The 72,089-nt window shown below is 37.4% G+C and overlaps 1 protein-coding gene across 1 annotated transcript; it reads left to right on the top strand.

Moving 5' to 3' along the window:
* Window positions 1-11,775: 11,775 nt before the first annotated feature.
* Window positions 11,776-71,472, top strand: MCHR2 (melanin concentrating hormone receptor 2). Its single transcript, XM_063665699.1, has 6 exons — window positions 11,776-11,844; window positions 42,518-42,725; window positions 50,738-50,947; window positions 55,182-55,376; window positions 63,795-63,914; window positions 71,007-71,472. The coding sequence occupies exons 2-6, from the start codon at window positions 42,544-42,546 to the stop codon at window positions 71,320-71,322; spliced, it is 1,023 nt and encodes a 340-aa protein (XP_063521769.1). The 5' UTR covers window positions 11,776-11,844; window positions 42,518-42,543; the 3' UTR covers window positions 71,323-71,472.
* Window positions 71,473-72,089: the final 617 nt, after the last annotated feature.

The raw sequence follows: 72,089 nt of genomic DNA, 5'->3' as shown, positions 1-72,089 counted from the left end.
TGTGCACCACCACGCCTGGGTAACTTTTAAAATTTTTTTGTAGAGATGGCATCTCCCTATGTTGCTCAGGCTGGTCTCCAACTCCTGGGCTCAAGTGATCCTTCCACCTTGGCCTCCCAAAATTCTGGATTAATGCATTTAACATTTTCCATATTATAAGCTTTCTTTTTTAAATCAACTTTTTCTTTTAGAATAATTTTAGGGTTACATAAAAACTGTAAAAGTAGTACAGAGGATTCCTGTATATCCTTCACCCCATTTCTCCTTTTGTTAACATCATGCTTTATCCATGGTACACTTGTCACAACTAAGAAATCGACACTGGTACATTGCTATTAACTAAATTCCACCCTTTATTCTGATTTCATTAGTTTTTTCCTAATGTCCTTTTTCTGTTCCAGGATCTCATCCAGGATACCTCATTACATTTAGTCATCATATCTCCTTAGTCTCATCTTAGTCTGTCTTTATTTTTGATGACCTTGATAGTTTTGAAGAGTACTGGTCAGATATGTTATAAAATGTTCTTCAATTTTTGTTTGATGTTTTTCTTATGGTGCACTGGAGTTATGGGATTGGGAGAATACCACAAAGGTGAAATGCCTTTCTCATCACCTGGTGTCAACATATCATAGCACTAGTGATGTTAACCATGATCACTTGCTTAAGGTAGTGTTTGCCAGGTTTCTCTACAATAAAGTTATTATTTTTCTTCCTTTTCATGCTCTATTTTTGGAAGAAAATCATGAAGTCCAGCCCATACTCAAGGAGGAGGGAATTATACTTCCATTCCAGGGGAATTGTATACATGTATTCAGTGCAGATTCATGTATAATCATACTATGCTTTCAGTAATAATCCAACATTATTATTATTTTGTTTTTCAAATTATTCCAATGTGGCCACTGGGAGCTCTTTCAGTTGGCTCTTTTGTCCCTTCGGCATGCCTTTATCCTTTGTTTTAGGGGCTCTTCCTTGCTTCCTGGGGCTACAAATGCTTCAAGCTCACCTTATATTTTCCCTGTTCCAATCCTAGCCGAAACTGAGAGTTGCTGACATCAACCATTTCTCTAAGGACCTCTGGTTGCTTTTATTGGAGAATGATATTTAGAAAGCAACATCTGGGATTCGGGTGCAGGCTTTCTTTTTAATAATTTCAACTCAGTAAATGCTGCCAAAGCTGACTTTTTGGCATTACATTCACAAAACAGTTTAAGGATTGATAGATTTACAGTTGACTTTTTAATATACTAAAAGGTTAAAAAGCTCATTTACAAAAAGTTGAACGCTGTTGTAGAACATTAACATCGATATGCAAAGTAGTTCTTCAAAGGCCAAAACACTTGTAAATTCCATTGATGATGGGAAGAAAAGAGATAAAGTGCAATTTGCCACGTCAAAGCTTGTTTTATTATTCAACATCAACGTCATTGCAAATATTTTATGACATTAACCATGTAAGATATGTTAAACTCTTTAAACTGCGACAACTACAGACTCTATTTTAACAGATATGATATAGTTTGTTTGAATACAATTATGGTTTATCTGTATGCGACAAACAGCTTCAAATGTATTTCTTCTCCACAGATTTTTATATTAATACAAATGTTATATTTACCACAAAGCCTTGCTCCACCAAAATTTAAATTCATATCATTACCACAAAACAAATAGTTTCTCTGTAATGTTAAACATTTTATCTAAGTTTCCAATAGCTTCAGAAAGTTGTCATTTGTTTCACTTTTTCAGAATGCATTTCCAAAACTTTATGCTTAGGAGTTTATGCTGAATAATATGAAAAACCGAAAATGAATTTAAGCAAATCAGATCTTCGTGTTTGAAATTCCCTCTTGCAGGAGTTTGGAGAATTGGTTTGTTGGGAGAAGGAATGAGCAACTTATTCAGTAATTTATAGGGGAAAATGAAGACAGCCTGAGGTAAGACAGTGGCTATGGAGATGAAGAAGTGAACTATCTCAGTAGATGTAAAGGTACTACGTTTAACTGAATTTGGTGCCTACATAGATGTGTGAAGTGAGAGAGAGGAAGGAGTAAAGCATGACTTCTAGGTTACCAATTTGATAACTAGGTGGTTAACAGAACCATTAATGAGATGAAGAATAAAGGATGAGAAGACTTGGTAAAAGACTGTAATCTCAGCACTTTGGGAGGCCGAGGTGGGCGGATCAGTTGAGGCCAGGAGTTCGAGACCAGCCTGGCCAACATGACAAAACCCCATCTCTACAAAAAAATACAAAAGTTAGCAGGGTTTGGTGGTGCACTCCTGTAATCCCAGCTACTCAGGAGGCTGAGGCACGAGGCTCACTTGAACCCAGGAGGCAGAGGTTGCAGTGAGCTGAGATCATGCCACTGCACTCCAGCCTGGGCAACAGAGCAAGACTTCATCTAAAAAATTAAAATAAAATAAAAGACTTGGTAGAAGACATGAAGGAATGAGGAGTTCAGGTTTAGACAAGCTGCCTAGAGACAAGCTGCCTGGGAAAGAATGAGCCAACACACAGAGAGGAAACATCTCTGAATGAGTAAAAAAAAAAAAAAAAAAAAAAAAAAAAAGAAGGTATTTGTGTCCCATCTGAATGCCTGCCAAAGGGTAACCTCTGCAAAGGAGAATTTTAATAATCAAGTAGATAGAATGACCTGTCCTGTGGATACCAGTCAGTCTCTTTCTTTCCTGCCACTTCTGTCATTGGCCAATGGGCTCATTAACAAAGTGGCCATGATGGCAGAGATGGTGGTTATGCATGAGCTCGGCAACATGGACTTCTACTCACCAAAGTCAACTTGGATATGGCCACAGTTGAGTGCCCAATCTTCCAGCAGCAGAAACCAACACTGAACGCTAATATGACACCATTCCCCATGGTTATCATCCAGCTACCTGGTGGCAAGTTGATTATACTGAACCAGTTCCATCATGGAAGGGGCAGTGTTTTGTCCATACTAAAATAGAAACTTACTTAGGATACAAACTTGCTTTTCTCGCATGCAATGCTTCTCTGCCAAAACTGTCATCTGTGGATTTACAGAATGCCTTATCCACCATCATGGCTACCGACACAGCATTGTTTCTGATCAAGAAACTCACTTCACAGCAAAAGAGGTGCAGCAATGAGCCCATGCCCTCACCAATGCAGGTGGACATTATCCCATTCATTGAGGGCTTGCACAGAACAAATAGGTGGGCTAATGGTGAATTCACTCTCCCTGTTTGAGCTGGGGCATCTGTCTTCTCCTGCCCCTGGACATTGGAGCTCCTGGTTCTCTGGCCTTAGGAATTAGACCAGGAGTTACACCACCAGTTCTCCTGGTTCCCAGCTTGCAGATGCCAGACTGTGGGGCTTTTCAGTCTCCACAATCATTATATGAGCCAATTTCTATGATAAGTCTTTATCTATCTCTATATCCATCTATCTCTAATCTATCTAATCTACATATCTACCATCTACATTCTATTCATTCTGTTTCTCAGGAGAACCCTAACACAGAAGAGTTGCAGGATGGACTATGGAACCTGGAAAACAGGAAAAAAGAGAAGGGCTCAAGAGACTGTGATCTCTGAGAAAGCACACTTGTGCTGTAACAGCAAAGAGGGAGCGATAGATGTTTGTGGTCAGAGAACAGAGTTTAAGATTTATGAGGTGGAGAAGTTCAGGGTAATAACCAGTTCTGGGATAGGACCTGGATTATGTTTGACCTATGTATAATGTCAAGATAGAGATTATTAAAAGACACTGAGGAAATTGCCATTATTCACCTTTTCAGGTGCATCCTAACTGGGGGCCTAACCTAATGTCATAAATTAGGGTAAGAAATGTATTTTAAAGTTGTTATATAGCCTCTTTGTCAGCAAGCAAAGTTTGCCTTAGCCCATGTGATTGACCAAAAACCTCTTGTAGGTCCTAAAATTTGAATGAATAAATAGAAGTTAGGAATCACATGCTTGTGTGCAATCTAATGGCTTGAGCTGGCACTTAGTTGGCACTGCCACCAAGTGGCCAGTCGGGAGAACTGCATTTGGTGTTAGAGCTAGTTCTCAATGAGGTATTTGCCATTCTGAGATCCAACTCTCACACTCTGGAGCTACAAACTCTCCAGGGAAATATTTGTGTGACAGCTTTCCAGTGAAATGTTCAATGTGTCAATCCTTTAGATAAGAAAGTACTTAAAGGATGTAGCTTGATGGATGAACTACTCTAGCATAGTCACAATTTTTTCTTTGACAATTTGGGAAAAAGTTGTTTTCAGAATAACTGTACACTTATAAAAACAGAGACTCCAAACATTGAGAAACAGAAAAAGTATGCATATTTGATGATACTCTTTCTATATACAGACTTGAGTCTTCAGATCCTTGCTTTCTCAACGGGGAAGGACATTGCAGCATGGCAGACCACATGGATATACACGGGGAAGCATCATGAGCATGGTCTGTCCATTGCCTTTTGCCTGTGTCTTGTGTGATGGAGCCATTTTTACTAAATACACGAGGACACTGTGTACCTTTGAAATACATACTTGAAAGACAAAAAGGTGAAATTGGTCAGGATTGAGAAGCAAACGGTAAACCAGTGGACCCGGTCCAATATCTCCTTGACTCTACTGTGGATCTTCATTAAAATTAAGAAAAAAAAAATGGTGATTGGGAGATGAGTAGCTACCTTCATTTACTAAACAAATTCCACAACTATTAATATTTATTGAGTACTTATCATGGGCCAGGTAAGTGCTTCCTATATAAGGTAACATCCATAGTGCTTACCATGTTCTAAATGATGGAGACACAGTAATAAACAAAAGAGGCCAAAGTCCCTGTCCTTGTAGAGCTGACATTCTGGTAGACTGAGATAGATATGATTACCCCTGCACCACAGATAAAGAAGCTGAAGCTCAGAAATGTAGCAAGTAATTGACCAAATGAGGTAGTAGGCACTGGTCTGTTCTACAACAAAATCTGTTGTTGTTATTTTTATACTAGGAGCAAGGAGGCGTAATCTCTGACCCTTTGTTACACCTGAGAACTGTGCCATAATGATCATTACAGAAGGCTTTCAGACATACACAATATCGTTGGCACCTGAAATCTTTCTTTAAACTTACCTTATGAGAGTCAGGTTTGCTAAGTGTCTCCACATTCTTCTGTGACTTTTTTTAAAATTATACTGTTTATTACATTATATTGAAATTAACTTGTGTATGTCTGTCTCCCTCATTGGATTGTGGGCTCCCTAAAGCAGAACCATGTCTTATTTATCTTTATAACCAAATCAAGTTCAGGCACTGGCAAGAGTAAGAACCAGTGGTACAGAATTTGCAAACACTAGCATCTTTGAAATGCCCCATTGACTAGCAGTTTCTGCCCATCTCAAACCCATTGCTGTATCCTGATCAGTTCCTGACAAATTCTTGTTGGCTTGAACTTGTTTGAGCTTTAGTCTGTATAGGGGGAATGGAATTGCCAATGGAAAGAAAGATAGACTAAGAAATCTCACCTTTCAAGTGGATATCTTTTCTTCTGTGAGTATAATACCTCTAAATAGCCTGAAGGACAGAGCTCTCTGCTACCACTTATGATCACATAGTGCTTTGCATTTGATAAATTATTTTTACATTAATCACATTTGTTGCCTTATGAAGTGGGTAGGGCAAGTTTTACTTTCCTCATTTTATCCATAATGAAGTTGAGGCTCAAAAACATTAAATGACTTCCCTCAAAGCACACAACTTACACAAGGGGCCTTTAGACTTGATTCCAATCCATACCTAGACCCATTACATAGATCTGTCTTCCCTACTGTACTGCTACTATGAATTTTATCAATTCCACTATAAACATGTTTTATAATCTGGAATTTGTCAGATACAGTATGCCTTTGTTATTAGATAGTGGAGCTATTTTTACTCAATACACAAGGACACAATGTATCTTTGAAATAAAGAGATGAAATTCACCAGAATTGAGAAACAGTAAACCAGTGAGTTCTCTTCAATTTCCCTTTGGATTTATGGTGGTGCTACACTAAAACTGAGTAAATTAAATCATTCTCTGAATATCTATTCCAGTAAAATGAAGGTCATTTATAAATTATTTATAAATCATTATAATTCAAAAAACAAATGTAAATATTAAATGCAGGCATTTAAACATTTCACTCTCAAAGAATGAATGCATGGGAGGTAAAGGATATGAGGCTAATTTGATGGGGACATGAAATGGTAAAACCTTAGAATTCTGAGCTACTGCCCCCCAAGAAAGATATTAATGTGCACACAGGAAGTTTCATGGCACCCACATTTCTGCTCTGTTTTCAGCTGTTATCTCAAAGACAAAGGGAGCAGACTATAACATTCCCATCCCTTTCCCACAGGGTGAGCAGGACTAATAGGTGGCTGCCCCGTTAATCCATTACACTGGCATAAGATACAACTAATAGTCCCACCAGAACAGCAGGCATTAATTGGGATTGTCCCAGATAAACTGAGATATATGGAAACCCTTGTAATAAGAGCATGCATTTCCCAGAGCATTTGGGGAGGCAATTATCCCTATAAACTCTGAAGCCAAAGCGAAACTTGTGCAAAGTAATTGAGACTGAAAACCAGCCCTGGCATTTCTACCTTAGCCCAAGAAGCACTGGAGACATAGCAGAGGGTTATGGAACCTGATGCAGCAGGAGAAATACAGAGTGGATTAAGCCAAAGACAGTTCATTTAAATTTGTTTCCTCAAAGTTTCTCATAATTCCTAAGGATGGAGTTGGATATTAACATCCACTTTCTCTTTTTATATTATATACAGTTTATTATCTATAACTAGGCTTAGGAAAACTGTTTAGTAGAGTATGTAGTTCTCATTCCAAATATTAAAGGCAGTAGTTCACAGTGAATCTTGGTGATTGTCTCTCTTAGAACCCAAGGTAAAGCACCCTTCATGTTTTTTCAAAGAATAAAAACTAGGCTGTATACCTCAACTCACTAACCCATCACAATTCTGCTACCCAACATGAGCAAACTCATAAAAATGACTTACTTTAAGAATACTCAATTAACATGTCTTACTTCTATCTTAAGAATGCATATCATACTTCCATTTCATTTGCACTGTAACTATTCATGTGTTTATTTTCACCACAAGATTTGAAGGTCCTTATTGGCAGGGATGATATCTTGTTCATCTTTGTACCCCTAGTATCTGGAATAATTCTCCAAGCATTTTATTATTGGAAGTAAATGTCTTTTAAAAGTACCACTTATAAAATGAAAGATTTTTAAAATGAAGGAATTTTACGAACACTTTAGTTAATAGATAGCACCTTACCATAGACCAGCCAGCCAGGGACAAATACAGTGAGAAGAAAGAAGTCCACTTAGAAGAAGGAAAAAGTATAAAAGTTCAACTGATTTTTCACTTTGTTTTAAGACATTCCAGGTGATAATGTTTTATGCTTACTGAGACAGCTTATATGATAAGCTATGACCATTCTTCAAGAAGTTGGAAAGAAATAAATTCTTGTACAAACATCACTCCCAATGGTGTTGAACATGAGCACCTGTGTTTGAAATGAACAGGCCAAGGCCCCTTAGGGAATATAAACAGATATCAACAATGAATCATAGTTACCAAATTAAATGAAAAAGGAGGTGTTTTCTATATGTTTCCTGAAACCTGTGTGTTTTCTTTTGTGCTTGAAAGCAGTCCCAAGCCTTGGCATTGTGACTAAGCTTGAAAAAGAATTCTCCTGAAAGTGCTCCCCATTTCTCAAAAATTAAGAGAAAAAGAGATCAGCCAGTATTTTAGGTTATTCGTTCTCATTTTTAACACCAACATAGCTGCTAAGTAACTTTAATAGCAAATATTAGATATGTTATTTGAAAAAAATGAATTTAATTAAAATTGATCAATATAATTCATTGGTCATTTACTTAAAAAATGAATGTTCTTTACACTGATTATAAAATCATTCTGAAATTTGGCTAGCACTAGAAGTGGAAAATAATTCTTACTCATTTAGAAATTTAGAGCCATACCAGACAAGTCACTGATGTGAAATTCAGCAGCCATGAGAAGGTAAATGGGGATTTACTAATAAGTAAACTTTATGAATCTGATTGATTGGTAAGGCTTAAAAATCATTGTCAGTTGTTCTAAGAGTTCATCCACGTTTCTTAATAGCAAGTTTAGGACTTAGGCAAACTGCTCTTCTTTGTTTTGTTTTTTTTAATCTAAAGTGTATATTTTAATCTAAAGTGTATATTTTATATGATATTATTATAATATAAAGGTAAAAAATGAAATGAGTTTGTGAAGTAATGAATTAATGCAGTCCTTCTCAGAGCCTTTAATATATTAATGTGGGTTATGACTCTGAGAAGAAGGAGTTATATGTGTCCCAAACTCTTTTGACTATTATATTAGTTATCTACTGCCACAATAATTCCAGATGGCAAACCACACCAAAACTCAGTGTCTCAGAACAATCTTCATTTATTCTCACAGAGCTGAAGTTTGACTGGAACACTTCTGCTTCAAGCAGCAGGCCTGGGAATTTGTGTTTTCTATGCTTCTCTCATCCTCCTTGGCCTAGCAGGCTAGCCAGGACATGTTCTTCTTGGACAATGCCAGAGGTACAAAAGAGGCAGTAAAAATGCACTAAGTTTCTTAAGTCCTACTCCTAAAATTGTCATACTGTGTCTGTAATCCATATTCAACTGGACAAAGCAAGTCACATAGCCAAGCCCAAAGTCAGGGAGTAATGAAATATGCTCCATCCATGATGAGGCCATTGCAAGGAGTGGATCCAAGGAGGGGTTAAAGAGCTAGGACCAACAATTCTCTCACAACAAACTTTTTGTTTATGGATCATCTCATGGAACTAGTGCTCCACAGAACATGCTTTTGGAAACACTGCAATATCTCACTGCTTTTTATGCAATGCTTATGTTAGTGGGCACAAAATGACATGTGATTAACTTTCTGAGAATTTCCTAATTCAGGCTAATTTCCTGAGATGCTGCAGCCTGAGAGACATTTTAAAATATTATAATCTAAATGGAACCCACTACTAGATTCCTAGCAGAAATTCGTCTTGTTAATAGGTCTTTAAAATCCCTTCTGTTGTGAAAACTCAATGAAAATTCAGCTTATAGAGTCAATAGGGACACAGCGGGTTCAATTTAGAGAGAGATCATTTTCCTAGAGAGCCTCAGTCAGGATTCTGCAAAGGATTTTGGAGGGAATCAGATGCTTTGATAGGAGTGGATGATTAAGACTAAGTTCTCAGAGACTGTGCTTCGAGCAAGTGCAGAGCCAAAGACCAAGCTGGGTAGCAGATGATTGCAGAGACAAGTAACATCCCAGCCCAGGCCAGTGAGGAGCTCAAGAACAGCCTGGGTCCTCAGAAGAAAGCCAGGCCAAATCAGCACAGAGATGTTCCTGAACAATCCCTTAATGAGAAGGAATAGAGATCAGGACCCATTGCGGACACTCTGCAGTCCACGGTATATACAGGTGTGGAACACAATAAGCCTCATTCTCATCAGCATGAGGGGTCAGTCATTGCACCAATCTCTTTTATTTTTATAAAACCAGAATTAATGAGACTCACCAAAAATCCTTGAACCAAATGAAAGTTTTTCTGATAAGCATAGTCAGAAGTCTGTAGCCATAGTAGGACAACACCAGGTCAGCAGGAGCTCCGCCCACAAATCCACCTCCCAGCACATAAATTGCCAGTAACCTGAAGAGCTTTGTCTGACAAACTTCCCAGTTTCCAGCTGAGAAAAAAAGGCCAGGACTTTACAGGGGTGGGGTTTTAACTGGGCATTCTGGCTCTCCTACTGCTATCTAAAGAACATGACCTCATCAAAAAGCTCAAGGTCCAGGGTGAGAATTAGGTGGGATTCTATTTCTGGTTCAGCCTCTGTTTCACTGTCTATGGTTTACTTTAACTTTTAACCTCAGTTTCTTTATTAGTAAAATGGGATAACACCCATCTTGTGTACCTTCCAATTATTATAAAAATAATGTAATGATACTTTTTAAAGTATGCATAAAAAGTGGCACCAGAATGTAAGGTGAGGCCACATATCCTCCATTGACATCAATAGAAATTGTCAAACATAAGCAAGGATGCAATTAAGCCTCATATGCTAATATTTCCCTAAATAGTGATCTCTAGCACAGGCTTTTTAGCCACCAATGCTCCATAAAACACAATACAATATATTGGGCTAGAAAAAAAAAGTATTCTTCACTTTTCAATTTAGCAACAACAACAAAATGAGATTTATTCATCCTTCATTTAGAGTACACAACTAGATAGAATTTGTCAACATCATCATCCTCATCATTATCAATTACTGGAACAAAGAATTGAAGTAGCAAAAATTGGCATTGCCAATATTTCTGTCTTTTTTTTAAATGGATTGCCTACAAATGAGAACTTCAAGACAAGCCACTCTGAGTTTTCTTTGAAACGACTTAACATTTGGTCAGGGATAGGAAAGTTGAACAGGAAAATATACTTAAGATTTTAACTTGGAAAAAAACATAAGGTGTATAAACTCATAGTGGACTGAATTTTTATATTATCAGAGAACTAGAAAAGGCTTTTCCACAAGGGTATTGTAGAGGAGGTTTAGATAATCAGCCTAATAAATGGGTCAAGTGTTTCTTCTTGTTTTTCTTTCCTAAGAGATGCTTTGAAATCTCCCACTTTGAAATCCAAATTCTCTTTAAATTTAATCTCCCATTCTCATATCTCCTTGATTTTTCTGAGAGATTTTAGAGATGATGTCTTTTTGCACAAACACTAACTCTAAGGCGACTTCCAGTTCTGAAATGTATAATCATTGACTCTACACTTGCTTTTAAAAATTCTGATCTGTTGAATTTTGAAATTTTAACCAATTTCACTAACCTTTCAAGTTTTTCTCATTTTCCTAAATTAATGTGAAATACAGGACATTTTGCCATGCCACTCTGACTACTCATATTATAGATGAAGGAAGGATTCTGAAAGGTGCTCTAATGACTATAATTATCATAGGGACCACATATTGAGCACTAACTACATGGCAGGCCTGATTTGAGGGCTTTCACATATGTCGAGCCAGTGAAGCCTCTTAGCATCCCTGGGAGGGAAGTTTTACAATTCTGGTAGTACCAAATGAGCAACTGAGGATTAGAAACATTAAAGAATCTGCCCGAGGTCATATGCCTAACAGTAAATGATAAAGCTGAGGTAGAATGCGGGGCGGGCTGCCTGTCTCCAAAATCATATGAGGCTCCCTTGGGTGGAAAGTGATCCAACTCCAGCTTCGTCCTTGTCACCTTATTTGCTAAGTAGCCACTAAGGCCAGCAGATTTGATCAGGGTGCAAGCATGAAGCTCAAGATCATTATAAAGCAGTTGTACTGGGTGGATTAAAAGTTCGTGAAAACAAAACAAGTTCCTTGGTGGTATTATAGGTTTCTTCTTTCCTCTCTCCTTTCCTCCTTCCCTTCCTTTAAACCTTTGGTACATCAATAAACATTTGTTCATATAAAATGAAGGTCGAGTTTCTATTACTGCTTAGCTGAAAACACCTACAAATGTTCACAGGAACTTTAGTGACTACCAGAGTCTAGATAAGCACTTGAAAATAAGAAAGAACAAGCTCCGCGAGAGCAGAGATGCCTTCAGATTTTATTCGCGAAGGCACCCCACGCTCTTAGAAAAGAGCACGATGCACCCGGTGCTCGGATTGGATGAAGTGGCAAAGGTAACCCCGCTGGTTCGGGCGTTTGGCTGTTCCTGTGCCTTGACCCCCGCTTTGGAAATGGAGGTAGGGCTGGCTCCCGACCTGTCTCAGAGACCCTCGCACTCCTCCCCCACCTTCCGTCAACTGGGACCCGCTGCGAGCCGTTTTTGGCCACGCGCGCTTATCGGATAGACCTGCAGTCCCGCAGAGAGGAAGGGCGCCCGGGCTGTCCGCCACGCGGGGAGGACGCGAGCACCCAGGTGACGTCCCGCGGGCCGCCGCGCGAGGGCCGGGCTCTGGCGTGGGCGCGCCCCAGGGCCCGTGGGCTGCGCGCCGGGAAAGGTCTGGCGCCTGCTCCACCAGTCGCCCTTCCCCGGGGCTGGCTCGCCTGTAGTGTCTGATTGTTGGGGGATCCCCCTCCATCCCCAGAAGGTACAAAGTTTGGCTCTGTGGAGGCACCTACGAGTCGGAGCTGGGCGGGTGGGTGGCCGGCTGGTTTCACACTCGGCAAAGAAAATGGAAACACAGGTGGGAAAAGAAAAAGGGAGTGGCTTTCCGGGAAGCAGCGGCCCCGACCGAGACCGCTGGAGCGCGCGGGGCTAGTTCATCCGGGCTCTCTATGGGGACTAAAGAGGCTGAACTGAAGTGGCGAAGGCGAGGAGGCGATCACTGGCTTGTTTGCTAAGAGTTCGGGAAGCCTTGTTTGAACTAGAAAAGACAAATTCAGTTCTTCCTCCAGGTAGATCCCCGTGTCCTCTGTACGCGCCTCCGGACGGCCTTCTGTGAAGCCCCCCTTCCCACTTAGTTAACTTAGTTAATATTATTCCTCTGTCACAGGACTCCTGCACGGTCAGGTCATCTGAACTCCTCAGTGGCCCTAGGGAAGTTAGCAGCTGTCAGAGAACTGGGGAGAGGAGGCAGGAGGTAGCCTAGGCCCTTTGCAGCTCAGCTGGGGCTTCTGACAAGCCTTTGAAAAATTCTTTCTAAAAATGTGTTTCTTGTATTTTTTAATAAGGCTTTGCCCCAAAGCCTAATATCTTTGTTTGAGGTGGAATCTTCTTATTAAAATGGCCCTCAAGCTACCACTAAAGAATCAGGCATGAACATAAAATCTTCTGGATTTGAGGAATGCACAGTTCTAATTTAATAGAACTTAGCTCAGCGCAAATGTGGAGGCAGTCTGTTTTCAATGAATGTTTTCTAACTTCTTAATAATGTATTTTTCTACTAAAATAATAACCTGTTTGTTAGTATAACTTAGTGGGTAGAGATGGGGGGGTGGGGATGCTGACTGGCTGGAAATGACCGGATTGGGTTGGTAACCCATCATTTGTGTTTCATTTGGATCACGGCATACGTTTAATGTTACAATTGAATTGGCCTTTTGCAGAGCAGACATGCCCTCACTTACTGTCTTATGGCTATGACAAGATAATTACAAGGGCAATGTTATTTGACTCTTAGCCTAACACAGACTATTAGACTGCACAAAGCATTCCAATTACAAGACAAAAGTTTTTCAAGCCTGGGGAATAAAGTACCACCAATGTACAGGCCACAGAAGGTTTCTGAAATATTAATGTAGATAGTTAAACGGAGATTGAATAGGGAAGGAAAAGCCACCAGTCACTGTAAAGAAGAGCCAGGAACAATCCTACGGGTCCAAGATGCTGTGAGAGAACCAATTTCATTTTTAGTGTCAGCCTGGCTGTCCTCAAAAACTAGAAATAGATTTTGAGGGAAGGTCTGTTGTGTATACTGCTAAGTCCAGTGTCTATTTTGAGAGGTGAGCCTGTAGATTTAACCCAAGTCGTGGGCTAAATGCATAAGAGGCAGCAATTATCCTACCAGACCCCAAACTCCCCAGCCTAGCACTTTAGTCCAGAGTCAGGTATGCGGGAGGGAGCCTCCCCCTTCACAGGACCTTTGGACGCCCATTAGAACTATGGCTCAGGACAGTGTCTAGTCAGAGGTCCTAGATGCCCTGCAAGGGACAGTCACAGCTCCCACTCTACAAGGGATGGAACATGTCCCTGTGCCCTGAAGATGCTGGGATGCCTCTGCCTTTCGCAGTGACACCCCCTCACCCAACATGTCTCCTCTTCCTTCAACCCAGTTGGAAGAAACCCAAGCTATCACTTATTCAGCCTGCAATTTACTCACCTCCAATCCCTTATGCATTTATTTTTAACATTCTGATTATCAGAAATGAAATGAAATATATACAGGTGGGGAAATTAGAGCAAAGCTGGAAATGAGAAGAACCTTCTTTATACCTCAGGGCTGAAGAAAAGAAAAACACTTTTGTCAAGAGCCTGCTCTGTTTTAGGCAATGTTCGCATGCCTCATTTCTTTTTTCTTTTCTTTTTTTTTTTTTGAGACGGAGTCTCGCTCTGTCACCCAGGTTGGAGTGCAGTGTCGTGCAGTCTCTGCTCACTGCAAGCTCTGCCTCCCGGGTTCACGCCATTCTCCTGCCTCAGCCTCCAGAGTAGCTGGGACTACAGGTGCCCACCACTACGCCCAGCTAATTTTTTGTATTTTTAGTAGAGACAGGGTTTCACCATGTTGGTCAGGATGGTCTCGATCTTCTGACCTCGTGATCCACCCGCCTCGGCCTCCCAAAGTGCTGGGATTAACAGGCGTGAACCACCACACCCCGGCCTCAGATGCTTCATTTCATTAAATCCTCATGATAACTATGTAGAGAGTATTATTCTCACCTCGCCTATGGGGAAACTGAGGCTCAGACAGGTTGGTGACTACCTAAAGTCACACTGCTAAAAATGACAGAGCCAAGATTAGGTCCAAATTTATCAAAGTCTTCTAGGAAGGCCAGTATGCTTTGCTGGTGAGGGCTGTCAGGAAAAGCCCAAGCAGCTCTGTCCTCCAGCTCCATCTGTCTCCCAGCTTCCCTGAGGAGGATGCACTGAGGCTAAATCTTTCAGAAGCTGTGCCTGGAGAGCATGTATTCACCGCTAGGGTCTTCTGTGGAGGTCCTGGGCCCCACAGGCTGCTCTGCTCCCCTCTTTTCTGCACTCTTTATCTCCATGCCCGCACCTTCTCACTCCTCTGACCCCAAACTGTTCGATGCTACAATTTCAGAACCATTGGCATATGCCCTTTTTCTCCCTGGGGTTACCACCCTTTCACCACATGCCTGGGTTTCTTCTTTCTGTCCCATTACAACATTATTGGGCATGTCATAAAGACCCCTCCAAATAAAGCAGGAGATGCCTATCTAAGGACATACTAGATGTGGCTCCCAGGTCTGAAGAACCGAGGGCCTGGAGCTTCCAAGCAGCTGATACCCTGATCAGGGTGGGAAGGAGGAGAGGTGGATACTGAGGACTTAGGCAGGGTCCAGGACTGGGGCTCCTCTGTCTTGGTGAAGGGCAGGAAGATAAGAAAAAAAATGTAGAGAGAGACAGAGAGGAGACAGAACTGTGTAAATGGCTTTTATCCAGGGAAAAGTTTATGATTATAGAAAAGTTTTTAAAAATTAGATTGATTGTGTAAAATTAATGCTGATGAAATGACAGTCTTTTGTAAATTTCTTATGACTTACAGCTAATTGCCATGCAGCTCAGTAACAATTGTGTATTTCATTAAATCCAGTTCCAAATAACTTTACTGTACATTTTACTTAATTAACATACATTTTTAAATCTTTCTATACTCTCAGGACTAATAAAGTTTCTCTTGAATACTAGCTTCTGGCATGATTATCAGATCATCATTGAAGTAAATGAATACACACACATACATACAGGGTAAATAGTGTATTTATCCTATGACTCTAACATTCAGAGAGACATAGATGGAAACCACGTTTTATGAGAACAAGTTTTATCTTTGGGATTTGTATTAAGCATGTAAAATATTGGAAAAGCTTTTGCTATGCTGAACTCAAGTCTGACACATTTAGTAGCTCATTACTCCAGTTTTAATGTAAGGTTGCAAAACACTGAAATCTCATCACCTGGGTCCCACCTTGTTCTAAATATACCTGACATCCCAAACCTTCTAAATCATTGAGCTAATTCGTTTACAATGCTCTGCTTACTTTCATTAAGATGGAATTTAGTTTTTGTTTTGTTTTTTAAAGCCAATGAACTTGCAAGTTTACTTGGTTGAAGATGCCTTTTAATCTTAGAAATGTAGAAAGATTATATATTGCTACTTTAAAAAATCTAGGTGAATTTTTTCTCCAACTAAAATTCTTCGGAAATTTAAAAGAAGCTGCTCTCTTTGAGGGAGATTATTTCATGGAGCACATATAAAAACATTTTTTCAAATAAAAATGTTATAAAATTGTGTACTATTAAGGCATTTCATTGCACAAATTCTGCTTAAAATATTTTATATTTTCAAAAAGTGGAAGGTGAGTACAGTTTGTTGTTTACAGAGAGCCTCTGTATCAGAGACTTATGTAATGTTCTCGAAATTTGTCTTGATTCTTTCAAGCAGCAGTGATGACTTATTAAACAAAGTCTATGTAGCTCTTCAGGAGCAGTTTGGGACCCTAAAGAGAGAGGAAACATTTCAGGGGGACCATTGTTCCCATCGTCTTCTCAGGGTAGAGGTCAAAGGTCAACACATAGTTTTAGAGCCTGACAAAACTGGGTTCAATTTTTGGCCCTACCACTCACTTACAGAGGAACCTGAGCAATATCCTTACCCTCTTAGCCTCAGTATTCTCTTTGGCAAAATGAAGATAATAGTAGTTTTGCCTTTGATCTGACTGTGAACTTTAAATGAGGTAATGTACATAAGGTACTTAATACAGTATCTGGCACATTACAAACATTCTATAAATCTTGCTTAAAATTGGTACTTTACCTCTTTATCTTGTTTTTCATGTCTTCCTTCATGAAAATCTAGGCAATAATTTTTTTTTAATTTGATACAGGGTCATGCTCTGTCGCCCAGGCTAGAGTGCACTTGCACAGTCTTAGCACATTGTAACCTCAAACTCCTGGGCTCAAGTGATCCTCCTGGTAGGTAGTAATTTTAAACCTGTGGTGTATTTCATATGATCTTAGACCCTCTTTCAGACATTGGAAGTGCTTGTTCTTAACCTGTGCTTAATATTTATTTTTCTCATAGGAGTCATAAGTGTTTTCATAAGTATGACTATGTACATGCATGTGGGTAAATATCCATTTAGCTCATGGAGACATTCAGGCTGGTCTCTTAATTGACTCATAACGGCCTTGAGAAGCTAACATTAGTCATAAATAAATACTACCTGATGGCCATTCTGGAAGAGAAACCCAGTGTGCCATTCATTATATGGAAAAAGTTATATGCCTGCTGGTAGCAACTTGTGCCCAATAACAATCAACTATTAGAAGATGCAGGTAAAAAAGATGGAGTGATGTGTCTTCTAATCCTCCACAGTATTTAAGAATGTTCAAAAGTGAGAGGTAGAGGGTAAAAGGAAGGTCTTTCTGTTCTATTTCTACCTATGAGAAATGTTGTTGATTGATTATCTCATTTTTCCTTGCCTTGAGTTTGGGTGGCTCTGAGTTTCAGGCAAGTGTGTGTCCATTTCTAGCCCTTTGGGTGGGGGGATGAATTGAGATTATTTTAGACCAATTACTGTAATTGCACTCCTCCTACCAATGCAATGATTGGTTTGGCAAAGAGCATGTGACACAATTCCAGCCATTGATACTTGTGGGCCAGTGTGCAAAAGAGGCTACTGGGAAAGGACTGCACTTTCTTTAAAATGTCCACAAAGAAGGGATGGTCCTTTCTGGCTTTTATTGTGCTTACATGAGGATGAGGACTAGCTGCTGTAATCATCTGGTATCCCTGTGGGGACCATCCTTGGAAAAGATTTGTATACTGAGGATAGCTGCAGTGGAAAAGAAGGAAAAGACCTGGACTCTGATGTCACCATTAGGCCACTGAAATAAGCAATCTTGAAAGTACCACCCTGTCTTCCCCTGTGAAAGTCTACCCTATGGACTTCACTGTTATGTTTAAGCTATTTAGGGCTGGGTCTTCTGAAACTGACAGTTGAAGACAACCCAAATGATTTACACACCAGCCATAGAGAACCAAATCAGAAAACTCTTGCAATGAATCCATCCCTTGGGACATCAAATGAGTTAAATATTCTGCTGAAGTCTATGGCTGCCTTAGTTCCAGAGATGCAAATAATCCCTAATGATTTTTAACTTATCCTCCTGTTTTAAAGACTTTTTGAAAAAATGATTAACCCTCTATAGACTTGTTGGTCTCTTGTTTCCTTTTTTTTTCTTTCAATATTGGCCTGCCAATCTTATCAATAAAAAAAAACCTTTTGTGCCCACATGAAAAATTTTAAAACAGTGTTTATTTTGGGGTGCTAATGAAGTGACTTCAGTCACTTTTATATGTTTATCCATTTATTTCAATTTTTATTGTTTTTTTAACTCTTAATTTCTTATATTTTGCTTACTTTTTCTGTGTACTGTTTTGATCTCTTTTGCTTTCAGTGTAGTTTAAGCATATATCTGTATGTGTGTGTATGTAGACTTTCAGAAGAAGCATAATGTAGTGGAAAAAGCATGGAATGTTGTGTCAAACTTTGGTTTAAATCCTGACTCTGTTATCTAATTTTTGTATAGTTTTTGACAAATTCCTTAACCCAAAGCAAAAAGAATAGCAGCGAGCATGGAATGTATTTAATTGTAGAACTAATCCTAAAGCAGGGGTGGGGATTTGGATGGCATACTATATGCTGTGAAAAATTTTAATTACATACCTATCCAAAACTGGAAGAGGAAGAGGGAAAGAAGGTGGAAGGTAGAGTAAATTCACTTATGGCCTCGTGTAATATATCTGAGTCAAAGGATATATTATTCAACCTGACAAAACAAGCATTTAAAGTATAAGGATTAGCCGGGTGCAGTGGCATGTGCCTGTAATCCCAGCTACTTGGGAGGTTGAGGCAGGAGAATCACTTGAACCCAGGAGGCAGAGGTTGCAGTGAGCTGAGATCACACCGCTGCACTCCAGCCTGGGCAGCAGAGCAAGACTCCGTCTCAAAAAATAAATAAATAAATAAATAAATAAATAAATACAACACAACACAACAAACACAATACAATAGAGTATAAGAACATTAAAATGTACAAAGCTAAAACTAAAAATATAATTTGTTGACCAAAATTGAGCAGTGGAGGGCCAGAAGAAAAAAGCAAGGAAGGGGAAATATGCCAATGTTATCATTTCCTTTTTTATATTTTTATATACTTAAGGGTCCATGTATATATATTATACTTATGTATATATATATACATGTATATTATACATGTATATATATTATACTTATGTATATATATATACATGTATAATATACATGTATATATATTATATACTTAAGGGTCCATGTATATACTTAAGGGTCCATGTATATAATATATCCATGTGTTACATGGATATATTTCATAGTGGTGAAGTCTGGGGCTATTAGTGTACCTATCACCCAAACAGGATATATTGTACCCAATAGGAATTATTTCATCCCTCACCCGCCTCCCACCTTCCTGCCTTTTGGAATCTCCGTGTCTATTATTCCTCTCTGTATGTCCACGTGTACCCATTGTTTAGCTCCCACTTATAAATGGGAATATGTGGTTTTTGACTTTCTGTTTCAAGTGATTTCAATTAGAATAATGGCCTCCAGTTCCATCTACGTTGCCATGAAAGACATTATTTCATTATTTTTTATGATTGAGTAGGATTCCGTAGTATACATATATACCACATTTTCTTTATCTGCCCATCAGCTGATGGACACTTAGGTTGACTGCATGACTTTGCTAATGTAAACAGCATTAGATAAACATACAAGTGTAGGAGTCTTTTTGATACATGATTTCTTTTTTGGGGGTAGATACCCAGTGATGGGATTACTATATCAAAGCATAGTTCTTTTTTTACTTCCTTGAGAAATCTTCATACTGTTTTCTGTAAAGTTGTACTAATTTACATTTCCACTAACAATGTATAAGTATTCCTTTTCTCTGCATCCTTCCCAATATCTGTTGATTTTTGACTTTTTAATAATATTCATTCTGGCTGGTATAAGTGGTATCTCATTATGGTTTTAATTTGCATTTCTCTGATGATTAGTGATATTGAGCATTTTTCATATTTTTTTGGCCATTTGTATGTCTTCTTTTGAAAAATGTCTGTTCATGTCCATTGCTTGCTTTTTAATAGGGTTATTCGGTTTTTTTTCCTGTTGATTTGTTTCAGTTCCTTGTAGATTCTGAATATTAGCCCTTTATCAGATGCAATGTTTGCAAATATCTTCTCCTATTCTGTAGGTTGTCTGTTTACTCTGTTGATTATTTCTTTTGATGTACAAAAGCTTTTTAGTTTGATTAAATCCCATTTGCCTATTGTTTTTGTTGCATTTCTTTTTGAGGACTTAGTCATAAATTCTTTGCCTAGGCCAATGTCCAGAATAGTTTTGCCTAGATTTTCTTCTAGGATTTTTGTAGTTTCAAGTCTTACACTTAAGTCTAATCAATTTTGCATTAACTTTTGTATATGCTGAGAGATGTGGGTCCAATTCCATTCTTCTGCATATGACTATTCAATTTTCCCAGTACCACTTATTTAATAGGGTGTACTTCCCCAGTGTATGTTTTTGTCAACTTTGTCAAAGATTATTGGTTGTAGAGGTATGTGGTTTTATTTCTGGGTTCTCTGTACTGTTCCATTGATCTGTGTGTCTGTTTTTATGCCAGCATCATGCTGTTTTGGTTACTATAGCCATAGTATAATTTGAAGTCAGGTAATGTGATACCTCTAGATTTATTCTCTTTTGTTTAGGACTGCTTTGGCTATTCGGACTCTTTTTTGGTTTCATATGAATGTTAGCATTGCTTTTTCTAATTCTGTGAAGAATTATACTGGTAATTTGATAGGAATTTCATTGAATCTGTAGATTGTTTTGAGCAGTATGGTCATTTTAATGATACTGGTTCTTCCAATTCATGAGCATAGGATGCTTTTCCATTTGTTTGTGTCATCTCTAATTTATTTCATCAGTGTTTTGCAGTTCTTTTTGTAGAGATCTTTTAACTCCTTGGTGAAATCTATTCCTAGGTATTTTATTTTATTTTGGTAGCTATTGTAAATGGGATTGAGTTCTTGATTTGGTTCCCAGCTTGATCATTATTTGTGTAGAAATGCTACTAATTTTTGTACATTGATTATGTATTCTGAAACTTTACTGAAGTCATTTATCAAATCTAGGAGTCTCTTCAAGGAGTCCTTAGGGTTTTCTAGGCATAAGATCATATCATCAACAAACAGAAATAATTCGACTTACTTTTTCTGATTGAATGACTTGTATTTCTTTCTCTTGCCTGCTTGCCCCAGCTAGGACTTTCAGTGCTATGTTTGAATAGTAGTGGTGAAAGTGGGCATCCTTGTATTGTCCCAGTTCTAAGGGGGAATGCTTTTAACTTTTCCACATTCACTGTGATGTTGGCTGTGGGTTTGCCATATGTAGTCTTTATTATTTTGAGATAAGTTCCTTCTAGGCCTAGTTTTTTGAGGGTTTTTATCATGAAGGGAGGCTAGATTTTATGGAACGCTTTTTCTGCATCTATTGATGTGACCACAGGGTTTTTTAAAATTCTGTGTATGTGGTGAGTCACATATGAAAGAACTAAAAAGATATTATCTAAAGAATTAAAGTCTAAAAGTAGCATGTAAAATTAAACTAATGTAACCTATAAAACAAAAATGTACAATTTCCTAAACATTGTTAAAAAACAAAAAGATACAGTGAAAAATGTAGAGAAATAAATGTTTCCCTTTCATGTATAAGTGTATATATATGTATGTATATATGTGTATGTGCATGTATGTGTGTATAACAGAAGACAAAATATGAAATACTTCTGGACTTCTTTATTATGCAAGATAATGAATACCCTTTATGTTTAAGCCATTTGTATAGAGTTTTTTGAAACTAGCAAAGACATCCCAAATGATTCACCTACCAGCTAAAGGATACCTAATCAGAAGCCCCTTGTAAAGAGTCCAATCCTTCCTTCCAGAGCTAAAAACAAACATATCTGTCATTACGATAGATGTAAAGGAGTTAAATCCTATCTCTATTATAGAAAAATAAATTCAAATTGGCTTATAATGGAATAGCCAACCCTATGCTGTAGATAAGAAACATCCCTTAAATAAAGCAGTTCAGAAAGGTTGAAAAATAAAAATATAGGCAAAGGTGTATCTGATAAATGCAAACATAGGCACACTTTTTTAATAACAGGTGAGCATCATGTCAAGGAAGTCAAGAGAAGAGAGTGTTTTGAGGAAGAAATTTGCAATAATGTTGGATGTTGTCAGGAAACCAACTAAAATAAGGACAAAGAAGAATTACTTGGATTTAGCCAACAATAAGATTAAGTAACCTTGAAAACAATGGTTTTATTAGAGTGGTGAGGCAAAAGCTTGAGTGTGACGATTTCAAATTCTTTTTTGGGGAACAACTGGGATCAGGCTTGCTTCAGAAAGTTCAGAGTAGTGGGCAGGTCCATTTAAAAAATAGTATGTATAGGGCCTAGTAAAAGGAAAGATGAGTGACATGCATATTCTGCTAGCTCAGATGGCTTTTTGAGACCTAATTCTACTTGTGACATCCTCTATAGACAAACATCTAAGTATGAGGACTCAGGAGTGAAAACAATTCTTTTCCAAGAGTTGTTACTAACCTCATGGCAGGGTCTGGGCATGGTGGCTCACACCTGTAATCCCAGCACTTTGGGAGGCCAAGGATGGAGGATCACCTGAGCCCAGGAGTTTGAGGCCAACCTGGACAACATGGCAAAACCCTGTCTCTACAAAAATACCAAAAAAAAAAAAAAAAATTAGCTGGGCGTGGTGGTGCCTTCCTGAAGTCCCAGCTACTCAGGAATCTGAGGTGAGAGGATTACTTGAGCCTGGGAAGTTGAGGCTGCAGTGAGCCATGATTGCACCACTGCACTCCAGCCAGGGCAGCAGAGCAAGACCCTGACTCTAATAATAATAAGACAAACAAAACAAAACAAAAAAACAAAAACATCATGGCTGGCACCAGCCACATATACCTTAAGAAAGACCACTCTCACCAAGACAGTGCTCTGTCTTGAGTCCAAAAGGGAGAAAGGGAGCATCTAGTGTCACTTTCCATTTGTCTCAGCATCTGAATACTAACTTCTTTCCCTAACATCTAATGTTTGAGTGCTCAATTTGATCAGCCTGCATCAGAGGTTTAGGGAGAAATGGAAAAAACCACTTCCCCATCAAGAGTTCATCCACCCAACTCATATGGCACCCATAATAGCACCCCAATTAAAATTAGGTATGGTTTTTTTTTTCTGGAGAGTAGGTCTCCCTCTGTTGCCCAAGCTAGAGTACAGTGGTGCAATCTCAGCTCACTGCAACCTCCACCTCCCAGGCTCAAGCGATCCTCCTGTCTCAGCCTCCTGAGTAGCTGAGACTACAGATGTGCACCACCACACCTGGCTAATTTTTTTTTTTTTTTTTTTTTTTTTTTTTGTACAGACAGGGTTTCTCCATATTGCCCAGGCTGGTCTTGAACTCCTGACCTCAAGTGATCTGCCCGCCTCAGCCTCCCAAATGGCTGGGATTACAGGCATGAGCCACCGTGCCCGGCCCCAATTAAAATTGTTTTATATATCAATGTTAGATTTCTGAACAGCCATCCTGAGTAGGGTTGGGGAAGGTGGGTTGATGTGAGTCGTTAACTGAGGCTTAATTTAGGAGGCAGATTTGAAATGGACCACAAAAGACTGAGAAGGAATTTTGTCGAAGTGGGAGACAAGGCCGCCATAACTGCAGTGAGAAGTAATGAAGGAAGCAATGAAGCTGTGAGGAGGAGAACCCGAAGTTCCATCTGAATAGAACAGAGACAGGTAGGGAGTGGGGGGTTTAGGGAGATGTGAAATCAGTATCTAGAATATGGAATTAGATGCAAGATATGTGGGAAGTTGTCGGGAGGGATAAAGGGTTGGAGAGAAAAACCATCACCTCAGTCGACAAGCATTGTGTTGAGCTTACACCATATGTTTACAGTCGCTAGCAGTTTTGGGGAAGTGCATGTAAACACACAACTAATAATTATGAGGTGTGTATAAAGCCTGAAAGTATACAGAAAGGGGAGACTCACAGAGCTGGAATTAATCACCGACTGTTTCTTAGAGGTGAGCCATTTCTGAAAAGAAGAGCTTTCCACATCAACAAGGAGGGAAAGAGACTTTCACGCAGAGAGAACATGAGAGAAAGCACAGATATGAAATTAATAGTAACAGCAATGGTAACCAACACTCATTTCCTAGTTGCCGTGTGCCAGGTGCCTTACATCTCAATTCCTCACAACAGCCTTATGCAATGGGTTATATTATTCCCATTAAACAAATAGGAAACTGAGGTTACAAAAGAGGTTAATGAATTTGACCCCGTTCTCAATCCCTGTAGGGTAGAACCTGGATTCAGACCCAACATCTCCATGTTTAACCACACATACCACTGGCCAGATCCCCACAGAGAAAGAGGATTTTCCCAGAGGCCGGACTCCAGTGACTGGAAAACAGCTCCAGTCACAAGCCACTGTCCAGTAGTGAAACATGTTTTTTCTTATGGCCACCCTCTTCTTTGTGCTTGAAACACTTACCCCACAGGGAAGTGTTTAGCAGAAAAGTACCAGTCAATTTTATCTCAACTCTAATAAGACATCTTTGTTTTTTGCCTTCAATCTAGAATGTTACATGATAGACATAGGATTGCTAAGTTAATGTTTGGACCACAGCATAGGACAATCTGTACTTTTAAAGTAAAAATAGTAACAACGATAATAACAATTAATAAATAAGCAAAAGGATTGACAGCTAGAAAAACCTCTAGATGCTTATTTTTACTGTAGTAGATTTCTGATTGTCAAAGTAAAATGTCTCTTATTTTATAAGCATTTGACCTATTTGAAAGACATGAAGATTATCTAAGGATTTTTCTTTTGTTAAATTTGCAACCCTGCTTTGACATCCACTCAAATATGTAATAACTTTTTATCATAAAACCTGCAGCAGAAATGAATGCTAATATTTTCATGCAATCCTTCTGGGATTGTGGTGTCTGAATAGATATATCTTTTCTTTGATGTTTTTGGAGCTAGTTTCATGTAATCAGTACCTGTCAGTGGAGCACTGAATATTGGCAGAATAAAAAATCATTCCACATTCTCATTGCTATTAAATACCTCGCTCACAGTTTTAAGTCATCCATGATTTGATTCAGAAGTGAAAATCCCAATATAGAGGGTATTTTTTTGCCAATGGTAGTATCTAGTCCTTGGAAAGGTTATATCTTGAAAATTTTTTTTCTCTCTCTCTCTCTGTCACTCTCCTCTCTTTCACTCTACGCACTTGCGCTCATGTGCGTGAGCACACACACACACACACACACACACACACATATGCTTTCACATGAAGTTTCTCAGGTCCATCCCATTGACTATTTGGACAGCTCTTCCCTGCCTCTCAGAAGGCCAATGGATGAACCATAGTTCTATAGAATTATCTTGACCTCCGATAGCTTCCCCCAGGCTCTCAGAATTGGATCCGACCAGGACATTAGCACAAACAACTTCCATCTCAGCCTACCTTGACCTGGCAACCAGATGGTCCCAAGTAAGATATTTTTCCTTAAAGTGAGCTTGGTCCAGATTCAGTGGAGCACATTGCCTTCTTTTAAAACATCTCACTCATCCCCATAGGTGAGACTGTGGTGCTGGGAAAATTTCTATGTGTACCTGAGAACTAGTGTTTAACAAGGGCCCATAGCAGGTGGAGTCAAGTGTGCTACTGTGCTTTTAGAATGCTTACTTTCTCATTAATTTACAGATAAACTATAAAACAGAATAATCATCATATAACTTGAAATGATCAAATTAAACAAAGATCTTTAACAAGCATGTGTCACCAAGTTCATATGAGAATACTTTAATGCTAGCAAATTTCAACAACAGACAACTCTCTTCACCAAATAAAATCTTGTAGATCAGTTGAGCAAAGTGCCCAAGCCATTTAAAAATTTTTTTCTCCTTAATTTAACTGTCTCTGCAAAGGAGCATACATTTTTCAGAAATTTTCTTCTTTAATCCTATTAAAGATCCCTCCTCGTGGAATTCTTAAAAGGGATATAAGGTAAATCGGAATTATATTAATTAAAGGATATTAAATTAGCAACAATGTAAATAATCACTGTATGAATTGCTGTCAAGAATATTGTCTATAGTCAGCTTTCCCAGGCAGCTTTGCCCAAGACAAATAGGAGGAACAAATACAAATCACATATATAATCTTAAATTTTTTAGTAGCCACATTAAAAAGTAAAAAGAAACAGGTGAAATTAATTTTAATAATAACATTTAATTTAACCTATTCTATTAAAAATTTTATTTCCATGTGTAATCAATATAAAGTAATTATTAAGGATTTATTTTACATTTTTTATACTTAGTCTTCAAAATCAGGTGCATATTTTACACTTACTGCACATCTCAATTCAGACAAGCCACATTGCAAGTGCTCAGTAGCCACATGTGGCTAGTGGCTACTGTGGTCGTAGGGAAGTTCAATGGAACATGCATACTGTGCTGCTTGTCTTAGGTGATAGGAAAAAATAAAAAAGATGAATAAAACATGACTCTTGCCCTCAGTGAGAGCAAAGTACAGGGATTCTTTCAGGCTGGGACAGATTCTTTCCTTGTGTGTACAGTGCTGCCTCTATGGACCTTTCTGCCAATTAGAGACTCTCTGTGTTCCCAAGTCACTGGACTTCCATATGTCAGAAAATGGGCATAATGTGCTGATTTTTTTTAAAACAAGACACTCTACCACTATCAACTGAAAAACTGTTTTAATAAATACACCAACCTATGACGTCTATGAAGTAAATGATATTCCCCATCCAACCCACCTCCCTCCGCCCCACCTCCTACCACTTGGATGTGGCATCTTTGAGCAGTGCACAACCTGCACAGCCATACCAGAAGACCTGCTAATTCCCTTTGTCTAGTACTGGCCATGGCACCTTTTCCTTTCCCCAGTTCTTTCCCTGCCTGTACTCCAACCAATGTCAGAACAGGACCGTCTAATTAAAAGCCCACTAACCATCTCACACTGACTGCAGCACAAACTGTGAAGCAGGGTACATTTTTTTGGTGTCCTAGCCTTTTTTAGCCACCCCCAACATGCTATCATCCTCTTTCAGGGAGGGCCAACAGATGAGCTTTTCTTCTAAAGAACTGTCTTGGGCCAGGCACGGTGGCTCACGCCTGTAATCCCAGCACTTTGGGAGGCCGAGGCGGGCAGATCACGAGATCAGGAAATCGAGATCATCCTGGCTAACACGGTGAAACCCCATCTCTACTAAAAATACAAAAAATTAGCCGGGCGTGGTGGCGGGCACCTGTAGTCCCAGCTACTCGGGAGGCTGAGGCAGGAGAATCACTTGAACCTGGGAGGCAGAGCGGGCAGTGAGCCGAGATTGCACCACTGCACTCTAGCCTGACAGAGCGAGACTCCGTCCCAAAAAAAAAACAAAAAAACGGTCTTGACCTCCCATAGCCTCTTCCAGACTCTGTAAGATGGGCAAGTGTAGGAAATGTCCTCTTAATACAACCTGCTTTCAGAGAAGAGTCAGATGGCAGTCCTTAATTCTGTGTCATGCATTGAATACAATACTTCATCTTAAGGGTTTTCACATTATAAGCACCATTTGTACTATGGAAATGAAAGTCTACATTCTCAGTTAAATTAAATGTCAGATAAGTAAGAGGTGGGGCATCTCCCTGGAGCTGCTGAAATGCTGCTAATCAAGTGGAAACCTACCTTGCCTCTGATTGTGGCCCTGCCAGAGAGGCCCATCGGCTGCACTTTCTTCCTTTGCATTCCTGTATACCTTTGCCACATCATGTCGGGATCCCTGTTTATATTGATTCTTAAAGTGTTGTTTCCCCGTGCATGCTCACTTCGTGGGTATAATTTTTGAGTTTACCTCATATTCAAAGTATTTACATTGTTTATACTAGTTTCCAGAAAAGCAGTGATATGGTCCAAGATTGAATATTAACATCATAAATTATACTTATCATCTAGCAAACTTTATTATGGTTGAATTAGCTAGCAGTAGCCTTGTTTTTAAGTAGATGAGTCTTCTTAATTCTGAAGCTGAGGCAATAGCATGACATTTCAAGTTTTTAATTTAAAACTTTGCTACCTTTTTTTAAAGGATAAGAATAAGTGGAACCGACTTATCCACTAGGCATAGTAGCCATTATGCCCAGGACCCACAGGACCTCTAGGGGCCAATGGAAATGTTTACATTTCTTTTAAATTCAGAAGGGAAAAAAATTAATGTACCCCAACCTGGAGTACATTTGCCTTTATACAAATGCAATGGTAAATACGACTTTTTTTTCTTTGCAGAGGAATGGGCTCACAAAGACAAAAGTGTCTAGAGCCCATGAAAGCAATGATGCAGCCCTACTCTGTATGGTATCACAACTCCTGTGAACAGTCTCAGGAGCAGGGTACATTTTCTCTGTTCTTCCTAAGCAGAGTAAATTTTCTTCAAAATTTCTCTCCAACTATGTGTGAAAACTTCCCTAGCGAAATGATGAGCTGGAGTTTTCCTAAGAATCTAATAGGTCTTAGAAGGCATAGAACTTGAGTCTGAGCTCCCTAACTTCTTTTCAAATCCTCAAAGAACATTCCCTTCCAGCTAATACAGTTCAAGGTCAAAGGAGATTTTGAACATGTTAATTAAAATGTTAGATATTGCTTGAACAGAAGAAAATTAACTTTTATGCACACATTTTGAGAGTGATTCATGAATGAGTAGGATAACATGTCAGACTGCATCTCAGACCCTAGTTGCTTATCAAAAGCTATTTACTTATACCAAACCAAATTCACTAAAATATAACTTTGTTATAAAAATGAAGTCAAAAGAAAATCAGCAGGTCAGGTAAATATTGGCATTCTGGCCTCCGTACGCCTAAGGTTGCTTTTGATGCTGTGGAATGTATGAGTTGCTGACAAAAATATCTGTGGCAAGGGGCCAGCAAGTGTGTGAGGCAAGAATGTCAGCAAAGGATGTCAATTTCTTAAAGGCAAAACTGGAATTTGAACAGTAGGCCCTGGTTCCTAGTCAGCAGGCCTTACCTTAGCAAGGCTTAGGCAGTCCCTATGCAGAGCTGGATGGGGACGGTGCAAAAGCAGGTGTCAGAAGGTGAACTGAAGTAGGAGACAGGGTTTTGAAGATGCCTAGAGGTCCAGGTGGGTGCATTGGCAAACATGAGGTAGCTGGGGAGCACTGTAAAAAAGTCACAGGTGGTGCTCCATGAAAGTAGACAGATGTGGCTAGCTGGCAGCAGCCACACCTGGAGTAGCTTGACCAAAAGGCATAGATAGATGGTGGTTTGAGAGATGAGCTGTGGCGCAACGATGGCTACACAACTAGGGCCTACAGCAGTCCTGCTCCTTCACACCATCAGTCACCATCCATGGCTTCATCTCCTAGGACACTAATGCCACCTGGAGATACCCCAAAGCTGCACGTAATTGGTGCCCACCAGATTATGGCTGGTTTTCATATAGGCTGAAAATGCTCAGACATAAAAAGGTTGAGACTTGTGCAAAAATCACATAGTTTCCTAAGGCTATAGATTCTGAACTGGATGTTCAGAAATGGATGTTATATCATCATTGTCATTTGAAGAGATAACTAAAGATTATGCAACCCAAACATGTTGAAGAAAGATATAGGTTTGTTAGGCAGTTAATCAAAATACTATATTATTTTCCTGGATTTTATCTTTGGGATATTTTTAACTTTTTAAAATTTGTAATGTGCTGTCATATCTTTTTTTCCCTTATATTTGTGTCTGTAAATTTGTGTTTTTCCTAAAGACCTTCCCCTAGTTGTATAAGCTGACAGATCTACAAATCCTGCACCTGCTCCTGACTGTCTGCATACCCACCCTCAAACTGTGAGATTCAATTCCTGCATCATTCCAGCGGACAGAAATTTCTCTCTGGTCACTTAGCAAAATAATTCAAAGAAGGATGCTACGAATGTTTGCGATTGAAAAGTGAAGTGCCTTTCTGTCAGTCAAGAATTATTATAAAGTTCAGTTGTTTAAGCTATATTGATTTAAGTTTTTAGCCACTACTTATCCTAAGGAGGTGGGTAAGAGGCAGAAACAAAGTAGTGAGTATGTTTAAAATACATTCTCAGCCAATATGACTGTAATTTTACATTATGATCACCAACTCATGGTGTATTCCTCGTTAGATAAACTCCATTAGTCTTTTCTGTCTAGCTTCTCCTTGTCACTTAGAGATATGTGGGCAACTGAGAAGTGAGAGGTAGAATGACCCCTAGCTTGCTTTCTAGCTATGAGAGGAGACCAAGCCTAATTTCCCCATATCTAAATCCAGTCATTCTAGCTGCTGTCTAAACAATATCAATATATGGAGATGGGATCATGGGAGTGATCCACTTTCCTTTGGTTCTCTTCACTGTCTGAAGTGTTTTGAACTAAAAGCTGGTGCTATGTTTCAAAACCCATTCCCTGTAGATTAAGGACTAAAAACTGAGAGCCTTAACCTCAGCTCTGTCTTGCTTCACAACTCATTCCTACAGTTCGTACCACCTCCTCTCCATCCCAGGGTTCCATACCCCCAGTAAACTAAATCTAGTGCATAATGATGATCATGATGATTATTGTAATAACTGACATTAATTGAATACTTACTAGAGTACATTATTCTCAATACTTTTTTGGATTATCACATTAATCATCACAACCTCAGTATGAGATAGGCACTATTATTATTACTGTTTTACCCATGGGGAACCGGAGACTGAGAGAGATTTCTAAGCCAAATTCTTTGCTATAGACACTATAATGTGTGTTAAGTGAGTGAATGACATAAGATAGAGCATGCCTGGAGATCACTGAAATAGAGATTTCACAAATAGAGGTTGAATAGAATGTAAGGAGATGGGTGGATCAGGTGAAAAATCAGATCCTCCAGTTAGTTGGGACATAACTTGGAGAGCAAATGTATAAAACTTGGATCCATAGGTGTGTATGGAGGGGAGATTGTTGACAGGTAAATGTAATTGTGCTATTTTGCACATTGTGGCTATTGAACTGTCTTCAGTGGTTTTCCATTAGCAGTAGGTTTTTTCCCCAGATGATTTTTTTTCCCTGATATTTAACTTGAAAATAGTAACAAAACAAGCAGGCAAAAGCTGGCTTACCAGTTCACTTAATCTCATCATCATGACTGTTTACTGAAATAAGTTGAAGATAATTATTTTAGGGTTTATGTTAAAAAATTATCAAAACTATGAAATTATCACTGCAATGTAAGTAAGCCCATCATCTGTTAGGTCTTTTGATTTAATCTCTGCATCATGTTCCTGTTTGTCATATATTTTTTATTATCACTTTTCAGACTTCTTAACACTCTTTTTGCTTTAAAAAGCCTAATGTTCTTTAAATGCATTTCTCCTTTTGCTTGTCCTAGTCATAATGAATAAATTGTGTATGTATGAAGATGTCAGTTTACATAGATGAACGATGTGAATCAGAATACATTAAACTGACACTGTCAGTCTTCTTTCAACACCAACCTCACAAGCATAAATTTCTCTGTTTTTTTTAAGAAAAACAATCTTGCTACCAAAAGACTCAACTGTTTAAGACCTGTTTTCTGGGGTCATATTTCTTTTTTTCTTATTATTATTATACTTTAAGTTTTAGTAACCTGCACTATACACAATGTGCAGGTTAGTAACATAAGTATACATGTGCTATGCTGGTGTGCTGCACCCATTAACTCATCATTTAGCATTAGGTATATCTCCTAATGCTATCCCTCCCCCTCCCCCCATGCCACAACAGTCCCCAGAGTGTGATGTTCCCCTTCCTGTGTCCATGTGTTCTCATTGTTCAATTCCCACCTATGAGTGAGAACATGCGGTGTTTGGTTTTTTGTCCTTGCGATAGTTTACTGAGAATGATGATTTCCAATTTCATCCATGTCCTTACAAAGGACATGAACTCATCATTTTTTATGGCTGCATAGTATTCCATCGTGTATATGTGCCACATTTTCTTAATCCAGTCTATCATTGTTGGACATTTGGGTTGGTTCCAAGTCTTTGCTATTGTGAATAGTGCCGCAATAAACATACATGTGCATGTGTCTTTATAGCAGTATGATTTATAGTCCTTTGGGTATATACCCAGTAATGGGATGGCTGGGTCAAATGCAATTTCTAGTTCTAGATCCCTGAGGAATCGCCACACTGACTTCCACAATGGTTGAACTAGTTTACAGTCCCACCAACAGTGTAAAAGTGTTCCTATTTCTCCACATCCTCTCCAGTACCTGTTGTTTCCTGACTTTTTAATGATTGCCATTCTAACTGTTGTGAGATGGTATCTCATTGTGGTTTTGATTTGCATTTCTCTGATGGCCAGCCATGGTGAGCATTTTTTCATGTGTTTTTTGGCTGCATAAATGTCTTCTTTTGAGAAGTGTCTGTTCATGTCCTTCGCCCTCTTTTTGATGGGGTTGTTTGTTTTTTTCTTGTAAATTTGTTTGAGTTCTTTGTAGATTCTGGATATTAGCCCTTTGTCAGATGAGTAGGTTGCAAAAATTTTCTCCCATTTTGTAGGTTGCCTGTTCACTCTGATGGTAGTTTCTTTTGCTGTGCAGAAGCTCTTGAGTTTAATGAGATCCCATTTGTCAATTTTGGCTTTTGTTGCCATTGCTTTTGGTGTTTTAGACATGAAGTCCTTGCCCATGCCTATGTCCTGAATGGTAATGCCTAGATTTTCTTCTAGGGTTTTTATGGTTTTAGGTCTAAGGTTTAAGTCTTTAATCCATCTTGAATTAATTTTTGTATAAGGTGTAAGGAAGGGATCCAGTTTCAGCTTTCTACATATGGCTAGCCAGTTTTCCCAGCACCATTTATTAAATAGGGAATCCTTTCTCTGGGGTCATATTTCAAGTAAGTGTCAAAACTTGCAATTTAAGGAATGAGAAAAAAGTTTATACTTTGAAAAGTATCCAAAAAAAGTACTTTTTTCTTTAATATTCAGGATGGATGGGTTCAACCCAAAGGTACCACATGAGCACTGATGGAGAGACAGTGCAAGGGGGCTTTTGCAAAGTTTTTATGCAGTTAATCTTATTTAGCATTGGCTTTCATTATAAAATTAGTGGGAGTTTTCCTGGATGAAAATGTCCCCTAGATATAATGAAATCATACTGAAGAATTGAGGGATTCTTTATACAAAAGATTCTTTAAAATAACCTTTTGATTAAATATTAACAATAATTAAAATTATAAACATAATTTAAATACTAATGCTTAAACTTTTTCAACAGCTAATATTTAACAACTATCAGTGAATTAATATTTTGTTTCTGTATATTTAACTAATGAAACAGTCTATTAAAAACACAAAGATAAGAATATGGTACTTGCTGAACCAGTGAAGTACCAAATATTGTTGGGCATTCACTCTTCAAGTTTAGCAGCCATACACCTGGAGGGAAGGCAGGCTGCTACCTGCCACAGTTCACAAAACAAGAAGAAAGACAAGTAAATTATTTTTCTTGACATGGATTTATTATTTGATTTGGTGAGTTTCCCAATTTGAAATTATATTAAGTCAATAAAGCAACAAATTTCTTAAAAATATGACAAGGATTCACAAAATTATATTTATGATGAATTTCCATTGATAATACCAATTTGCCTTTACTTCAAATTCCAACGTTTACAGGAGATGGTAAACATGAAGTTTTAATTGACGCTGAAGAAAAACAGTGACAGCTAAGGTAAAAGAACTCTTACTTTTTCAGGTATTTAAGGATAAAAAGGTTACAGTTTACTTTCAAAGTCCTTTCCACACACAGTATTATTTAATATATTTCTTTCTTTTCTACTCTTTGAAGCTCCCATCTTCCTCAAAGGACTTGAGAGCTGGAAAATAAATAAAGCAAGTTGTATAGAGAGGTAGAAGGGTGGGGCTACAAAGCTTTGGGCTGAGATTTCATTAGCCTGGGAGTTGTCAATAACAAGTAAGTCTTCTGACTGCAATTCTTTTTGATTAAGCATTAAAAGAAATTAATACGTTGCCAAATTGATTATACTCCCAAATCTTATGACGTGAAGCCATTAGTCTTGGAAACACATGTGGCAAGCTATCTTCCTGTAGATTATATTTGGAGAAGAGATATTGAAATTCATAAATGATTTGTGAGATCATAAAAATTGCTATACATAATTCATTGGAAAAAGTTTGCCTATGGCTTAAACTTAAGTCATCATTTTAAAAAATGCATATGCCTCCCAAACCTATTCATTTGCATATATGATCCATATTTTCTTTTTTAAACTTACAGAAGTGCTTAAAAAACAAGTGTCATAAAAGTTAACTTTCTCTGGTTATCTTAAATTTTATAATTACAAAACACTAGATTTTCATGTATCCTAAATCTCTCTTAAACACTAGTATTTCATTATCTAAATAATGAAATGAAAATTAAAATAAATTAATCATTTTGCCTTTTTAAAAGAGCCACATCAGTTATTTTTAAAACAGCATGAGGTAACTAACTGAATATGTTTCTCCATACAAATTTCTTCAATGAGTTCAGCCAGTCAGTCATATTTATCTGTGTTGCCTGAAAATAGCTCTTTTGCTGCATTTTTGTAAACACTTTGGCATTAAATTTTCGTAAAACGGAACCACAATCAAAGTGAACATCACATTAGCTGATTTTTAAAATTTGAAATAATCAAATTGGAAAGTAAAAGAGAGCAGTGGCAGAAAATTAAGACTAAGATAAGCATTAATAAAGAAGAGAAAAGAGAGTTAGATTATTGCCTTGAAACCATATGGTCAGGTGTTAGACTGGTTTTTTAACAATACTTTTACTGTTATTATAACCTGCAGAACCATACATAAAACGATGGCTACCAAGGACAAGAAAGCCAGAACATTGTTGGCTCATCAGGGTCCTTCTGAATCACTTAACCAGTCACAACTTACTCTCTCTTCAGAGGTGGCCAACAATCTGACATTTGCAGTTATCACTTCTTTGCTTTTCTTTATATTTTTACCATCATTATATGTAGCCCTAGTAATATAGATACATTTTGCCTTGTTTTTTAATTCTATAAAAATGGAATCATACATATGAATTTCTGCTTTTTGCCTTTCCTTATGATTTTAGATCCATCCATGTTATTGTGTGTACCTAGAGTCTGTTCCCATCCAGTGCTATATAGTATTTCGTTGTGTGAATATATCACAATCTATTTATCCATTCCATTGTAAATGGACATTTGGTTAATTTCAGTTATACGGTTTAGCTGTATCCCACCCAAAATCTCATCTTGAATTGTAATCTCCATAATCCCCATGTGTCAAGGGCCAGAACAAGGGTGGAAGTAATTGGATCATGGGGGCAGTTTCCCCCATGCTCTTCTCATGACACTGAGTGAGTCTCACAAGGTCTGATGGTTTTATTAGCATGTGACATTTTTCCTGCTTGTGCTCACTCCATCCTGCCACCCTGTGAAGAAGGTGCCTGCTTCTCCTTTGCCTTCTGGCATGATTGTAAGTTTCCTGAGGCTTCCCCAGCAATGCAGAATTGTGAGTCAACTAAACCCCTTTCCTTTATAAATTACCCAGTCCTGGGCATTTCTTCGTAGCACTGTGGTAGCAGACAAATACATTCAGTTTAAGGCATTTTAAATGAATATTTCTGTGAACATTCTGAAGCACATATCCTGGTACATATAAACATGTGTACCTTTAGGTATATCCCACCTAAGGGGAAGATTCAGGGTCATGCAGCAATATGTATCTATTCAACTTTAATAATGCCTCCTTGTTTTCCAGAGTGATATATCCATTTATGCTGCCAACAATGGTGGGAATTTCTGTGGCTCCAACACTTAGAACTGTTAGACATGAAAATTTTCACCAATCTGATAGTTAAGCAAAGGTATCCAATTGTGCTTTTAATTAGCCTTTTCCTTACCTTCAGTGAAATTAAATGCCTTTTAAATATGTTTATTCATCAGCCGGATGCCTGTTTTGTAAATGCCTGTTGAAGTCACTTGCCATTTTTCTGTAGGCTTCTCTATCTTTTTTTATAGGTTCGTACACCTAGTTTATATATTTTGAACAAGAGTCTTTTGTTGTTTATATGTCTTAGAAATATCTTCACTCTGAGACTTGACTTTTGGCTTTCTTGTGTCATTTTTTTAAATTCCCATGTTATTTTTTATTTTTTGCAAACATAGTTTACCAGTAGGACATTGAATGGAATATTCCACCTAGAACATGAACATGAACATCATTTCTCAAACATTCATTTTTGTCCTCTACATGCATTTCTTATTATGATTAAAAAGAAAACATGTAACATGATATCCACCCCCAAACAAATTGATAAATGACCAGTACAGTATTATGAACTATAAACACAACATTTTACAGTAAATACCTAAACTGTTTTCACCTTGCATGATTGAAACTTTATATTCATTCAACAATTCTCCACTTCCTCATCCTCCAGCCCCTGGCAATCACCATCCTACTTTTGGCTTCAATAAGTTTGATTAATTTAGGTACTTCATGCAAGTGAAATCATATAGTATCTTTCCTTCTGTGACTGACTTATTTCACTTAGTATCATGCCCTCAAGGTTCATTCATATTGTGGCATATGACAGAATTCCCTTAATTTTATGGCGGAATAATATTCCATTGTATGTGTAAACTTTTTTTATACATTCATCTATCAGTGTTCATTAAGGTGGTTTCTACCTGTTGGCTTGAGGAACCTCCACACTGTTTTCCATAGTGGCTGCACTATTTTACATTCCTACCAACAGTACACAAGAGTTCCAATTTTTCCACATCCTCAATACTTATTTTCTGGGTTTTTTGTTTTGTCACTTTTTTTATTGTCATTTGTGTGTTTTTATTGTTTGCTAGTAATGGCCATACTAACAGGGATGAGGTGATATCTCACTGTGGTTTTGATTTGCATTTCCCTGATTAGTGACTTTGAGCATCTTTTCATATATCTTTTGGCCATTTCTATGTCTTCTTTGGATAAATGTCTGTTCAGGTTACTTGCTCATTTTTTAAATAGAGTTATTTGCTTATTTGCTATCAATATTAAGTTATAGGAGTTCCTTCTATATTTTGGGTATTAACCATTTATCAGAATTGTGGTTTGCAAATTTTTCTCCAAGTCTGTAGGATGTATTTAGACTCTGTTGTTTCCTTTGCTGTTCAGAAGCTTTTTAGTTCAACGTAGACTCATTGTCTATTTTTGCTTTTGTTGCCTGTGTTTTTGATATCATATCCAAGAAATCATTGTCAAAACCAATGTCATGAAGATTTCCCCTATGTTTTCTTCTAGGAGTTTTACCATTTCTGGTCATACATTTAAGTCTTTAACCTATTTTGAGTTAATTTTTGTGTGTAGTGAAAGATAAGGGTCCAATTTCATTCCTTCACATATAGATATCCAGATTTTTCAACATCATTTGTTGAAAAGTCTATCCTCTCCCCAATGGTATACTTTGGCACCCTTGTTGAAGATCAGTTGACCATACGCTAGTCCTTCCTTATCTGTGGTTTCACTTTTCAAGATTTTAGTTACCTGTAGACAACCACAGTTAGAAACTAGTAAATAGAAATTTCCAAAATAAACAATTCATAAGTTTTAAATTGTGCACCATTACTGGAACATGGTGAAATCTCATGCTATCTAACTTCATTTCTCTCAAGACGTGATTAATCCTTTTATCTACCATATCCTCGCTGCATATGCTACCTGCCTGCTAGTCACTTAGTAGCTGTCTCAGTTATCAGACTGACTGTCACGGTGTAGCAGTGCTTGTGTTCAAGTAACCCTTATTTTACTTAATAACAGACCCAAAGCACAAGACTAGTAATGCTGGCAATTTGGATATGCCAAAGCAAAGCTATAAAGTGCTTTAAGTGAAAAGGTAAAAAGATTTTTACTTATTAAAGAAATTTTAAAAATCATATGCAGAATTTGATGTGATATAACATGAGAAAACATCTATCTGTGAAATTGTGAAGAAGGAAAAATAAACTCGTGCTAGTTTTGCTGTCATGGATTTCATTCCATTGTGGTTGGAAAAGATACTTGACATGATTTTCATATTTATTTTATTATTATACTTTAAGTTCTAGGGTACATATGCACAACGTGCAGGTTTGTTACATAGGTATACATGTGCCATGTTGGTTTGCTGCACCCATCAACTTGACATTTACATTAGGTATTTATCCTAATGCTATCCCTCCCCCAGCCCCCCATCCCGCAACAGGCCCTGGTGTGTGATGTCCCCCACCCTGTGTCTATGTGTTCTCGTTGTTTAACTCCCACCTATCAGTGAGAACACGCAGTGTTTGGTTTTCTATCCTTGTGATAGTTTGCTGAGAATGATGGTTTCCAGCTTCATCCATGTCCCCGCAAAGGACATGAACTTATCCTTTTTTATAACTGCATAGTATTCCATGGTGTATATGTGCCACATTTCTTAATCCAGTCTATCCTTGATGGACATTTGGGTTGGTTCCAAGTCTTTGCTACCGTGAACAGTGCCTCAGTAAACATACGTGAGCATATGTCTTTATAGTAGAATGATTTATAATCCTTTGGGTGTATAACCAGTAATGGGATTGCTGGGTCAAATGGTATTTCTAGTTCTAGAACCTTGAGGAATCGCTACACTGTCTTCCACAATGGTTGAACTAATTTACACTCCCACCAACAGTGTAAGAGCATTCCTAAAACATTCTAAAAAAAAAAAAAGTGTTCCTAAAACGCTTTTTTTTCTTTTTTTGAGAAGTGTCTGTTCATATCCTTTGCCCACTTTTTGATGGGGTTGTTGTTTTTTTCTTGTAAATTTGTTTAAGTGGATTCTGGATATTAGCCTTTTGGCAGATGGGTAGATTGCAAAATTTTTCTCCCATTCTGTAGGTTACCTGTTCACTCTCATGATAGTTTCTTTTGCTGTGCAGAAGCTCTTTAGTTTAATTAGATCCCGTTTGTCAGTCTTGGCTTTTGTTGCCATTGCTTTTGGCATTTTAGTCATGAAGTCTTTGCCCATGTCTATGTCCTGAAAGGTATCGCCTAGGTTTTCTTCTAGGGTTTTTATGGTTTTAGGTCTTATGTTTATGTCTTTAATCCATCCTGAGTTAATTTTTGTATAAGGTGTAAGGAAGGGGTCCAGTTTCAGTTTTCTGCATATGGCTAGCCAGTTTTCCCAACACCATTTATTAAATGGGGAATCCTTTCCCCCTTGCTTGTTTTTGTCAGATTTGTCATAGATCAGATGGTTGTAGATGTGCGGCATTATTTCTGAGGCCTCTGTTCTGTTCCATATGTCTATATCTGTTTTGGTACCGGTACCATGCTGTTTTGGTTACTGTAGCCTTGTAGTATAGTTTGAAGTCAGGTAGCGTGATGCCTCCAGCTTTGTTCCTTTTGCCTAGGATTGTCTTGGCTATGCGGGCTCTTTTTTGGTTCCATATGAACTTTAAAGTAGTTTTTCCCAATTCTGTGAAGAAAGTCATTGGTAGATTGATAGGGATGGCATTGAATCTATAAATTACCTTGGGCGGTATGGCCATTTTCACCATATTGATTCTTTCTATCAAGGAGCATGGAATGTTCTTCCATTTGTTTGTGTCCTCTTTTATTCCATTGAGCAATGGTTTGTAGTTCTCCTTGAAGAGCTTTTGTTGTCTGAGAAGTCTTTATCTCTCTTTAGTTTTCAAAGAATATTTTTGCTGGACATAGTATTCTTGGTTTCCAGTTTTTTTTCTTTCAGCACATTGACTATATCATCCCACTCTCTCCTGGCTTGCAAGGTTTCTGCTAAGAAATCCACTAACAGGTGTATTGGAAGTCCCTTGAATCATTTTTCTCTTGCTGCTTTCAAAATTTTCTCTTGTCTTTGTGGATTTCTTTTGATGTAGCCTATTTGAGGTAGGCTGGTCTTCTTGAATCTGGATGTTCATTTCCCTTCCCAGATTTAGGAAGATTTCAGCCATTATTTCTTTAAATAAGCTTTCTGTCCCTTTCTTTCTCTTCTTTTTCTGAGATGCCCGTAACATGTATATGGATCCTTTCAATGGTGTCCTATAGTCTTTTAGGCTTTTTTTACCTTTTATTATTATTATTATTATCATTATTATTATTGTTTCTTTTTGTTCCTCTGCCTAGTTTATATTTGAAATGAGTTGTCTTCAAATTTTCTGATTCTCTCTCTTGCTTGATCAAGTCTGCTATTGAAACTTTATAGTGAATTTTTCATTTCAATTGTTGCATTTCTCAGCTCCAAAATCTGTTTGGTCCTTTTTTATATTTTCTTTCCCTTTGCTGAAACTCTCATTTTGTTCCTGTATTGTTTTAATGAGTTTATCAATCACCTTTATGGTGGTTATTTTGAATTATTTGTCAGGTAATTATTATCTAACTGTTTCTTTAGTATCAATTTCTGAAAATTTACTTGGCTCATTCGATTGGGCAATTTTTCTCTGCTTCTTTGTGTTCCTTGTAACTTTGCATTGGTATCTACACATTTTAACAATACAGCTACCTCTCCTAGTCTTTGTAGACTGGCTCCAGACAGGGAAACATCTTCACCAAGCAGCATAGCTACAGATTCAGGGGACATCTCAAACAATTTCTGTGGACATGTCTCCTCTGGACATGTGTGTCTAGGTTCCTACTTAGAGAGATTTACCAATTTCTTTTTTCCTGGAACTCATAATTTCTTTTTCCGTTGGTATCTATCTTTTGTACCACAGGTTCTCCAAAATAGCAGCATGCCATCTGACTCTTTTTGTTCCCAGTGGCCTTCCAGGCATTCAGAGTACATGAGGTCTCATCAGTGCTCTAGTTTGGGCTATACAGAAACCAGTCCCTCTGGAAACCCCCCAAAAGCCAGAACACTGCATATATGCTCCAATCTTCACTCCTCCTAAGGAAGAGACTGCCAAGCAGCATTGACCTCTGTCAGCTATACCATAGGTCCTCTGGAGCAGCAGCACACTGCCCAGCTCTTTTGTTCTAAGGAGCCTCCAGGTATCCAGAATATGCCATTTCCTGGCAGTACACTGAGATAGATGAGACAAAAGCCTGTCCCCAAGGAAGCCCCTTGAAAGTCAGAACAATGGACATGTGCTCCAGTTTTCTCTCTCTCCCCAGGAAGAAGCCAGAAGCTGGAAGTTTCCCCTGATCACATGGTACTGTGCCAGAGAGACTATGGCAAGAGGGTGCCACAGGTTCTTCTATTGGCTTTGATGTAGCTGGCTTCCCATTTGCCTTGGATGCAAAAGTTTCTTAACTGGTTTCTGGATTTCTCACAAAGGGAATTGTTCCACGTATGGCTGTTGAATCAGTGTTGCCATAGGAGAAAGAGGGTCTGAGATTTCCTATTTTACCATCTTAATGGTGTCTTTTAATGAACAGATTTTTTTTCATTGTAATCAAATTTTTCCGGTTTTTATTAAACATCTGTGTCTTCTGTGTCTTGTTTATGGAATTTTTTACTCCGAGGACCTAAAGATACTCTATATTCACTTCTAAAAGCCTTTTACATTTGTTTTTAAGTCACATGGAGTTTATTTTTATGTATGTATAGATTTCAAATCAATGTGCATATAAATGTATGTAAGCATATATGAATTCATGTATATGTGTATGTATAATATATATTTATATAGGTGAGATTGCTGTATACACACACTCAGACACACCTAAATATAAATACACACACACACATGCACACACACACATTTTGTCCAGCATATTTTATTTTCAGTGGGAAGATTAATCTGAGTAATCCAATTTATCATTTCCAAATACCAGACTTAGATGACATTTTTAAAATGTCTTTTATCAAAACAGTTGATCAAGCAAATAATTTTCTAGTTCTATTTGGCTTTATTTACTTGTTTATTTTTTGGCAGTGAGTGTTTGGCCTTGAATACTTCTTTGCACATGGTGCCTCCGCTGGCTACAACACTTTTCCCTTCCCACAACTCTACTTTGCTGAGCTAACTCTCCCTCATGCTTCAAGATAGTCCAATAATCACATCTGGAAGTCTTACCCATTCCATTTCTAAACACTCCGAGTTCAGTAGGCCCCATGCATTTTAGAGCAGACAGAGAGGACATATTTAACAACATAAGTGTTACAAGAATACTAGCCAATATGAACAGATCTGCAGGCCAATGAGAATAGACGTGATCTGTAAACAACCAGGACCAGTATATACTAGGTAAATATCACCTATGCTCAAAGCACATAGTACAGTAAGATGTGGTAAGATACAAAGGTTATCATGGTGCTTCTCATGTTGTTCTGTAACTTGCTGTTTACCTATCTCTTACGGTAATCTGTGAGATTACTACGAACAGGGACCAATCATACTCACCCTGGAATCCTGTGTTCCATGGAATCTTGGTTTTAAAAACAGAGGTTCCAAAAAATATCATCTGAATTAGGTAAAGGAAGTTATATTGAGGGAATGTTCACTAAATAAATCACTTCCTATTACTTCACAGCTTTAATCCCTGGAAGTCCATGAACAATGAATCCATTTCACACATCTTGTTGGAACACCTCTGCCGAACTTTTAAACAAATCCTGGAATGAAGAGTTTGCTTATCAAACTGCCAGTGTGGTAGATACAGTCATCCTCCCTTCCATGATTGGGATTATCTGTTCAACAGGGCTGGTTGGCAACATCCTCATTGTATTCACTATAATAAGGTAAGGGCTCCTTTTTTTTTCTCCTTCCGTACTTTAGGAACCTACAGTCAAAGCTCCCTAAATGAATCATTTCCCCTGTAGCATTTTGCTTAATGAAATGCAATTTTGGAAATATTTGCTTAAGATAATTAAGATAATTAATGAAGATTCTACAGATATTTTCGTCATGCATTAGGTAACATCTCAGTTGCAAATCTCAACATGCTAAGACCTAGGCCAATTCTTACTGCTGGGTCAGTGAGTTTTTAGGGAAATGACTCTCAGTCTTAGCTGCATATTAGAATCACCTGGGGAGCTTTAAAAACTCCTGATATACAGTTTCACCCCAGACCCATTAACTCAGAATCTCCAAGGGTAGGGCCCAGGTAAGATTTGAAACTGCAATGCAACATTTTATTTTCCAGCAATAAGAATTATCCTAAAAAGCTGACCTGTTTAGGCAGGTGAAAGAGATTCTTTTACTCACTTGGGCAAAAGAGAAACTTTATCTGATCACCAGAAGATGCAGGAAGTCATAAGTAGTGGGCTGTTCCCTTTCATGTAGAGCAGCCTATATAGACCAAACTAAGAGACATCTGCCCCCGAGTACCTCCTGCCTGGGCACCACATCTCCCACCTAATTCAGGTAATTTCCTCCTCTCAAGTAGAGAGACAGAGTAAGAACTTTACTTGGAGAATAAGAACTGATTATTTGTTTTCTAGGGACTTTACAAAATGGATTCAGAATTAGTGCACACAAGCCCTATAGCTACTTGGTATATTTGCTATCCTGATTATTTTCACATGTAAGTTTTGCTAGTTTTAATAACTATAGGATGTTAACTTTTTCATCCTAGTTTCTGATTATACTTAAAATCGCCATTTTCAAAATGTTTGTCCATATTCATATGTTATAAAAGATATTCTAGACTGCAGGTTTAGTATCCCTTATCCAAAATGCTTGGGACCAGAAGTGGTTCAGATTTCAGATTTTTTTTTTTATTTTGTGCTGTTTGTATATGCATAATGAGATATCCTGCAGAAGGGACCAAGTCTAAATACAAAATTCATTATGTCTCGCTTATACCTTATACACATAGCCTGAAAGTAATTTTATGTAATATTTTGAATAATTTTATGCATGAGACAAAGTTTTTGTAAATCAAACCATCACAAAGTAAAGGCGTTACTCTCTCAGCCACCCATGTGGACATCTGTGGTTTTTTGGTGTCACCATCATTCCTGACTCTATATTTACATCCAACCAATAAACAATCACTTTCTTAAACTTATTCACACAACAATACTTAGCAGTAAAAAATATGACCATTAATACCACAAATACAGTGAAAAATAATGTGTTCAGGGGAACTAAGCAGCCCAGTAACATCACCAGAACACCTGCACCAGTTGTGAAACAACAGCAGCTGAAGGGGGCTGGGAGGGTCATTTTTCCCTTGGAGACGCTGTGTGTTGTACAGCAGCATTTTGACTGCAACCCATCACATGAGGTCAGGTGTGGACTGTTCCACTTGTAGGGTCATGTTATTCCTCAGAAAGTTTCAGATTTTGGAGCATTTCAGATTTTGGATTTTTCAAGTTAGGGATGCCCAACCTGTACTACCTAATAGGTGTTTTCAGCATCATATTAACACGTAACTGCAACAAACTTTTGTGGAGCATATTACACTTAAAAAGCACAGCAGTACTATTATTATACCCATTTAAGAAAAGAGGCTCGGATGAGTAAATAACTGGTCCAGCATCACAGAGCTAGTAAGTAGCAATCCTGGCAATCGAACTCAGATTTATTCCGAATTCAAGGCTATTTCCTCCACAACTAATGAAAACAAAGAGGTCATCAAAATTATAGAGACAGTTGTTGGATTTGCTGTAAAGATAAAAGAATCCTCACAGGCTTAATTGAGAGCAAGAGGAGCCCTCAGGATGGTCATGCGGATGGTGCTTATCACCCCTGAGAAGGCTCATAACTTGTCACTTCCCCAGGTGGCGTCTCCTCAGCCAGCCCTCTCTCAAACTTTCAGTTTCGCTATCTCTGCAGTTAGAAGTAGAGGATCAATGGTATTTTTTACACCAGTCACAGCTGAAGATTTATTTAGTACATAGGGATTCTACTCTTAATAAATTCAAGCATTCCTTATTGTGTCCTGTAAAGCTATTTGTGAATATCAAGCATTTTAAACTTTTCTTTAAGTGCTAGAAAAAATTCAATTCAATATATATTAGTAAATACCTATTGCATGCCCTGCATTGCCCTAGGGTTTATGAAAATACCAAAAAAAAAAAAAAAAAAAAGCAGCATCTGTCTAAAAAGTTCATGTTCTAGTGGGGAAGATGAGATATAAACTCATGGAATAATTTGAAAAATAATAAAAGAAAGACTTTAAAAACAATCAATTGGGGGGGGAAAGATGGCTCAGATAAGTTCCAGGAAAGAAAATGGAAGTAATCAAATATTCTAAGGGAGCCTCAAAGAGGCAATAGTGCTGAGTAGAGAGTTAATAGCCAGAGACTTGAGAATGTTTCTAGCTCACTCCCGTTTGCCTGTTGGACCTGCCCAGTTCTCCTTCCATCTCTCCCTCATGGCCTCCAATATTTCTGCCCTGCTCTTCTACAGATACATATGGTGTGTCCCACACTCAAAAGCCTTGGTACCACCATTGAAAAACCAAGTCCTTATTAGGTGTTAGCCCTTCCGAAATGTTTGCATTTTCACAGGCAACTTTTATATGCAAAACCTCTTCAGTGTGGGATTCCAGCTCTTGTGACAAGCTGTTGAAGAGATGTCTGGAGCCAGAGAAATTCCTTGGACCCCTCAATTTACACCAATAGATAACAGCTTAATCCCATCTATTTATACAGAGACAAAGTTGAAAAAAAGGAAGACATGTGCAATGTGAACTCTTCTAAAAGTCAATTCTGAGCTATAACTTATGGAAACAGATTTTCAACATAAAGTCAACCGTCATTTAACTGAGGAGAAAAACACCTGAGCCATTGTACGGACCAATTTGTTTGCATTATTGTGAAAAATCTATCATTTCTTCATATTATCATTTTATACATAATGTGAGAATATACATTAGATAAAGAAATGCTAATGGAGCTTTTAAAATAAATATTTTAATCTTTCAAAAAGTATCGGGAACAACTTTTAATTAAAACAACAGTTTTAATTTTTTTGCTAAGATTTTAACACTTTTCCTTGCAAATTGCTCTCCAAAAATGTATTAATCTTTCAAAAGTCATTTGAAGGCAACTTGCATTTATTTATTTATTTGGCTAGCAATTTATCAACTTTTTTGCAAATTGCTCTCTAAATATTTTAAGGCAATTTGTATTAATGTTTTCATCATGCTTTGCCATGATCTTTTATTTGTTACTTTCTGAACAGACAGGTGAATTAAATAAAATATTAAGACTACAGTAACGATAAGGAGAAATAAATAACATTTAAACAAGATTTAATGACTTTTCCTTTTACAGTAGTAATTGTATCAAAACCGTTGTTCACCAATAGAACTAACAGTCAATAAAATCATTAATGATGCTGGAAAGCAAGCAATGAACTAATCTCTGACTTTGTCAAATGAAGACCAGAAACATATATAAAATAAATATGTTTAAGGAAGATGGAGCTTCAAGAATAAGATGTTCTATGTGCCTTTTTTTAAAAGCAAGAAGCAATTTGTGCATTAGGAGGGTGACTATAAAATAATGAGGCCAGATCATCACTAGTCTGTTGTACATTAAATTTATAGCAGGTCAAAGGAAGCCAGTTTAGAAAATGTAGGCAGAAAATTGAGCCAATTATAATATTTTCCTCTTGCATTCCCAGGAGACAGATTGAAGAACTCAACCCCATTACTCAACTTGTCTCCACAGGCACAGCAGGCCCTGGGAATCACCTGTACTTCAATAAAGGGACAACTTTGTTTTGTCAGACCCCCACATCCACCTTCTGAACACATCTTTCTTCTGTTTACTGACAGACTCCCTTCAAGTGGGCAGAGTCTGTATAAAAGGTGCCCTACCCTCCAAAAATAAAGAGTTCCCATTTCATCACTTCCTGCCCTCATCTCCCTGTCAGGTCAGCTAATTCACACTAAGTCATGAATTCGTGAAACAGAGGTTACAAGATGGACAATGTGTTAACCTAGAGGAATACTGTCTAATGGTAGAATTCCAGTTGCTGACAGGGATGGAAAACGTTTTAGAACACAGGTCTCTTTTTTCCCCACCCAGATTAAATAATAACCAACAGCTCCCTCTGACCCAGCCCTCTACCATTTCCAAGTGTCAGCCATACACAGACTCTTGTTGGAATTGACCCATACCCTTGGCTGCACAGATATGTTTTAGATGCCAGAGTACCATGCAACAACATCTGTTCAGATGAGCTGTGGTCCAGTTGGCCAATATGCTAAGCTGGCTTGGGAATCTAAGGAAGTTGAGTCGCTTGCCTAAGGGCACAATGAGCGAGGGCATAGAAATGAAAATAAAATTCCCAGTTAGGATATCTTTCCACTCTATCATTCTATGTATCTAGGGAAGGGTTGGCAAATATAGGACTCTACTGTAAACTCTCTCACCCTTAGCAGTCATCTCTAATCACACAGGTCTGTCCTGTATAGGTCTGTCCTGTGTGAGGACTCAGAATTCTTCTCAGCACAGTGCTTCAGGAAATGACTACTAATCCATTGGCATAGGCTCATGATAGCAATTTAATTCAACTAGAGTTAAATGCCAGATGGGATGGTGAGGCAACCCAGAGATTAACAAGAGCGGGAAGCCAGTTCTACACCCTATCCCATCCCTCACCCCAACACCACTTTCCTCTCCCTGCCCCAAGCTGGAGGGAGAAAGGGAGAAAGAGGTTTTTCAGCCCTCAGGAATCTGGGCTGCCTGGTGGGAGCTGGAGCCCCGCTGGTATCTTGGACCATGGTGTGAAGGCTACATTCTGGCTTCTCCTCTCCTCCTTACTCTCCAGTTCCCACTGGTGCTTCTGACTGGCCAAACCTAATCAGAAGCCAATTGGCAAAGGGGCCTGAGGACAGGCTGGCGAATGACAAGCACAGCGGCCTACATGCGTAGTGTTATGTTTTGTTAGTTTTACTTAATCCATATCATATGTTATTATTTCTGATTGCAAAAGGTAAGCATAGTTTTAATAGAAATTTTGAAAAATTGTGAGAAAATGCAAACAATAAAGTAAAAAATCAGTCATACTACTACCAAATAGATGATCACTCTGATCACTTCACATATTGTTCCTGCAAATTTTTTAACAAATGTTTAAATAAATTTAGAGTCATGCTATACACATTATGAGTATTCTTTCTTTTTATCTTTTTACTTAATAGTGTAAGTATTTTCTCATCTGATTAAATATTCTTTCAAACTATGAATACAGCTACATCCTATTGAGTGTGGTAGTGTGGAATACCATAATTTATTTTATCATTCCTCAAATTAATGAGCATTAGATATGACCACGTTAACCATATGGAGCACATGTTAGCCAAAATTATCACAAGTCTTTGTATTTTATATTAAATGTTTACATCATAAGAAATATAAATTTCATGAAGTCTGACAACAGGAAATCTGAAGATAAATTAGACCTAAAAAGGGATATAATTTATATAGTTAGAAATTTTACAATTTCTGTTTAATTGTTTTTAATTTTGATGCTGTTGCTTTCAGTAAAGAAGACAATAATAAATATAATGTGTTATTCATATTTCCCTAGTAACTTATGTCCAGATAAATTTATCAATTGCTTCAGAATTCTCTTTGTACTGTACAGAATATCATCTAGACACACTTTTATTTAATTCTTTTTGATTGCCAGTTAATGGCCTGCACTGTTCCCACAATAGAATTACCATAATTCATTATCAGTAAATGATGGGTACCCCTCTAGAGAAAAGCAAGGGCCATGGATCTAATTGCTGCAATTGAGACCAAAGCAACTGCTTATGGTTTATATCCCAATTCACATGCAAATAACATCTATTTATAGACTAAGATTTATGATTTTTTTTTTTTTTTAGTTTGGAGCTCTTTCTATCTGACTGCTAATATCTGTCCCTCTTCCCTGTCCCCTCTCCATTTCCTACTCTAATGGCCTGAAGAGGACAGGGGATGAGAGACCAAGGACAGTCAGCTGGCTGGTCTTTTGTTTGACATGATCTTTTCTTCATATCTCCTCTCCCTCTTGGTCATTCTGGTGTGAGGCACCAAGCTCCTGAGGGAAAGGAACCAACCTGTTTTTTTAGCGGCAGCAACAATGCATACAGTATGGTTGCTGAATAAGGACTCCATGGCAGTAACTTCCCCACACAGTGCCTGCTGCCAAGGCCTGGAGAAGAGATGTCCTCGCCCAGTCTGATGTTTCACCTGAGAATCTGACAACTGAGAAAGGAAGTTCACAGGCTATAGAAGTTGTAGCCAATGAATAATAAAGACACACACTAGCTTCCAAACAGCAGAGCACTAGCCCTGAAATAGGAAAAAACTAGCAATTGTGGCATAATCTTAGGACTGGTTCTTACATGCTCTTTAAATTCTTATTTGTCCACATCTGCCAATAAACCTGTCTTGACAGTTCCCAAGAAAGAGGAGGGGGCCCCTTCTTTGTGCTTCTTGTCCTTGTACTTGTCTCTAGTTTTCTCTCATCAAATTGTAATGTGATCATTTATTTATGCATGTCTAGACTATAAGCTCCTTGATGACAGGGTTTATACATAGTTTAGCTTTACAGCCTTAGAGCACAATATTATGCCTGCCATGTAATTGGTGCTCAATAAAATGTTTGTTGAATTAATGAACAGAATCTCCCAGATAAAGATGATACCTGCTTATTATTGAATGTGCCAGCTCCTTGAAGTAGGAACCAACTAAATTTTAAATTTCTGCTCTCAGAAATGTATTTCACCTGCTGATGAGAAGGCCACTTCTAGATAGCATTGAATTCACTTCTTCCACCCCCGGCTCCCCACAGGAGACATGAGATCATTCTCAGTGCCATCTACCAGCTCCCTCTTTTCAGATGACTCTCCCCGTCTGGATCTCAGGGTCTTTATTAATAATCTTTGCTATTTGTTAGATTTTACTGGAATATTTCTAAGTCATTGTTGAAATCTTAACAATGGCCTAAGCTGCAACAAGAAAAAAAATGCATTAGACAACAGAAATCATTTATTTTCAGTCTTCAGCTGTTTTAAATACTAGGAATGAGTAAAGACTAAATCTTTTGCCTGAGTGTATTTAAAGTTGGTATAACTTGTTGCTGCATAAAAAATTACCCCAAACATAGTGGCTTGAAACAATAAACATGTACTGTCTCACATGTGTCCAATGGTCATGGATTCAGGAGCAGCTTAGCTGGTTGGTTCTGGCTCATGATCTGTCATAAAGTTGCCATCAAGCTGTCTTCCAGGGTTACAGTTATCTGAAGGCTTGGCTGCAGCTGGAGGATCTACTTCCAAGGTAGCTCATTCCCATACCTGGAAAGCTGGTGCTAACTGGTTGTTAACTGGAGCTTCAGTTCCTCTCCACATGGACCTCTCCATAGTGTTGCTTGAGTATCCTCACAAGATGGCAGCAGGCTTCCACCAGGGAGAGCAATCCAACAGAGAGCAAAGAGAAAGCCCCACAAAAACTTTGTGACCTAATTTCAAAGTCACACACTGTCACTTCTGTCATATTCTTATTGTTAGAAGCAAGTTAATAAGGTCAGCACTCAAAGAGAGGGAATTAGGCTCCACCTACTGAAAGGAATATCAAAGATTTTGTGGACATATTTTTAAACCACCACAGTAAGTTATCAAATAAATAGTTCAAAATGCTTAAATATACACAAGACTAGGCATTTCCTCTATGCATTTGTGTAGGTTTTCCTTTAACATTTAAAATGCATTATGGCAATTAAAAATTTGTATCAGGTAGCATATATCAAATAGTCTGTATACATTCAGTGTCAATCCTCAGTTTCCTCTCTCTTTCAGATCCAGGAAAAAAACAGTCCCTGACATCTATATCTGCAACCTGGCTGTAGCTGATTTGGTCCACATAGTTGGAATGCCTTTTCTTATTCACCAATGGGCCCGAGGGGGAGAGTGGGTGTTTGGGGGGCCTCTCTGCACCATCATCACATCCCTGGATACTTGTAACCAATTTGCCTGTAGTGCCATCATGACTGTAATGAGTGTGGACAGGTAAGTGAACGACTTTGAAATATCTTAATATAAATCAGAGGTGCTTGTGCTTCCCCAAGCTCATTCCAATTCTGACACCAGTTTTGGTTTATAACATCAAAGGTTTTCTTCCTTTGTTTTATTGTAGGACTGATTACTTAATATTTTGTTCAACTTTCACAGAGGAATATTTTTAATGGAAAACATAAAACACAAAAATTTCCTTTTTTCTAATCATTCTTTTTGACTCAGTTTTATTTGCAATTCAGTGCAAGAAAAAAAAATCACAAAACCAGGAAATATTAGAAACCAGAATGAATTCCCCCCATCAATTTCACAGTAAGGAAGCTGAGGCCCAGAGAGGTGAGGAGATCTGCTAGAAGCACATAGAGAATTAGTGGCAGAGCCAAGAATTAAAGTGGGTTTCCTTAGTCTCTGTCCAAGGCTATTTCTGATATGTCCACTGTCTCATACACTTGTTATTGCCTCATAGCTCTAAGGAATCAGTGGAGTAAATAGATGTGATTATACAACCATGAAGCAATTTCCCACTGCCAGGGAGATCATCTTTTACAAACATTATTGTGATTGGTTAATACAAATGCTGTTATTTTATATTATTAGAAATGTATTCCACTATGTCCTGGAATGTGCCATAGCCCTTTTCACCATCCATGTAAGCTAATGTTATTTGAGGAGATGATGGTGATGGTAGTACTTATGGAACCAATAAGTGGTAGAATCCAGTTCAGACCCAAGCCATCTGACTCTAGAGATGGCAGATAGTTGTAACTGCCTCACTATCTGGCCCGTCTAGGAAGCATGCAAGCTAGGATGTGCCCTGCATTATCCAGATGCCAGAACGTCCACACCAGGTCCTAGCAGCTCACCCCAAACAGAAACAGGGCCTAAAGAAACCATAGTACTTCCAACAGCGATACTCTGTCTTCTAGGACAACCCACTTAAAATCTCCATCTGCCTTCTTCCCAACCCAACCCTAGCCCAACACAGTTACTCCTCCTTGCTCTGTTCTACTGTCTTTTTCCTTTGATTCAAATATATTACATAAATCACGTGTGTGTGTGTGTGTGTGTGTGTGTGTGTGTTATTTATTGTCTCGTTCCCTTGCACCTCAAATGTAAATTCCACAAAGGCAGGGTCTTGGTCCACCAATACATCATAAATGTGTGTGTAACAGTGCCTGGCACTCAGGTGCTCAAAAAATATTGATGAATGAATGAATGAATGTCTTGAAGGATATGTTAAATTTCCCTGGGTCCATCCAGAAATCGTCCTGAACCCTGTCTCTTTCACCCTTCCAAGTGGGACTTTTGGGTGGGGAAGTGATGAGCCATTCTTCAGATGAACAAAAAAAGGATTGTAAGGTTCATATAAATCATTCACTCTGACAAGAATGAATAATAATGGTAAATTTTTAAATATCCTTTTGTTTTTCTGCAAGAGAACTTTCAAAATATAGAATGTGCTTCTCAACTTGTAACTAACACATTTTTAAATCAATATACTGCATAGGTCTGGTTAGCTCAGCTGATGCCAGCCAATGTGACTGTGTCATGAGAAAAGCCCCATAAGCTTGTCAGGGTTCCAATACCAGGAAGAGGGCCTTGAACAGGCCAGGCTCGCTGTAGAAAAGTGATCTAAAGTACAGACCATACCAACAGTAATCCCTTTCTTGGGGATAATACAAGCTTCTTTATACACTGTGCCTTGGATGCAGGAGAATATTGGCTTTTATTGAAAAAAAAATAAACGGGTATACTCCTATAAATCTCTTACTGTAAACGAAGTGAATGGCTATTTTCTGCCTTGGAACAGACAAACTGTGTATGTTTTTAAATACTGACAGGTTTTTCTCTGCGTATATATGTGTGTACACATGCATGCGTGATGTCTTTCTCCTAGTCTTTTGTTTTGTTTTGTTTTAATCCAATGGACATAGTACACTAAAATTTCATTTCACATTTAAGACATTCTGCCCTTTCCTTCCCCTCGCTCTGAGAAGATCAGGTGGTAAGAAACAAGTGAAGAGGCTATAAAACTGAACCATTTCCTTCCTCACATTTCTTGTAATTCTAACTCCACTAAATTCATAAAAGTTTAACAAAATCTGCAATTTTGTAAAAGAGAAATGAGGCTTGCTTTGTGAGATCACATCTAAATGTCAGTGCCATCAGTATGCCTTAGTGTTTACATATTTAAATCATTTTAATTGCCGGTTTAATGGATCATACATTTCAAGTGTTTCCAACAACTCATTTTGCTTTCCCTAATTAGTGATAACTGCAAGTGTGTAGAATATTTAGCAGTGGGCTTCTACCTCCATAGCCATACAAAAACAATATATAAACATCAAAAATATTAAAAATGTTTGCCTTCAAATGAAAGCTACCTAGACTTTCATTAGTGGCTACTTTTATAAATAAATTCTCTAAAACATCAAGAGTCAGTAAGTAGGGGCCAAAATTTGCAATTGATTCATTCATTTATTCAAAAAATATTTATTGAGCATGAACCATATGCCAGAGATTGTTGGACACAGGGGATACAGTGGCCTTAAACTAATAGTCAAGGCTCCTGCCCTCATGGGGCTTTCATTCTAGTGGTGTAGACAGACATTAAGTGAAGAGTCCCACAAGTAATTGTATATTTCCACATAGTGATAATACACTAGGAGGGAAAAGTAGAGTCTCCTATAATCTTCTTTTGTAGTCATGGTCCCTTGTATAGAATGGGTGGTCAGAGAAGTCTTCCCTAAGAGGGAGACAGTTAAATAGGGACTTGAAGGAAGAGCAAGAAGAAGCAGAGGCAGATCCTGCCAGGCAGGTAGAGCAGCATGTGCCTAACCTTGAAAGGGGAAGAGCTTGAGGAAGTCAAGGGAGAGACTGGCACAGGCTCCAGCTTGAGTAGCTGGCAGAACCAGGTAGGAAAAAAGACCTGTGGATCATGGGAGGAATTCTGAAAATTGATGGAAAACCACTGAAAGGTTTTCAGCTTGGGAGGGATGCTATCAGAGAAGATTCCTTAATTGCTTGATCCCATGACTTCATCATCCTATAATTCCACTAAAAATGATGGCTGTGCTGCTATGCAGTCACTACGTCATCCACTTCCCCAGCAGGGAGAAAAGAGGCCCTTCCCTCGTTAGCCACGGCAGAATGCATGTGCAGTGTGCAGAGGATGGGTAGCTGAGGATCCCTGGCCAGAAACCACTCTCTGCAACCAAAGGCCCCTTAATTGAATACAAATGTCCTGCTTCTGGTGCAAAATTGAAAGCACAAGAGGACAGGAAATTTGTTATTTTTGTGAGCCTTCGTTAAGTAGCTTTACAAAAACATGGAGAAAATTAAGTGACCATAAAACCCATTTTTATATTTGTTTAATTTCTACTAATACTATCCTCCACCAACCCCCAGCTCCCAGCAAAGCTGTGCTTTTTCAAATAGCCTTCCTTCTGAATCTGAGCTTGTTTTTCATTCTCAGCTTTCACTTTGCTCTGAAAAATTCTTGGATTTGCTGGAGGACTAAATACATTTGATATGTCAGAATTTCAAGTTTGATTAATGATTACCCCTTTTTTCCTGGCTCTAAAATGAAAAGAGAAAAAATAAAGAAAAATGCTTCCCCATGAAATTAGCCCATTTCTTCCCTCTGGCTTCTAGCCTAAGTTCCTTAAGGAATTTGCATTGTCTATACTAGCCACACTTGTTAATCCTCACTGTGACTTCTGTGAGCTGAAAGTCCATGAGCCTGGTGACTTTAGTATAAAGCCATCGGGGCAAAATGTTCTATGTGCCTGAACCCCTTTCTGCTGAGGGATTCTCTTAGCCCCACATTTTCTTCCTTCCTGCCTCTGTGTCAGTAAATCTTGCTGGGAAAGGGGTCATTTCCTCTTGGAGGAAATCCCTGTTCAGAGACAAAGTTTTCCAGAGTCTCGTTTATAGGAAAAGCCCCGTTGTAAAGAAAGTTTGCACTGCAGAATTTTACCATTATCAATGTATTCGTAGAAGGAACAGCTATTTCAGTGAGTGGTTTATTCAGACTTGCAGGGTGAAGAATTGTTTTCTCTACAGATACCAGGCAGCTCTTAAAAAATATAACTTTCTTTTGCCCTGATAGAGGTGTGCTTCAGAAAGGAAAATAATGCTAATAATTTACTCTAATCATGAACCTTTCATCCTTGGAGCTCAGTGCTTTTATTGATTGTTCCAAAACTCTTCCTGAGTGCCTTTGCAGGTACTTTGCCCTCGTCCAACCATTTCGACTGACGAGTTGGAGAACAAGGTACAAGACCATCCGGATCAATTTGGGCCTTTGGGCAGCTTCCTTTATCCTGGCATTGCCTGTCTGGGTCTACTCGAAGGTCATCAAATTTAAAGATGGTGTCGAGAGTTGTGCTTTTGATTTGACATCCCCTGACGATGTACTCTGGTAAGTTGTAAAAACTTAAGAAAAATGAGTTGAATTAAGTTGTGAAGTACTTCATTCTCCTTGTCAACATGTGAGCAGCCTCAAAGAGTATCCTTGTGGATCCTTTTCTCGCCAGTATCTCCACTTAGGTTTCTCCACACTTGCAATCAAGGTGATAGTTTGATTTTTAAGGAGAGGGTAACCTTTAGAAAAAGATTTTGAATTCAATCATGTAACCTCAGTGGACACAAATATATTTAAACATGGATTTTAAAGATTCATAGCAGCCAGATGCAGTGGGAATGCAGCAATCAAGGGAGGTAAGGAATTTCCAGAGTTGCTCAGACTCCGCCTCATCAGTATGCAATTGTAGTTTGCTTGAATTGTGTCCCCTATAAAGACATGTTCAAGTCCTACACCAGCTCCCCATACCTGTGAATGTGATCTTATTTGGAAATAGGGTTTTTTCAGATGTAATCAAGCTAAGTTAAGGACATGCTGGATTAGGGTGGGCCCAATGACTATTGTCCTGATAAGGAGAAGCAGATTTTAAGAAACACAGAGACACACAGAAAAGAGAATACACTTGAAGACAGAGGCGGAGATTGGAGTGATGTGTCTGTAAGTCAAGGAACACCAAGGATTGCCAGAAACCAGCAGAGAGGGTAGGAGGGGGCATAGAGCAGATTTTCCTTCAGAGCCTCTAAAGAACCAAATTTGCCAGCACCTTGCTTTCAGATGTCTAGCTTTCAGAGCTGTGAGAGAATAAATTTCTATTGTTTTAAGCTATCCAGTTTGTGCTAATTTCTTATAGCAGTCCTAGGAAACTAATGCAACTACCATAGCCATTTTATACATTTTAATTTAAAAAGAAATTAAAAGTCTTCAATTTGAAATTTGTACACAGAATTGGAGTTCATGATTAAATTATTTGAGCAACTACCAATGGCCAATAACTGTGTTAGATATTTTTACATATGCTATCTCAAGTCAGTCTGGCAGATTACTTTCTCTTACTCCATCACTTGTCAAATAGGTAAGTCATTTCTGCATTATGTGGACACAGTCAAAGAAAGATGGCGGTAAAGGACCTGCAAATCCACTAATCCAGTTAAAAAAAAAAATTCATATGCTTGCATGTCTTGTTCAGTTTAGTATAACAAAGTACTATAGACTAGGTGGCTTGTAAACAATAGAAATTTATTTTTCACAGTTCTAGAAGCTGGAAATCCAAGATGAAAGTGCCAGCATGATCAAGTTCTGATGACAGCCCTCTTCCAGGTTGCAGTCTGCCAACTTCTCATTTTATCCTTAAGTGGCAAAAGAGAGAGACAGGAAGCAAGCTCTCTTGTGTCTCTTCTTATAAGTACACTATTCCCATTCATGAAGGCGCCACTCTCATGACTTAATTACTTCCCAAAGACCCCACTTCCTCATACCATTTTATTGGGGGTTAGGTTTTCAACATAGGAATTTTGAGGGAACACAAACATCTGGGACATAACAGTGCAACGTAGATAGGACCGCACTTCCAGTTCCAAAATGGCAGCATAGAAGCAAGCTGACTGTCCCCACTCCCAGAGCCCTCAGAAAATCAAAAACAAATATACAGCACCAAGGTTATCATTAGCAATATCCCAGAACTCCAGAACTCCAGAACTCAAATATGTGGATGAGATGGTTACTCAGGATTCAGAGAAGTGGAAAAAAAAAAAAGCCTCCAAGCCAAGTGTAACAGAATCAGACTTCCACATCCATGACACCCCTCTCCCCTATTCTGCCTGACACCAAACACATGAAAAACCTCCCCCAACTCACAGTTTCTACACTGAAAAAAATGAGATCAAAGTAGACAACCAGCTTTCCCACCACCTTGGGTTCCCTGACAAAATACCTGTCTCTGCCTTAACCTATGGGAAGTATCGTAAGTGCTGGAAGGAAGAAATATCCCTGAGAACAGGCAGAGACAAAGTAGGGAGGTGGGACAGTTGCTCTGTAACTCAGCCAAAGGAGACACTAAATCAGAGTGGCTATTCATAGCACCACACTCCAGGAGGTACATTCAGCAGGTCCCCTGGACAAACCCCTAGCCAGGCTTCCCACACCTCCGGGATATCTCCTTTGGGACTTCCCCCATTCAGGACAGCCAGTGACCGATGGATCACTAGAGCCAAAGCAAGCCTGGGCTTAAGGCACCACCTACAGCCAAAAGGAGACAGCAACCTAGTGATAAAGACTCTCTAAGCAAATACAGGAAATAAAAACCAAAACAAGTCAGACAGAGAAGACTGGAATAAATAGCAAATCCTCAATGCAAAGACATAGATGTACATCCATAAGAAGCAACAGCAAACAGCGAACCATCAGGGAACCAGTAACTGACCCTGATGAGACAGCAATATGTGAGCTCTCTGGCCAATAATTCAAAATAGTAGTTTTTAGGAAACTCAGTGATCTCCAAGATAACACGCAAAAGCAATTCAGAAATATATCAGAGAAATTTAACAAAGGATTGAAATAATTTTAAAAATTAAAAAAAAAATCTTGAAACTGAGAAATACACTTGCTGAACTTAAAAAGTTACTAAAAATTCTCAACAGCAGAATGGGTCAAGCAAAGGAAAGAATTAGTGAGCTCAAAGACGGGCTATTTGAAAATACACAGTCATAAAAATGAATGAAAAGAAATGAAGACTGTATACAAGATATAGAAAAAACTACTACAAAAGACCAAATCTAAGACTTATCAGTGTTCAAGAGGAAGTTGAGCAAGAGCAAGGAGTAGAAAGCTTATTCAAAGAAATAATAACAGAAAATTTCCTCCAAATTGAGAAAGATGTAAATATCCAGATATGGGAAGATCAGAGAACACCAAACAAAATCAACCCAAATAAGACTGTACCCCAAGGCATATAATAAACTCTCAAAAGTCAAAGACAAAGATAGAACTCTAAAATCAGTAAGAGAAAAGAAGCAAATAACATATAAAGGAGCTCTAATTCATCTGGAAATGGACTTCTAACTAGAAGCCATACAGGCCAAGAGGGAGTGAAATGGCATTTTCAAACTGAAAAAAAAAAACAAAAAACCTGCCATCCAAGATATTGCATCCAGCAAATTATCCTTCAACTGTGAAGAAGAGATAAAGTGTTTTCCAGACAAGCAGAAGTTGAAGGAATTTACCACCACATCTGTCTTACAAGAAATGCTAAAGGGAGTTCTTCTGTTGGAAAGAAGAAAAAAAAACACTAATGTGCAAAAAGAAAATACTTGAAGGTATGAAACCCCTGGATAAAATTAAATACATTAACAAGCCCAGAATACTCTAATACTGTAATTACGGTATATAATCCACTCATAATTCTAGCATGAAGCCCAAAAGACAAATCTATCAAAAATGGTAACAGCTATAGCAACCTGTTAAGAGACAGATAATACGAAAATATGTAAATTGAGACAACTAAAAGTTAAAATGTAGGGGAATGGAGTTAAAGTGTAGATTTTTTTCCACTTTTTTCTTTGATGTAAGATAAATTATCATCTCTTTAGGACAACTTGTTATATATTTTTTTTTGTCAGCATCATTGCAACCACATCACAAAAATTCATAATAGATTTTAAAAATAAAAAGTAATGAACTAAGACATTCCACCAGAGAAATTCACTTTTCCACAAAGGAAGATAGTAAGAAAAGAAGAAAGGAAGAGAAAAGTTACAAAACCAGAAAACAAGCAACAAGATGGCAGTGGTAAGTCCTTGCTTATCAATAATAATACTGAATGTAAAGGGTCTCAATTTTCCAATTAAAAGGCAGCAAGAGGCTTGATAAAGAAACAAGACTCAACTATATGCAGTCTACAAGAAACCCACTTCACCTATAAAGACACACATAGACTGAGAGTGAAGGGATGGGAAAACACATTCCATACAACTGGAGGTCAAAAAGAGCAAGAGTAGCTATATTTAGATAAAATAGACTACAAATCAATGACTGTAAAAGAAGACAAAGAAGGTCACTATATAATGATAAAGGAGTCAATTCAGCAAAAGGATATAACAATTTTAAGTATCTCTGCACCCAACATTGGGGCTCCCAAATATATAGAGCAAACACTAATAGATCTGAAGGGAGAGAGAGGGCTGCAATGCAATAATAGTTAGAGATTTTAACACAGCATTCTTTGTTATCGACAGATCATCCAGACAGAAAATCAACAAAGAAACGGCAGAGTTAAACTACACACTAGACCTAATAGGCCTGACATTTACAGAACATTTCACCCAACTGTTGCAGAATGCAAATTCTTTTCAACAGCATATAGAACATTCCCCCAGAATAATCCTATCAGGCGACAAGACACATCTGATCAAATTCAAAAAAGTAGAAGTTATAGCAAGTATCTTTGACCACAATGGACTAAAACTAGAAATCGATAACAAGAGCAACCTTGGAAACTACACAAATATATGTAAATTAAACAACATGCTCCTGAATGATCAGTGGGCCAATGAAGATATCAAGAAAGAAATTTAAACATTTTTGAAACAAACGAAAGTTGAAATAAAACATACCAAAATCTATGGGATATAGCAGAAGCAGTACTAACAAGGAATTTTATAGTGATAAATGCCTATATCAAAAAAGTAGAAAGACTTAAAATAAACAACCCACGAATGTACCTCAAAGAATTAGAAAGGCAAGAACAAACCAAATCCTAAATTAGTAGCAGGAAAGAAATAATGAAGATTAGAGTAGAAATAAGTAAAATTGAGACTAAAAAAACTACAGAAGATCAACAAAATGAAAAGTTGGCTTTTCAAAAAGATAAACAAAATCAACAAACCTTTAGCTAGACTAAGAAAAACAAAGAAGTTCCAAATAAAATCAGAAACAAAAATGGAAACGTAACAACTGAAACCTCAGAAATACAAAGAGTCATTAGAAACTGTAATGAATCACTAAAAGCCAACAAACTGGGAAATACAGAGGAAATAAATAAATTCCTGGATATGGGAAGCCTGCCAAGATTGAACCACGAAGAAATAAACAGCCTCAACAAACCAATAGTGAATAAGGAGACTGACGCTGTAACAGGAAGTCTTTCATCAAAGGAAAGTCCAGGACCTGATGACTTCATTGCTTAATTCTACCAAACATTTAAATAATTAATACCAATTCTCTTCAAACTTCAAAAAAAAATGAAGAGGAAGGAATACTTCCAAACTCATTCTACAAAGCCAGCGTTACTCTGATACCAAAACCATCCAGAGACACACAAAAAAACAAAACTACAGACCAATATTACTGATGAGCATAGATGCAAAAATCCTTAACAAAATACTAGCAAACAGAATTCAACAACACATTAAAAAGATCATATATCATGAGCAAGTAGAACTCATCCAAGGAATGTGAGGATGGTTCAACATACGCAAATCAATAAATTTGATACATCACATTAACGGCACCAAGAACAAAAACCATATGATTATTTCAATAAATGCCAAAACATCATTCAATAAAATTCAGCATCCCTTTCTGATAAAACCCTCATCAAACTGGTTATAAAAGAAATATACCTCAAAATAACGAAGGGCATACATGACATATTTACAGCTAATTTTGCACTGAATGGGGAAAAATTGAAGGCCTTTTCTCTGAGATCTGCAACAAGACAAGGATACCCACTTTCACCACATGTAATATCAGAAATCCTAGCCAGAGCAATTAGGCAAGAGAAAGAAATTATGGGCATTCAAATTGGAGAGGAAAAAGCCAAATAGCCTTGTTCACAGATGGCATGATATTATGTTTAGAAAAACCTAAAGACTCCACCAAAAAACTATTAAAACTGATAAATGAATTCAGTAAAGTCGCAGGATACAAACTGAATGTATAAAAATCAGTAGCATTTACATATGCAGTAATAAACAATCTGACAAAGAAATCAGAAATGCAGTGGCCTTCAAAATACCTACCAAGAATATAAAATACCTAGTATTCAATTCAACAAAAGAAGTGATATATCTATAAAAGGAAAACTATAAAACTCTGATTAAAAAATACACACATACATAAATACCTGATGAAAGAAATAGGACACAGAAAAGGATATTCCGTGTTGATTAATTGGAAGAATTACTATTGTTAAAATGACACTACTACTCAAAGCAAGGTACAGATTCAATGCAATGTCTCTCAAAATACCAATAACAGTTTTCACAGAAACAGAACAAAAAATTCTAAAATTTATATGGAACCACAAAAGACCCTGAATAGCTAAAGAAATCCTGAGGTAAAAGAACAAAGCTAGAGGCATCACGCTACCTGACTTCAAAATTTACTAGAAAGCTATAGTAACCAAAGCAGCATGGTACTGGCATAAAAAGACACATTGGGCAGTGGAACAGAATAGAGTACCCAGATATAAATCCACACATTTATAGCCAACTCATCTTCATCAAAGGAGCCAAGAATGGGGAAAGGAAAGTCTCTTCAATAAATTGTGCTGGGAAAACTAGAAAACTACATGCAGAAGAATGAAACTAGACCCATACCTCTCACCATACACAAAAATCAAACTGAAATGAATTAAATACTTAAATCTAAGACTTGAACGTATGAAAACTACAAGAAGAAAACATAGGGAAATGCTCCAGGACATTGGTCTGGGCAAAGACTTTTCATACAAGACCTCAAAAGCACAGGCAACCTAAGCAAAAGTGGATAAATAGGATTACCTCAAACTAAAAAGCTTCTGCACAGCAAAGAAAACAATCAACAAAGTGAAGACACAACCCACAGAATGGAAGAAAATATTTGCAAACCATCCATCTGACAAGTGATTAATAACCAGAATATATAAGGAGCTCAGACAACTCAATAGCAAAAAAACCCAAATAATCCAATGTAAAAAATGGGCAAAAATCTGAACAGACATTTCTCAAAATAAGACATACAAATGGCCAATGGGTAAATAAAAAGTGCTCAGTATCACTGACCATCAGAGAAATGCAAATCAAAACCACAAGGAGATACCATCTCACCCCAATTAAAGTAGCTTTTACCAAAAAAACAGGCAATAATGGATGCTGACAAGGATGTGAACAAAGGGGAACCTTTGTACATTGTCGGTGGGAATATATATTATTACAGTCACTATAAAGGCTCCTTGAAAAACTAAAAATAGAACTACCATATGATCCAACAATTCCACTACTGGGTTTATATCCAAAAGAAACGATATTAATATACCAAAGAGATATCTGTACTACCATGTTTATTGCTGTACTGTTCACAATAACCAAAATATGTAATTAATCTAAATGCCTATCAATAGGTGAATGGATAAAGTATAATATATATACACAATAGAATATCATTCGTCCATAAAAAACAACGAAATCCTGTCATTTGTAGCAACATGAATAGAAATGAAGGCTATCATGTTAAGTGAAACGAGCCAAGTACAGAAAGACAAATATCACATCTTCTCAGTTATACGTGGGAGCTAAAAAAGTGAATCTCATAAAGCTAGTAGATTGGTGGTTACCAGAGGCTGGGAAAGGTAGAGGAAATGGGTAAAGAAGAAAAGATAATTAAGTGGATACAAAGATACACTTTAGTAAAAGAAATAAGACCTAGTGTTTGGTGAATCAGTAGGATGACTATACTTTAAAATATCCTATTGTACATTTCAAAATAGCCAGAAGAGAATAATTTGAATGTTTCTAGCATTTTTAAAAAGACAAATATTTTTAAAAAGACAAATATTTAAGGTGATGGATATCCCAAGTACACTGATTTGATTTTTACAAATTATATGAATGTATTAAACTATCACATATACTCTGAAATGATGTATATCTATTATGCATCAGCAAAAATTGTTTAAAAGAAACATAGATGATATTGTTTATTCATTACTTCTCCCACCATCATTGGCTATCCTGGGTTCAAGTTTTACCTCTGCCAGTTACTGCTTGGGTAATCTTGGCCAAGCCACTTAACCCCTCTGTGCCTCAGTTTCTTCTTCTGTAATGTAAGGGCACTAATGGCATCATACTCATGGGGTTTCACAGATTCAATGAGTAAAGATATACAAAATGCTTAGAACAGTGCCTACTCTATAATAAATGTTACATACTGTTGCCTGTCATTGTTAAACACTGAAGATTGGTAATAGGTAGCCTCACCTATTCTGCACTCATTACAGTTGGGTTTGGCTAGAGAAAAGACAAGCATTGTTGTTAGTGAACAATGAAGATCAGGGCTTCTCTACAATAAAGCAACCAAAGATCTTGAGCTTTTCCACAAGGACTTTTATCCTGGACCCTGAAAAATGAAAGAATTATGCCTCGGAAACTGCAAAAGCCAATTCCTAATCCAATTAATGTAATGGTGTCGTTCTCTCTCTCTCCTTTCTCTCTCATTTTACAGGTATACACTTTATTTGACGATAACAACTTTTTTTTTCCCTCTACCCTTGATTTTGGTGTGCTATATTTTAATTTTATGCTATACTTGGGAGATGTATCAACAGAATAAGGATGCCAGATGGTAAGTGTTTGCCTTGTTTTATTTGTTAAAAGAACAATTTAGATAGCCTAAGACATCCACAATAGAAACTTAGGCAACAGTGACTTGAAACATACCACATTTAGACATGTGGACATTGATATATATATGTCTATAGAAAGAATTTTTGGAAAATAAGACATGTGCTAAATAAACTGCTTAAGAATCTCTCAGTGACGAATGTTGAAATCACAGATGTAATGGTTTCCTTAAAATGTATACAGAACTCAAGATTCTATTTAAAGAATAATTTTATATTTGTTATTAACAGTTATTTAACTGTTTTCATTGCACATTTTGCAGAGTTGCATGCATATGTAAATATCTTAGATGTTATGTGAAACCTTTTAATTTTTGTGTTTCAATTTTTTTAATTTAAAGGAGAAAAGTCTCATTAATATTTGAATTTTAAAGGAAGGGTTTTATTAATATTAAAAGATTAATTAGGAGCAAATAAAACCAAAGAGTTAACCTAAAGTCAATAAACTTGAGAAGGACCTTTGAAGATACTTGTCTCTAAAGCTGCATAAATAAATCTAAATTATTTTCACCTTGAGATTGTGTATTCCACAATCTACTTGTTCAAATGAATAAGTCAGTAATTATATAATCTGTTGGTTAAAAACACACTTACATTTATTAAACATTATATTTTAAATATATTTTTGTGTTTCTTATGGAAAGGCAAGTTTGCTGGGTTTCCCTGCACACTACAAATTTACAAATTTTACAAACTTTTTGTTTAAAAAAATGTGAGCAACTTAACCACCATTCCTCAAAATTTGTGGCAAACCCTTGAACCAAAGGTTTGTAAGTAGTCTGTTGGCTCACAACATTTTTTTCCCCACTTAGTTTCTTGGAATTCTTTGAAAGTCTTGCACTAGTGAAGTGTGGTCCATTTGGGAAGAAAAAGGAAGTAGCCACAGTTACAGAAAAAAAATTGGCTTATAAATGTATCCCAGGGAGCTGAGTTGGTGAGAAGGTTAAAATGAAATCATATGGAATATTAAAGATACCAACAGCTGGAGAGAATGCTTGAGCCTTTTTTAAACAGTTCTCCAAATCAGATAATTTTGCTCCTGACTCTTTTCTCAGAAATGCTAAGAGGATCTTATGAAACAAATCTCATACACATCAAAATGCAAGAAATTAGAGGAATGATAGTGCCTACTCTGATAAATTGCAGGGGAATCAAATGATTTTTAGTTCCCATGCTTTTAAAATTATTCCCAAGTTTTATTCATCTGTTACCCCCATGTCCCAGGGAAATTTCCATTAAATGCCTAAATATGACATAACATGATTAAATATGGGAATTTTAAAATATGTTTTATTTTAAAATAATTTGCATTTCTAAAAAAGTAGATAGTAGAGATATAGTACAGATAGTACAGAGATAGTATAGAGGGCTCCCAAATACCCCTCACTCAGTTTTCCCATTGTTAACATCTTACATTACCTAGGACATTTGTCAAAACAAAGAAAATTGCAGTACATTACTGTTAACTAAATTCCATTCTTTACTGGATTTCACTAGTTTTTCCATTAAAGTCCTAAATAGGTTCCAGATTCAATCCAGAATAGCACATTGCATTTAGTTATCATGTCTTCCCAGTGTCCTCTGATCTGTGAGTTTCTCGCGCTTTCCTTATTTTTCATGACCTTCATAGTCTTGAGCACTGTCCAGGTATCCTGTAGAATGTTCCCAGTCTAAGTTCGCCTGATATTGTATCATGATTAGACTGTACTTACATGTTTTTATTTAAAAAAATCAACTCTTCTCATCACAGTATATCAGGGGTCACATGATAGCCACGTTACATCACTGTTGATACTAGCCTTGATTACCTGGTTAAGGTGGTGTTTGCTAGGTTTCTCCACCATGAAACTACTATTTATCCCTTTCACTATTCTATTCTTTGGAAATGAGTCACTAACATAGCCTACCTTCAAAGGGGAAGCAGGAAGATGGGAATTAAGCTCCATCTCCTGAAAGGGGAGTATCTATGTAAGAATCCCTACATTATTTGGAATTCTTCTGTAAAAAAGGTCTGGCTCTTCTTTCCTCATTCTATTCAATATTATTTATATTACTATAGACTGATACGTTTATTTCATACATTGAGTCACAATTTAATGCTTTGTTATTTATTTGGTCTCTCAAAATGTTCCAGCTTTGAACCTTACATGCCAGGAGAGAGTGGCATAACATATTTAAACACTGAAGGAAAAAAACTTATACCCTAGAATAGTATATCCGGCAAAAATACCCTTCAAACATGAAGGAGAAATAAAGATTTTCCCAGATGAACTAAAGCTGAGGAATTTCATCAACACTAGACCTGTCTTACAAGAAATTCTAAAGGGAGTACTTCAATCAGAAATAAAAGGACATTAATGAGCAATAAATAATCACTTGAAGGTACAAAACTCACTGGTAATAGTAAGTATCAAGAAAAACATAGAATATTATAACACTGTAACTGTGATGTGCAAACTACTCTTGCCATAAGTTGAAAGACTAAACAATGAACCAATCAAAAATAATAACTACAACAACTTTTCAAGACATAGATAATACAATAAGATATACATTGAAACAACAAAAAGTTAAAAATTTGGAGGACAAAGTTAAGGTGTAGAGTTTTTACTAGTTTTCTTTTTGCTTGTTTGTTTATGCAAACAGTGTTAAGTTGTTATCAGGTTAAAATAATGCCTTATAAGATAGTATTTGTAAGACTTATGGCAACCTCAAATCAGAAAACATACAATGGATAAACAAAAAATAAAAAGCAATAAACTAAATCCTACTACCAGAGAAAATCACCTTCACTAAAGGAAGACAGGAAGGAAAGAAAGAAGGAAGAGAACACAAAACAACCAGAAAACAAATTTTAAAATGGCAGGAGTAAGTCCTTGCTTATCAATAATAACATTGAATATAAATGGACTAAACTCTTCAATCAAAAGACAAAGACTGGCTGACTGAATGAAAAAACAAGACCTGTTGATCCATTGCCTTCAAGAAACACACTTCAACTATAAAGACACACATAGACTGAAAAAAAAGGAATGGAAAAACATATACCATACCAATGGAAACCAAAAAAAGCAGGAGTAGTCATATCAGACAAAATAGATTTCAATTCAAAAACTGTAAAGAGACAAAGAAGATCACAATATAATGATAAAAAGGGGTCAATTTAGCAAGAGGATATAACAATTTAAAATATATATTCACCCAACACTGGAGCACGCAGATATATAAAGCAAATATTATTAGAATTAAAGAGAGAGATAGGCCCCAATATAACAGTAGCTGGAAACTTCAATAACTTACTTTCAGCATTGAACAAATCTTCCAGCCAGAAAATTGACAAAGAAACATTGGACTTAATGTGCACTGTAGACCAAATGGATCTAATATATATTTACAGGACATCTCATCCAATGGCAGCAGAATATACATTATTTTCCTTAGCACGTGGACCATTCTCAAGGATAGAACATATGTTTGGTCACAAAACAAGTCTTTAAAAATTCAAATAATTGAAATAATACCAAACATCTTCTCTGACCACAATAGAATAAAACTGTAAATCAATAACAAGAGGAATTTTGGAAACTATACAAACACATGGAAATTACAAAATATGCTCCTGAATGACCAGTGGGTCAATGAAGAAATTAAGGAAGTTGAAAAATTTCTTGAAACAAATGATGATGGAAACACAACATACCAAAACCTATGGGATACAGCAAAAGCAGTACTAAATGGGAAGTTTATAGCTGTAAGTGCCTACATCAAAAAAGATGAAAAATGTCAAATAAACAGTCTAATAACGTACCTTAAAGAACTAGAAAAGCAAGAGCAAACCAAACCCGAAATTAGTAGAAGAAAAGAAACAATAAAGATCACAGCAGAAATGAATGAAATTAAAATGAAGAAAACAATACAAGAGATCAGTGAAACAAAAATCTGATTTTTTTTAAAGTTAAACAAAATTGACAAACCTTTAGCCAGACTGAGAAAAAAGACAGAAAATCTAAATAAATAAATTCGGAAATGGAAAAGTAGACCTTACAACTGATACTGCAGAAATTCAAAGGATCATTAGTGGCTACCATGAGCAACTATATGTCATTAAATTGGAAAATCTAGAAGAAATGGACAAATTCCTATACATATATAACCTACCAAGATTGAACCAGGAAGAAATCCAAAATCTGAACAGACCACTAACAAGTAACGAGATCAAAGCCATAATTAAAAGTCTCCCAAGAAACAAAAACCCAGGACCCAATGGCTTCACTGAATCCTGCTAAACATTTAAAGAGCTAATACAAATTCTACTCAAATTATTCTGAAATATGGAAGAGCAGGGAATAATTCCAAACTCATTCTACAACACCAGTATTACTGTGATACCAAAATCAGACAAAGACACAATAAAAAAGAAAACTACAGGCAAATCTCTCTGATGAATATTCATGCAAAAATTCACAACAAAATATTAGCAAACCAAATTCAACAATATATTAGAAATCTCATTCATCATGACCAAGTGGGATTTATCCCAGGGGTGCCAGGATGATTCAACATACATAAATCAATCAATGTAATACATCATATCAACAGAATGCAGGATAAAAATCAAATGATCATCTAAATTCAATATAATAAATAGAAATATCAAATGCTGAAAAAGCATCTGATAAAATTCAACATCTCTTTATGATAAAAACCTTAAAAAAACTAGGTATAGGAGGAACATATCTCAACATAATAAAAGCCATAGATGACAGACCCCCAGCTAGCATCATACTGAATGGGGAAAAAAACTAAAAGATTTTCCTCTAAGATTTGGAACATGACAAGGATGCCCACTTTCACCACTGTTATTCAACATAGTACTGAGGTCCTAGCTAGAGCAATCAGACAAGAGAAAGAAATAAAGGACATCTGAATTGGAAAGGAATAAGCCAAATTATCCTTGTTTACAGATGACATGATTTTATATTTGGAAAACTCTAAAGACTCCACACACAAAAAAACTATTAGAACTGATAAACAAATTCGGTAAAGTTTCAGGATACAAAATCAACATACAAAAATCAGTAGCATTTCCATATGCCAATAGTCAACAATCTGAAAAAGAAATAAAAAAGTAAGCCCACTGATAATAGCCACAAATAAAATTAAATACCTAAAAACTTAAAGAAGTGAAAGATCTCTATAATGAAAACTATAAAACACTGATGAAAGAAATCGAAGAAGACACTGAAAAATGGAAAGATATTCCACATTCATTGTTTGGAAAAATCAGTATTGTTAAAATGTTCATACTACACAAAGCAATCTACAGATTCAAAGCAATGTCTATCAAAATACCAATGATATTCTTCACAGAAATAGAAAAAAAATCTTAAAATTTATATGGAACCACAAAAGACCCAGAATAGCCAAATATATCCTGAGCAAAAAGAATAAAACTAGAGGAATCACATTACATTACTTCAAATAATACTACAGATCTATGGTAACCAAAACAGCCTGGTAGTGGCATAATAACAGAGACATAGACCAATGAAACAGAATAGAAAACCCAGAAACAAATTCACACACCTACAATGAATTCATTTTTAACAAAGGTGTCAAGAACATATACACTGGGGAAAAGACAGCCTCTTCAATAAATGATGCTGGTAAAATTGGATGTCCATATGCAGAAGAATGAAACTGGAGCCCCATTTCTCATTATATACAAAAATCAAATCAAAATGGATTAAAGACTTAAATATAAGACCTCAAACTATGAAACTTCAACCAGAAAATATTGGAGAAAATCTCCAGGACATTGGTCTGGGCAAAATTTCTTACTCCACAGGCACGGGCAACCAGAGCAAAAAATGGACAAATGGATCCGGGCGCGGTGGCTCACGCCTATAATCCCAGCACTTTGGGAGGCTGAGGCGGGCAGATCGTGAGGTTAGGAGATCAAGACCATCCTGGCTAACACAGTGAAACCCCGTCTCTTACTAAAAATACAAAAAATTAGCTGGGCGTGGTGGCGGGCGCCTGTAGTCCCAGCTACTCGGGAGGCTGAGGCAGGAGAATGGAGTGAACCCAGGAGGCGCAGCTGGCAGTGAGCCGAGATTGTGCCACTGCACTCCAGTCTGGGTGACAGAGCAAGACTCCGTCTCAAAAAAAAAAACAAAAAAACGGACAAATGGGATCGCATCAAGTTGAAAAGCTTGGCTATATAAATTGCGAAGATTTAGAATCAACCTATGTGTCCATCAACAGATCAACAGATAAAGATAATGTGATGTGTGTACACAATGGAGTACTATTCAGCCATAAAACAGAATGAGATACTGTCATTTGCAAGAACATGGATGGAACTGAAAGTCATTGTGTTAAGTGAAATAAAGCAGACACAGAAAGACAAACATCACATGTTCTCACACATTTGTGGGATCTAAAAATCAAAACAATTTTACTCATGGACATAGAAAGTAGAAAGATGGTTACCAGAGGCTGGAAAGGGTAGTAGGGGCCTGAGGGTAAGGTGAGGATGGTTAATGGATATTAAAAAATAGTTCAAAAGAATGAATAAGGCCTAGCATTTGATAGCACAACAAGGTGACTATAGTCAATAATAATTGTACTTTTAAAAATAACTAAAAGAGTATAATTAGATTGTTTGTAATACAAAGTATAAATGCTTCAAAGGATGGATACCCAATTCTCCATGATGTGATTACTACACATTGCATGCCTGTATCAAAACATCTCATTTACCCCATAAGTATATACACCTACTATATACCCACAAAAAATTAAAAAAATTAACAACAACAAAAAAATGTTCCAACTTTGGAAACTTTGGAAAGTTCTCAACAAGAATAAAAAAGAATATATCACAATGCACCGAGTAAGTAGGAATATAATAATGAGCTTCATATTTCACTGCAAAGCCATTATGAACTGTCCAAAAGGTTCTAGGAACACATTGCCCCATAATTTCTATGGTTGTTTATACCCTGTCTATCTGAATGTTTCCTTTGCAGTTGCAATCCCAGTGTACCAAAACAGAGAGTGATGAAGTTGACAAAGATGGTGCTGGTGCTGGTGGCAGTCTTTATCCTGAGTGCTGCCCCTTATCATGTGATACAACTGGTGAACTTACAGATGGAACAGCCCACACTGGCCTTCTATGTGGGTTATTACCTCTCCATCTGTCTCAGCTATGCCAGCAGCAGCATTAACCCTTTTCTCTACATCCTGCTGAGTGGAAATTTCCAGAAACGTCTGCCTCAAATCCAAAGGAGAGTGACTGAGAAGGAAATCAACAATATGGAAAACACTCTGAAATCACACTTTTAGGAAAGTACATGGATCACCATGAGTCTAGACATGACTGTCTATCTTACTGGTATTATTAGAAAGGGCAGGTGTACCAATATGTTTATGCCCATTCTTCTCGTGTACTTGTGACTCTTAGCAGCATGGAACAGAAGTGTAACCATGCAAATGCAATGAGCTTAATATGCTAACTTTAGCAAGATGTAAAATGTTGATCTATATTGTGGGTAGGGAATGGGATACTCTAAGATATCCAAGCTTCATGATGGTGTATATTATTTCAGCATATTATAAACTAGTCACTAATGAAAATGGCCATTCATGACCATTGACTCAAAACTCACCAAGGAACCTGACCTTGCCCTCCACACTGTGGCCTCACTGTAACAGTTTCCTCAAGGTTCCTAGGAGGGTATCACCTTACACTGAAGTCTGAAATTTGGCTATTTTTTATCTATAAAAAATGTCAGTTTTATATGGTCCAATCTAATACCCTCAACAACTAAGCCCCACCTTTTAGAATAAGTTACCATTTATTGCACACATGCAATGTGTAAGATTACATGTAACAAACCTGTGAAATAAGTATTATTACCTTTGTTTACTAAGGCTCAGAAAGGAGAAATGATAGGCCTAATGCTGCAACAGCTATCTAAGAGCTGAGCTAACATTCAGCTCTGCCTGTTTCTTTTCTACTGCACGACCTTGACAACCTTTACTTATCATACTGGAGAACCCAGTAACTTGGAGTTTCTTTTGCTTTCTCCTGTAGCCCTACAAGAGGAGAA

Source organism: Pongo pygmaeus, chromosome 5, assembly GCF_028885625.2.
Source record: "Pongo pygmaeus isolate AG05252 chromosome 5, NHGRI_mPonPyg2-v2.0_pri, whole genome shotgun sequence".
Taxonomy (NCBI): Eukaryota; Metazoa; Chordata; class Mammalia; order Primates; family Hominidae; genus Pongo; species Pongo pygmaeus.
The sequence above is the reverse complement of the archived record's forward strand: the minus strand, read 5'-3'. Positions and strand labels throughout refer to the sequence as shown.

Coding starts and splice junctions, on each gene's coding strand:
- MCHR2 (XM_063665699.1), top strand. CDS start 42,544: ATGAATCCATTTCACACATCTTGTTGGAACACCTCTGCCGAACTTTTA. Junction 55,377..63,794: donor TCCCCTGACGATGTACTCTG/GTAAGTTGTAAA, acceptor CTCATTTTACAG/GTATACACTTTATTTGACGA. Junction 63,915..71,006: donor CAGAATAAGGATGCCAGATG/GTAAGTGTTTGC, acceptor TTTCCTTTGCAG/TTGCAATCCCAGTGTACCAA.